Genomic DNA, 72,089 nt, shown 5'->3' with positions numbered 1-72,089 from the left:
CAGTGGAACAGGAGAGAAAGCCCAGAAATAAACGAATGCACTTACGGTCAATTAATCTAAGACAAAGTAGGCAAGAATATACAAAGAGGAAAAGACAGCCTCTTTAATAAGTGCTACTGGGAAAACTGAACCGCTACATGCAAAAGAACCACACTGAACTACTTTCTCACACTATTTACAAAAATAAACTCCAATGTACTAAAGATAACAATGTAAGAACTGAAACCGTAAAACTGCCAGAAGAAAACACACGCAGTACATTCTTTGACGCTGGTCTTGGCAGTATTTTTTGGATACGTCTTCTCAGGCAAGGAAAACAAAAGCAAAATAAAATAGCACTGTGTCAAAGTAAAAAGCTTTTGCACAGTGAAGGAAACTATCAATAAAACATAAGGCAGCCTATTGACTGGGGGAGGATTTTTGCAAACAATATACCTGATAAGGGGCTAGTATCCAAAATACACAAAGAACTCACGCAAGACAATATTGAAAAACAAACAACTGCCCAACAATTGGGCAGAAGACCTGAACAGACGTTTCTCCAAAGACGACACACAGATGATCAACAGGCATATGGAAAGGCGTTCAACATCACTAATCATCAGGGAAGTGCAAAGTAAAACCACAATGAGAACCTCAAACCTGTCAGAAGGGCTATTATGAAAGAGACAACAAAACATATCTATGCACATGATGTGTACATATGTATGCGGTGTGAAGTCGCTTCAGTCATGTCCAGCTCTTTGAGACCCCATGGACTGTACCCGCCAGGCTCCTCTGCTCATGGGATTCTCCAGGCAAGAATGTTGGAGTGGGTTGCTGTGCCCTCCTCCAGGGGATCTTCTTGACCTAGGGATCGAACCCTTGCCCCCTGCAGCTCCCACATTGTAGACAGATTCTTTACCACTGAGCCATTGGGGCAGCCCATACAATGGATACATATATACATGCATATATATGTATGTACATATTACGTGTGTACCTACACAATGGAATATTACTGAGACATTAAAAAAACGAAATCTTGCCATTTGTGACAACATGGATGGATCTAGAGAATACTGTCGTTTAGTTGCTAAGTTGTCTCTGACTCTTTTGCGACCCCATGGACTGTAGCCCACCAGGCTCCTCTCCATGGGATTTCTCAGGCAAGAATACTGGAGTGGGTTGCCATTTCCTTCTTCAGGGGGTCTTCCTGACCCAAGAATCAAACTCATGTCTCCTACACTGCAGGTGGATTCTTAACCACTGAGCTACCTGGAAAGCTGATAAAATAAACAAGCTGTGGGGATATAATATACAACATAAGGAATATGGCAAATAATGATATTATAATAATTCTGTACAGGGACAGATGTAGGCTTATCATGGTGATCATTTCATAAAGTATGCAAATATTAAATTACTACCTAGTGCTTTTGAACTGTGGTGTTAGAGAAGACTCTTGAGAGTCCCTTGGACTGCAAGGAGATCAAACGAGTCAACCTTAAAGGAAATCAACCCTGAATATTCATTGGAAGGACTGATGTTGAAGCTCCAATAGTTTGGCCACGTGATGCAAAGAGCTGAATCGTTAGAAAAGACCCCAATGGCTGGGAAAGACTGAAGGCAGGAGGAGAAGGGGACAGCAAAGGATGAGATAGTTGGATGGTATCACCGACTCAATGGACATGAGTTTGAGCAAACTCCGGGAGATGGTGAAGGACAGCGAAGCCTGGCATGCTGCAGTCCATAGGGTTGCAAAGAGGTGGACACAACTGAGTGACTGAACAACAAAAACAACATCGTACACCTGAAAATAACATATTATGGTGTTAATATACCAATCATATTTTAATTTAAATATTTGAAATACACACCATGCCTGCCCATGTGAATGATCACTGTAGAGGGCATTTTTACGTCCAGCTTTATTTATTTATTTTGACTGTGCTGGGTTTTCACTGCTGGGTGGGCTTTTCTCTAGTTACTGTGCTTGGGCTTCTCTTTACAGTGCCTTCTCTTGTTGCAGAGCCCAGACTTTCCGGTGCCCAGGCTTCAGCAGTTGCAGCTTGTGGGCTCAGCAGTTGCGGCTCCTGGGCTCTGGGGCACAGTCTCAGTTAACTGTGGGGCACGGGCTTAAAGTTTTTCTGCAGCCAGTGGGATCCTCCCAGACCAGGGATCGAAGCTGTGTCTCCTGCACTGACAGGCGGACTCTTCACCACTGAACCAACCAGGAAGCATCTTCACGCTCCGGTTTTTATTTTAGTCCACTGTGTCAGGAAACTTACAGGTTTGGTTTGGCTCTGGAACCTTGTATTCCATTCACTTATTTACAAAAGACCCAATTTACACCCTGTTTCATGGTGCCGCTGAAACCACTAAGTAGAACATGTAATAGAAAGAAAAAATGGAACAGGAGTAAAAGGCTGAGTTTCATCCCATTTGTGAGATCTCAGGCAACTCGTAGAATCTTTTATCTGGACGCTGGGTTTCTGAAACATAAAATGGGGAGAATTTTCACTGCAATCCTCTCTCAGGCTGTTGTGGAGAACAAACAGAATAATGTGTATGAAAGTACTTTTTAACTTTCAAGAAAATTTTATTGAGGAATAATTTACACACAATTAAATTTATAGAGCTTATGTTTTTCCAAATGTACATACCTGTTTTTTGTATGTACAATGTGAGTTTTTCCAAATGTACAAAGAGCATAATGCACGTGTGTGCATGCTAAGTCATTCAGTCGTGTCCGACTCTTTGCAACCCCGTGGACTGTAGCCTGACAGGCTCCTCTGTCCATGGGATTCTCCAGGCAAGAGTACTGGAGTGGGCTGCCATTTCCTTCTCCAGGGGATCTTCCTGCCCCAGGGATTGAACTCCCATCTCCTGCAGTTCCTACACTGGCAGGCAGATTCTTTATCACTCTTATAGAATGGCTTGAGGCCTAACTCAGTCCTCGTGGACCTGGTGCAGCTGGGGGTAGATGTCCCATACATACTCAGATTCACCACTGCTGGGATGGACAGGAGGGGAAGCAGGCTTCCAATGGAGAAGAGGGACCCTTGGACTGACTTAGGCAGCACTGGCATTTCCAAGAGCGATGTGTTCAATTTGCCCAGCAAGGCTGGCAGTCAGCACTTTGCAGGACAGACATGATTGTCTAAAGAGCAAGTCAGGGAGGACACTTTGCAATTAGAGAAGCTGCGATGGAGGCAGGAAAGTCAGGGTTCTGGGGAGAGAGGAGGAACTGCTGACTGCGGGGATCGGTCACCACGTCACAAGTGCAGGCAACAGATCGGGCCAGACGGGTCCCTGACTGCCTCTCCATCACATGGAAACAACCCTTCCCACTCTTCACCCTCAGACCCACTCCCTTCTGGCATGAAGAGGGGGCTTCACAGCTCATCATGGCTGTGCCCCAGATCCTACAAACCTCAGTCTTAGACTCTCCAGAAATATCAAGAGCTCGGGTGTTGGGCAGGGGGGAGAAGGGGGGGGTTGCCAAATGCTATTTGCACAGAAAAAGTTTATCATCATTTCTCAAAGTAATAAAGAGCCTCCCTGAAGAGTGATCTTTCAATGATTGACTTTTGACTCCATTTCTTCTAGAATGCATTTCTCAGCTTTATCAACTCCGTATTGGGCATTTGCTCAGTTGAAGAGCCCTCAGCATTCTGCACATTTTTTGCACAATAGGCTTTATAACATCCTGTCTTGCTTACCCAATACCTTGGCAGCAAGCAGAATGCATCTCATAGCCTTGCTCCAAGAGATGTTTTCACCTAAACCTTCGGTTTTTAGGTGCAAATGCCTCTCTGAGTCAATCTATCTCCCTTTTACATGATGGTGTTTTGGGCTTCCTTCCATCCTTGGGATGAAAAAATGTACTTTCCATCTGTACCAGTTATTAATTTCACATCTTTCAGCTCCACCCACCTCCCCCAGCCTTCTCCCGCTTTGTAATACTGGAGCTGGACTCTGCAGGCTAGCTTTCCTGTTGCCAGCTGGCTGGCCCTGAGGTTGGACAATAGGGGTGTGGGCGGGGCGATGCATGGTTGGGAGAGAAAGAAGGGCCTTTTTCTCCCCCTTCCCTTTGTCTGTTTTTCAGAGCAGCAGCAAGCAGGCACCCCAGTGGCGTTGCAGGGGGGCAGCAGGCTGCCCTCAGCCACCAGCTCTGGGCACCTTCATCCTCACCAGCATCACCATCGCCGTGCTGCAGGCAGCATGCTTCCTGACACAGGGACCTCCCCTCCGGGGTCTGAGGCCAGCGGGCATGCAGGCTCTTTACTCTGAGCTCCTAAGCTTCTTCCTTGTCCACTTTTCCCTTCATCCTCTACCCCTTAGAGTTCTCCTGGAGCCCTCTCCAAAGTGCCAGTATCTTCTACATTGAACAAGTCTTCCTATTACATTTCCCTCTTCAAACTTTCTGACTTTTTTTTACAAATGCTAAAACCACCACCAAATGGAAAATGTTAAGTACTTGACGACCATGAGCACATACCCCCAGGCCTCCTGGAGGCTGAGGACTGATAATGTTCACTCCTGTGACACCACCCTGGTATCACCATCAGCCCATCAGAGAACTGCACAAGCGGATCATGTACCCTGGATCCCCACCTCCCTCACCTGGGCTTTAAAGATGCTTTCTTGAGAACTCCTTTAGGGAGCCCAAGTGTTCTGAGCACTAGCTTTCCTGGACTCATTGCTTGGCACCTGCAATAAACGCTCCTTTCCTTCTTTACAATCTGGTGTCGGTAGATTGACTTTACTGCACTCAGGGGAAGGGACCGACTTTGGTTTCAGTAATGAGTTAAGTTCTGGAGATTGCAGTCTTGGGAAAGTAGAGGGAACACAACAAGCCAGAAGCCTCAAGCAGTAACAGAAGTAAGGCATTTTATAGTTTAAGGGAACATGAGTATAAACATTATATTTTCAAAGTACATGACATCTCAGTTCAGTTGAGTCACTCAGTCGTGTCCGACTCTTTGCGACCCCATGGACTGCAGCACACCACTGTCCATCACCAACTCCCAGAGTTTACTCAGACTCAGGTCCATTGAGTTGGTGATGCCATCCAACCATCTCATCCTCTGTTGTCCCCTTCTCCTCCTGCCTTCAATCTTTCCCAACATCAGGGTCTTTTCAAATGAGTCAGTTCTTTGCATCAGGTGGCCAAAGTATTAGAGATTCAGCTTCAGCATCAGTCCTTCCAATGAATATTCAGGACTGATTTCCTTTAGGATGGACTGGTTGGATCTCCTTGCAGTCCAAGGGAGTCTCAAGAGTCTTCTCCAACACCACAGTTCAAAAGCATCAATTCTTCGGTGCCCAGCTTTCTTTCACACCCGTACATGACTACTGAAAAAACCATAGCCTTGGCTAGATGGACCTTTGTTCGCAAAGTAATGCCTCTGCTTTTTAATATGCTGTCTTTGTTGGTCATAACTCTTTTTCCAAGGAGTAAGCATCTTTTAATTTTATAGCTGCAATCACCATCTACAGTGATTTTGGAGCCCCAGAACATAAAGTCTGTCACTGTTTCCACTGTTTCCCCATCTATCTGCCATGAAGTGATGGGACCAGATGCCATGATCTTAGTTTTCTGAATGCTGAGTGTTAAGCCAGCTTTTTCACTGTCCTCACTTTTATCAGGAGGCTCTATGATCACTTATCACATTCATGAGTCTATACACGCACATGCGTACATGCACACAGACACACATATTAAAGACAGGCTGACAATGAGTGGCTCTGCCACATCCGTAATGCTTAGAAGATCCCATACAATCCCCTCTGAGGAATCTCATCTCATTCACCATGATCTCTTAATATTGTGAATTGATACAGGACATCATTCTTAACCAGAGGCTCGAGGTCACAGGAAAGAATGAAGAGTGGGTGCTGACAGCGCCAAGGCTCCAGGAGGTAAAGATTCAATAGAGAACAAGAACAGCCCTTGAGAAGTTCCGCTGAGACCCCCTGGAAGAGTGTGAGCGAATCCTGGCTCAGGGATGCTAACCCCAGGGCGCCCTCTGGTGGAGCTTGGCAGCTACTGCCAGCGTGGACCTGCATAAGGTCAGAGTCAGGACTATCCTTTCTCTCGTTTGAGATCTCATAGGACCCTTCCCTCCCATGCCTCCACCTCCTCACAAACGCACAGGACTCCACCCCTGCCTTCTCGAGCCAGGAGAGTCAGGACTGTTAGGAGAACCCCAAAGAAAGCCTCCCTGGCCAGTCATTCCAATCAGTCTCTTTTTTTCCCCCTAGAGCTATGTCCCTACCTTTCTGATCCAGAGGTAAGGATACCTGTGGGGATTCAGCCAGGTGAGCAGTCGAAGACTGCTGCTGATCATTCACAGACTTGTGCTGAGCCAAGGAGGCACTGGGCACTGGGTTTGATCTCTGGTACTCACAGCCCAGGCTGTGTCCTAACTCTCAGCTGTCCCACCCATGCAGCCATCACAGCTGGGAGACCCGTGTTGCTTTACTGATGGGGCAGCCGAAGCACAGAGGGGCCACACGGCCTGCAAGTGCTCCTGGCAGGATGTGAACCCAGAATGCCTGGCTCCAGGGTCTATACCGCTAAATACCATACTGTGCCAGATACAAACATATAGCGTACGCCTCACTCACAGAGAACTGAACAATCTGGTGGGTGTATTCCTGAATTTCACTACTCTTTCAAAGTGGGGACCCAGCAATCCCACAGCAGGACATAAACCCTGAAAAGATCAAAATTCAAAATGACATATGTACCTCAATGTTCACTGCAGCACTGTTTATAGTAGCCAAGACGTGGAAGAAACCTAGATGTCCACTGACAGCAGATGAATGGATAAAGAAGTTGTGGTACGTATATACAATGGAATATGACTCAGCCATTAAAAGGAACAAAGTTGGATCATTTGTAGAGATGTGGATAGACTGAGAGTCGGTCACACAGAGTTCAGTAAATCAGGAGAAATAGACGATTGCTTTCAGCTGATTTATTCGATCCAAGAAAACTGTGTGTAAACTAAATTATACTTTCTTGGTGAGTATGGCAAGGAAGGAATCTATAGGTTTCTAAAAAAGGAGTCTCGAAGACCAACATCATCTTTGGTCAAAAAGTAAGAAACTCGCTGGGAGAACCCAATGCACAAGGCCCCGCAGTAGTGCACACCACATGTTTCAGCGTTGCTGTTTCTGCCGTAGCAGCCACACCCATCACAACCTTGGTCCTCTGTGGCAGGCGTCTGATCACCAGTTCTTGCAGTGGATTAGTGACCGGAGACAAGAACACATCAGCTGAAGGAGAGAAACATAAACCATCACGTCGGGCTGTCGGCAGAGATCCTGCTGCCCGTGGTTCAGAGGCCAGAATGCAAGAGATGGAAATGGGCTCTGTGGGTGGACGCAGCGCGAAGACCCACGCGGGCCAGCCGGGAACACACACACACACACGCCAGGGCTCCAAGCACCCCTTGGTCACCCGGCCAGACAGCTGGAGACCCGCCTGCTCTTCTCAGAGGAGCAGGAGCGGGCATAGGGCCAGCTGGGCTTGGGCAGCCAGATGCCAGGACTGGTCTCGGACACAGGTGGGGACTTAGCTCCTCATACGGTTCAATTCATGTCCCTCTCACCCTGGTGAACAGGATCCGCTATCCCATCGTAGGAGACAAATCAAAGAGATTAATGTCTCTGGGCTTTTCCTCCTTGACAGATACAGGGATAGACGTAGACACATGTAGAGATACAGGCACATGTATACATGCACATATACCTACACAGCATGAAGAGGCAAAATGACAGGACACCGAAAGGGGAGCTCCCCAGGCCGGGAGGTGCCCAATATGCTGCTGGAGATCAGTGGAGAAATAACTCCAGAAAGAATGAAGGGATGGAGCCAAAGCAAAAACAACACCCAGCTGTGGATGTGACTGGTGATAGAAGCAAGGTCCGATGCTGTAAAGAGCAATACTGCATAGGAACCTGGAATGTCAGGTCCATGAATCAAGGCAAATTGGAAGTGGTCAAACAGGAGATGGCAAGGGTGAACGTCGACATTCTAGGAATCAGCGAACTAAAATGGACTGGAATGGGTGAATTTAACTCAGATGACCATTATATCTACTACTGTGGGCAGGAATCCCTCAGAAGAAATGGAGTAGCCATCACGGTCAACGAAAGAGTCCGAAATGCAGTACTTGGATGCAGTCTCAAAAACGACAGAATGAGTTCTGTTTGTCTCCTAGGCAAACCATTCAATATCACAGTAATCCAAGTCTATGCCCCAACCAGTAACGCTGAAGAAGCTGAAGTTGAACGGTTCTATGAAGATCTACAAGACTTTTTAGAACTAACACCCCAAAAAGATGTCCTTTTCATTATAGGGGACTGGAATGCAAAAGTAGGAAGTCAAGAAACACCTGGAGTAACAGGCAAATTTGGCCTTGGAATGCGGAATGAAGCAGGGCAAAGGCTAATAGAGTTTAGCCAAGAGAACGCACTGGTCATAGCAAACACCCTCTTCCAATAACACAAGAGAAGACTCTACACATGGACATCGCCAGATGGTCAACACCGAAATCAGAATGATTATATTCTTTGCAGCAAAAGATGGAGAAGCTCTATACAGTCAGCAAAAACAAGACCAGGAGCTGACTGTGGCTCAGATCATGAACTCCTTACTGCCAAATTCAGACTGAAATTGAAGAAAGTAGGGAAAACCGCTAGACCATTTAGGTATGACCTAAATCAAATCCCTTATGAGTATACAGTGGAACTGAGAAATAGATTTAAGGGCCTAGATCTGATAGATAGAGTGCCTGATGAACTATGGAATAATGTTCGTGACATTGTACAGGAGACAGGGATCAAGACCATCCCCATGGAAAAGAAATGCAAAAAAGCAAAATGGCTGTCTGGGGAGGCCTTAATAATAGCTGTGAAAAGAAGAGAAGCGAAAAGCAAAGGAGAAAAGGAAAGATATAAGCATCTGAATGCAGAGTTCCAAAGAACAGCAAGAAGAGATAAGAAAGCCTTCCTCCATGATCAATGCAAAGAAATAGAGGAAAACAACAGAATGGGAAAGACTAGAGATCTCTTCAAGAAAATTAGAGATACCAAGGGAACATTTTATGCAAAGATGGGCTCAATAAAGGACAGAAATGGTATGGACCTAACAGAAGATATTAAGAAGAGGTGGCAAGAATACACAGAAGAACTGTACAAAAAAGATCTTCACAACCCAGATAATCACGATGGTGTGATCACTCACCTAGAGCCAGACGTCCTGGAATGTGAAGTCAAGTGGGCCTTAGAAAGCATCACTACCAAGAAAGCTAGTGGAGGTGATGGAATTCCAGTGGAGCTATTTCAAATCCTGAAAGATGATGCTGTCAAAGTGCTGCACTCAATGTGTCAGCAAATTTGGAAAACTCAGCAGTGGCCACAGGACTGGAAAAGGTCCGTTTTCATTCCAATCCCAAAGAAAGGCAATGTCAAAGAATGCTCAAACTACCACACAATCGCACTCATCTCACATGCTAGTAAAGTAATGCTCAAAATTCTCCAAGCCAGGCTTCAGCAATATGTGAACCATGAAATTCCTGATGTTCAAGCTGGGTTTAGAAAAGGCAGAGGAACCAGAGATCAAACTGCCAACATCTGCTGGATTATGGAAAAAGCAAGAGAGTTCCAGAAAAACATCTACTTCTACTTTATTGAACATGCCAAAGCCTTTGACTGGTGGATCACAATAAACTGTGGAAAACTCTGAAAGAGACGGGAATTCCAGACCACCTGACCTGCCTCTTGAGAAACCTATATGCAGGTCAGGAAGCAACAGAACTGGACATGGAACAACAGACTGGTTCCAAATAGGAAACGGAGTACAGCAAGGCTGTATATCGTCACCCTGCTTATTTAACTTATATGCAGAGTACATCATGAGAAACGCTGGACTGGAAGAAACAGGCTGGAATCAAGATTGCCGGGAGAAATATCAAGAACCTCAGATATGCAGATGACACCACCCTTATGGCAGAAAGTGAAGAAGAACTAAAAAGCCTCTTGATCAAAGTGAAAGAGGAGAGTGAAAAAGTTGGCTTAAAGCTCAACATTCAGAAAACGAAGATCATGGCATCCAGTCCCAACACTTCATGGGAAATAGATGGGGACACAGTGAAAACAGTGTCAGACTTTATTTTTTTGGGCTCCAAAATTACTGCAGATGGTGACTGCAGCCATGAAATTAAAAGATGCTTACTCCTTGGAAGGAAAGTTATGACCAACCTAGACAGCATATTGAAAAGCAGAGACATTACTTTGCCAACAAAGGTCCGTCTAGTCAAGGCTATGGTTTTCCCTGTGGTCATGTATGGATGTGAGTTGGACTGTGAAGAAAGCTGAGCGCCGAAGAATTGATGCTTTTGAACTGTGGAGTTGGAGAAGACTCTTGAGAGTCCCTTGGACTGCAAGGAGATCCAACCAGTCCATCTTAAAGGAGATCAGTCCTGGGTGTTTTTTGGAGGGAATGATGCTAAAGCTGAAACTCCAGTACTTTGGCTCATGTGAAGAGTTGACTCATTGGAAAACACTCTGATGCTGGGAGGGGTTGGGGGCAGGAGGAGAACGGGATGAGACGGCTGGATGGCATCACCGACTCGATGGACGCGAGTCTGAGTGAACTCCGGGAGATGGTGATGGACAGGGAGGCCTGGCGTGCTGCGGTTCATGGGGTCGCAAAGAGTCGGACACGATTGTGTGTGTGCACGCACACACACACACAGACAATTATGTAGGAGTGAACCCAAAACAAAAGTTCATCTAAAACCTCGGTTTAGGGGGCAAGGGGAGTTTGCTCTCCACCCAGATAATCATCACCCTCTGCCTCCACAGGTTCCCCATTCATGGATTCAACCAATTGTAGATTGAAAATACTTGCAAAAGATAGTCCAGAAACCTCAAAAAAGTGAAACCTGAATTTTCCACATGCTGACAATTATTTAAATAGAGTTTGCATTCTATTTACAGCTACTTACATCTCATTATTTCAGGTGTTATAAGTGATCTAAAGATGATTTAAAGTATACAGAAGGATATGTGTATGCATGGTAGAGTAGAAAGACCCTGGGCTCACTTCCTTTCACAAGCACACCAAAAATCACAACTATCTGCAGAACAACCACAGATGAGAAAGACCAGAAGGGTTCAGTAAAATCTGATCATTACCAGATGAGTGAAGTACCTTGGACTGCAAGGAGATCAAACCAGTAAGTCCTCAAGAAAATTAACCCTGAATATTATTGGAGGGACAGATGCTGAAACTGCAGCTCCAATATTTTGGCCATGTGATGCAAAGAACCAGTTCATTGGAAAAGACCCTGATGCTGGGAAAGATTGAGGGAAGGAGAAGGGGGCAACAGAGGATGAGATAGTTGGATGGCATCACCGACTCAATGGACATGAGTTTGAGCAAACTCTGAGAGATAGTGGAGGGCAGAGGAGACTGGTGTGCTGCAGTTCATGGGGTCACAAAAGAGTCAGACACAACTGAGTGACTGAACAATGATGGCTCAATGAAGTGAGAAATTTAACCCTGGAGACCTAAATTATGAGATCACAGGTTTCAAATAAGAGGAAGAGCTTTTGGGGGATGGAGAACTAGAATTACTCTGTTGCAGATTTCAAAGGATGTAACCTAGAGCGTTAAATAAAAAAGAAAAAAAGAAAGGGGACTTCCCTGGTGGTTCAGGGGTTAAGACTCTGAGCTTCCAGCGCAGGGGGCTCAGGTTTGATCTCTGGTCCCTGGTCAGGGAACTAGGATCCCACATGCTGCATGGCCAATAAAGAAAAGAAAGATAGAAAAAAGAGAAGCTAGCCACCCCCTCCTGGACTTAGACGTGGCCTTCTCCCCAAGGAGGACCGTGAGAGTGGAAGAGCTGGGTGAAATCAGAAATGGCCTGGGTGAGACAGCTGGTCCTCCTCTGTCCCCTTGGATGCTGGCATCCTTCAAAATGCATCCTCCTAGGATGGCACCCTCCTAGGCCTCAGATCACTTCCTACACTTACCTTAGGTGAGCTCATTCACTCCCAGGGCTCAACCTCTAAACCAAACATGACCTTCAAGTCTCTATCTCTGGTCCTGCTCTTCCCCTTAAGCTCCACCACCACCCAGGGAAGGGTCTTTTAAAAGGCAATGTATCAAGATCAGACTTAATTATCTCCCTGTCTTCATTAGTCAGGACTCCCGGTTGCTAGTGTCAGAAACCCAATAAGAACTACCTCCAGTATAAAGGGTAATTTATGGGTTCATGTTAACCAAACTGTAAGACAGGAGGTGATGAAATTAACTCCAGGGATGCCTGGAACCAGAGGCTGAAAGGCCACCAGAACTAACTTCCTTCTGAGCCTCACATCTGCATCTCTGCTAAGGTTAAACTTTTTTTCTACTGAAGGCCAGTTTTTTTTCCCCAAATATTAGAGACATAACCAGCAGCATCGCTAAATTTGCAACTTGACAGATTCACCATCAGAAAAAAAAAAAAAACAGCTCTTTCCCCTAGTGACAATTCAAAATTCAGAATTACCAGGGAAGGTCTCCGATTGGGGTCACATGCCTGTATGTTGGCCAAACACTCCGGACAGGGTGGAGACAACAAGATACTATGATTGAACTAGCTTGTATCTGGTATCCACCCTTAGATCAATCATTGTAGCTAAGGAGATGGCTTTTTATTAAATATTTTATTATTTTTAAATTTACATTTAAAAGGCAGTTCTTGGGAAGGCTGACATATTGAAGTTGGGGCAGGGGAGAACAGGTACATCCAGGTGTGTCTCCTGTTCCAGGAGATGGGAGCTGCGCCAGGTAAATAAAACTCTGACGTCCGCTGCATTCTCCAGGGATGCTCTGTGCACTGTACTCTTTTTCTTAGGCCGCATGTGCGACTTGTGGGGTCTTGAACCTTGGCATTCAGAGTGTAGAGCCCTGATCACTGGACCTCCAGGGAATTCCCTGAGCCCGTATTCTTGATCTCCACCAACAACATCTCGATTTATCTAGTCTCGCTGATCATGCCTCAGCTTCTTAAGAACTTTGGTCAGTTTCCCAAACAAAATCCAATCTCCTTCACTTGGAACACGAAGCCCCTCCCACCCTGGCCCGAACCCTCTCTCTAGCCATACCCCTGTGATTCAGCTGCTCCCCTCTCTGCTTTCTGAATAACCACACGTGGCTGCCACGCCTGCACACTGTTCCTCAGACACAGACTGCCTCCGTGCCTTCCAGCCCCATACATTCGCCCAAGCTCATGCCTGCCTGGATCGCACTGTCGTTTCTCACTTTGTCAGCTGGTATCTTTATTCATTGGAAAAAAACCTAATGCTGGGAAAGACTGAAAGCAGGAGAAGAAGGAGACAGAGAATGAGATGGTTGTATGGCATCACTGACTCAATGGAAATGAATCTGAACAATCTTCAGGAAATACTGAAGGACAGAGAAGCCTGGCGTGCTGCAGTCCATGGGGTTGCAAAGAGCCAGACACGACTGAGCAACTGAACAACAACAAGATGACGGTAGGAAGTGGCCTTACCCTCAAGTTAAATCTACCTGCTCTCCAGGCACGTCTGATACCTCTGTATGTCCCAGGACGTGTGAGTTCCTCTCTCTGATCAGCACTTATCACACGGAGCTATCATTCACTTGACCTGCGTGTCTCTTCACTTGACCAAGAGCCCTCAGAAGGTCAGGACCACACGTTGTTCATCTTTCAAGTTGGTCCTACCTAGCACCAGCCTGGTAGGTGAATGGCTATCCCCTGGCATACAGTGGATGGCCAATTCATGTTTAATTTTTTCTTTTTATTGAAATATAGTTGATTTACAGTGTTTTGTTAATTATTACTGTACACAAAGTGATTCAACTATACATATATAGCAGTCTTTTTTCATATATTCTTTCCCATTACGGTTTATCATGGGACACGGAATAGAATTCTCTGTGCTGGACAGTTGGACCTTGTTGTGATGTTTAATGACTGAAGCAAGAATGAACAGCTTCTAATTTTGAGCATTTATTTGATATATATATTATATATATATATAACTGAAGCCTCATATTACCAAAACTTCTTAGTTCCTTTTAGGATATCATTAGTTCTCTCTAGGATATGAGAGTGAATTAAAGGCTAATGAATGGGTGAATTTGGTTTCATTACTTCCATCCCAAATACTTTATTCAGATTTGCCAAAGTGAAAGTCACTCAGTTGTGTCTTTGTGACCCCATGGACTATACAGTCCAGAATACTGGAGTGGGTAGCCTTTCCCTTCTCCAGGGGATCTTCTCAACCCAGGGATGGAACCCAGGTCTCCCTCACTGCAGGGAGATTCTTTACCAGCTGAGCCACCAGGGAAGCCCAAAACGCTACTGCAATAACCACCTCCCCAAATTGCTGTGTATTTCTGAAGCTTCTTCACTGCCATATTAGTCCAACAGTACATAGATTTTTATCTTCTCTGAGCTCCGAAGTGCACACTGGGCCACTGGCAGGTAAATGAACCATAAATCTGTGGCACTGGCTACACACTAAATAATGCAAATGCCTGGTTTTCTGTCCTGAGTTTTTCCCCTCGGTTAGCAGATTCCAAGTAGCTGTGATGTGTAAACTGTTATCATGATAAACGGCATTTGTTTTTGAGTGATCTAACTTTTCATGTGCATCAGAGTTGATTCGAAGTGAACATGGCCCCATCTCATTTCTCTGCAATTTGCTTTTTCATGTAGAAGACCAAGGCATGAAGTCAGCCTCTTGGGACGCCACCGTATTCTCTCTGCTCTAGGTGGGGATTTACGACCCCAGGTTGTGCCAACTACCTTATCCTGCATGACCTCAGTCATTAGGGGCAATTCCTCAACATCTAGATCCCCTGTGAGGTTCTTCCCAGCCCGTGGGGGGCAGACAACCTGTGTGACAGCAGAGCACACCCCTGGTGCTATCACTCCTTTTACTACAATGGACCAGACTCTCAAAGGCCATCCAGCAAGAGGGTCCACATTCTCTCAAACAGCTCCGGCTACACTGAAAACACCCTTACTCTCTGCTACTTCGTCCTTTATTTCAATATATGCTGGTTCTTATCTGGTGTTCTGTCTACTTGCCTTTTTATGATCCACATCTGATGCTAAGCCAGAGAGCTGTGAACATAAATTGCTTTGCAGAGGTGACCTTGCTTTTATTTTCGACAGCTTTGAGAGTGGGAGCTGTGTTTCACAGAAGACAGGAGCCGGAATGGGCCTTAGACCACCTCCTCGTTCTACAGACACGGAGCTGAGCCCCAGGGGGAGGAAGTGACCTGCCAAGGTCGGGGAAGAGCCAAAATGAGACCTGGGTTAATGCAGGTGACTCTGAAACCAAAAAGGAGACATGCCAGTATTGAAGGCAACGAGCTAGGTTCTGTCAGAAGAAAAGAGAAGAAAATTGTTCAGATGGTACAGAATCTGCCTACAATGCAGGAGACCCAAGTTCAATCCCCTGGGTTGGGAAGATCCCCTGGAGAAGGGAATGGCAACTCACCCCAGTATTCTTGCCTGGAGAATCCCATGGACAGAGGACCCTGGCGGGCTACAGTCCATGGGGTCGCCCAGAGTCAGACATGACTGAGTGACTGACTCTTGCACTTACACTGAGGACCCGACCGCAGGCCACAGTCACGTGGGAAGAGCCAAAGCATCAGCTGCCATCGCTGTTATTGCTGATGATGGAAGTGTACAAAGGCTTCTAGCAGAGAGTCTTCGGGCTGGAAGGAATGTCTGAAATCCTGCTACCCTGGCGCACCAGGAGCTCTGTCCCCAGCGCACCGGGGCTGTCTGGAAGTCGGGAGGTGGCATCTAGATCACAGATGGATTCTTCCTCGTGCTGCTTGGCCTATCTGTGCCTCAGTTCTCCTCTCCTGCATCTTGCCCTCTCAAGCTCTTTGAGAGGTGAAGGTCTGTGTTGGGCTCTGACTCTGGCTCCACAGGGTCACTTCTCCCAGACGTTCTGAGCCTTCACCTTGGCCTGAAGGGATGGACGCCCACATCCGGGAAGAACTCAGCCAGCCATAAAACCGGGCCCCATCGTGGAGCTGCCAACATACATCAGACACTGTGCTGAGTGCCTTCAAATGCCCAGTCTCTGATAACTTATAACAGCGTTAAAAGACAAAGAGGACTTCCTTGGTGGTCCTGGTAGTTAGGGATCCGCCTGCCAGGGCGGGGGACATGGGTTTGACCCTTGGTCCAGGACAATTCCACATGCAGAGGGGGCAACTAAGCCCAGGCACGCTGAAGCCAGTGCGCCCAAGAGCCCGTGCTCCTCAGTAAGAGGCCATGGCAATGAGAAGCCCACGCACCACAACCAGAGAGGAGCCCCTACTCGAGGCAACTAGAGAAAGCCCATGCGGCAATGAAGACTCAGCACAGCCAAAAATAAATAAAAACAAATAAATACCCCAATACGAAAAAAGATGAAGCAGCAGCAGCTCAGAGGAGCTGGGTGGCTCCTCCCAGGCACACGGCTAGAAAGGGGCTGAGCTGGGTCTATCACACAGCGTGGTCTGACTCTGAAACCTGTATTTTCCATGACGGCACACCGCCTTACAAAGAGAAAATTCTATACCTATGACACATATATTTTTAAAATGTTGATCTTATAACACATAGTTTTTGTGTGTTTTTTTTTTAATGGAGGGTATCAGTGCCAAGATCAGGCAATCACAGCCACGTTACAACAAAGATGCAGGAAAAGCTGGATCACTGGCCGGGTGACCACAAAGCCTGTGTCTGGGGTCTCTGCCAGCTCTGACCCTGACATGTGACCTCGGGAGTCAACTTCCTGTCCTCGCAGTGACAGCTTATTACCTAACCCTCCACCCCAGCTCCATTTCACAGGAAGTGTGAAAGCTGACCTTTTAAAACTCCGCAGGGCACCAAGTGCAATTCCTCGGACTTTGAGAGAGGGATTTCAGAAATGTGTGTTGTGGGACTTCCCTGGGGGTCCAGGGGCTAAGACTCTGCAGGCGGCCTGGGTTTGATCCCAGGTCGGGGAACTAGGTCTCACATGCCACAACTAAAGCCCAGCGCTGCCAAATAAGTAAATCAATAATATTCAAATTTTAAAAAGAAATATGTGTTGATGTGTCAAAGATTCCCATTTTAAGCTAAAAAGTTTATGGCCCAACTTTTGGACACATGTTTGGTAAAGAACATGGCATATGTAGAAGGCTGTACGGTGCTGACTTTGCAATGAATTAAGGCATGAAAACAAGACCATCCCCAAGAAAAAGAAATGCAAAAAAGCAAAATGGCTGTCTGAGGACGCCTTACAAATAGCTGTGAAAAGATGGGAGGCGAAAAGCAAAGGAGAAAAGGAAAGATATATCCATCTGAACGCAGAGTTCCAAAGAATAGCAAGGAGAGATAAGAAAGCCTTCCTCAGTGATCAATGCAAAGAAATAGAGGAAAACAACAGAATGGGAAAGACTAGAGATCTCTTCAAGAAGATTAGAGATACCAAGGGAACATTTTATGCAAAGATGGGCTCAATAAAGGACAGAAATGGTATGGACCTAACAGAAGCAGAAGATATTAAGAAGAGGTGGCAAGAATACACAGAAGAACTGTACAAAAAAGATCTTCACAACCCAGATAATCACGATGGTGTGATCACTCACCTAGAGCCAGATGTCCTGGAATGTGAAGTCAAGTGGGCCTTAGAAAGCATCACTACCAAGAAAGCTAGTGGAGGTGATGGAATTCCAGTGGAGCTATTTCAAATCCTGAAAGATGATGCTGTCAAAGTGCTGCACTCAATATGTCAGCAAATTTGGAAAACTCAGCAGTGGCCACAGGACTGGAAAAGGTCCGTTTTCATTCCAATCCCAAAGAAAGGCAATGCCAAAAAATGCTCAAACTACCACACAATTGCACTCATCTCACAAGCTAGTAAAGTGATGCTTAAAATTATCCAAGCCAGGCTTCAACAATACGTGAACTGTGAACTTCCAGATGTTCAAGCTGGATTTAGAAAAGGCAGAGGAACCAGAGATCAAATTGCCAACATCTGCTGGATCATCAAAAAAGCAAGAGAGTTCCAGAAAAACATCTACTTCTACTTTACTTACTATGCCAAAGGCTTTGACTGGGTGGATCACAATAAACGGTGGAAAATTCTTTAAAAGATGGGCATACCAGACCACCTGACCTGCCTCCTGAGAAATCTGTATGCAGGTCAGGAAGCAACAGTTAAGAATTGGACCTGGAACAACAGACTGGTTCCAAATAGGAAAAGGAGTGTGTCAAGGCTGTATATTGTCACCCTGCTTATTTAACTTATATGCAGAGTACATCATGAGAAACGCTGGACTGGAAGAAACACAAGCTGGAATCAAGATTGCCAGGAGAAATATCAATACCCTCAGATATGCAGATGACACCATCCTTATGGCAGAAAGTGAAGAGGAACTAAAGAGCCTCTTGATGAAAGTGAAAGAGGAGAGTGAAAAAGTTGGCTTAAAGCTCAACATTCAGAAAACGAAGATCATGGCATCTGGTCCCATCACTTCATGGGAAACAGATGGGGAAACAGTAGAAACAGTGGCTGACTTTATTTTTTGGGGCTCCAAAATCACTGCAGATGGTGATTGCAGCTATGAAATTAAAAGATGTTTACTCCTTGGAAGAAAAGTTATGACCAACCTAGATAGCATATTGAAAAGCAGAGACATTATTTTGCCAACAAAGGTCCGTCTAGTCAAGGCTATGGTTTTTCCAGTGGTCATGTATGGATGTGAGAGTTGGACTATAAAGAAAGCTGAGTGCCAAAGAATTGAAGCTTTTGAACTGTGGTGCTGGAGAAGACTCTTGAGAGTCCTTTGGATTGCAAGGAGATCCAACCAGTCCACCCTAAAGGAAATCAGTCGTGAATACTCACTGGAAAGACTGATGTTGAAGCAGAACCTCCAATACTTTGGCCACCTGATAGGAAGAACTGATTCACTGGAAAAGACCCTGATGCTGGGAAAGATTGAAGGCCAGAGGAGAAGGGGATGACAGAGGATGAGATGGTTGGATGGCATCACCGACTCGATGGACATGAGTTTGAGCGAGCTCCAGGAGTTGGTGATGGACTGGGAGGCCTGGCGTGCTGCAGTTCATGGGGTCGCAAAGAGTTGGACACGACTGAGTGACTGAACTGAACTGAAAGCAAGAAAGAAGTTACAGTATTAGAGATGGTGATTTTATTTAATTCGATGACTGGAGAGAGCAGCTTTGAAGAGTAACTATTTTGGTCTTTATGGACTCAGAAAGTACTCCGAAATTATTTGCTAGGTGACGTAAAATTTCATATGAGAAAAGAAAATAAAGATTCAGTGATGGTATGGGAAAAGGTTATCTGGGCAAATATTTTAGAGAGGTCAGATGTGCTGTGCTGTGCTTAGCAGCTTCAATCATGTCCGACTGTTGGCGACCCCATGGACTGTAGCCCGCCAGGGTCCTCTGTCCATGGGTTTCTCCAGGCAAGAATACTGAAGTGGGTTGCCATGCCCTCCTCCAGGGGATCTTCCTTACCCAGGGATCAAACCTGGGTCTCCTGCATTACAGGCAGGCAGACTGAGCCACTGTTGGACATGATGCCAATTAAAAAAAAAAAAATAACAGGACAAAGAAATTTTTCCCCAGCCCTTCCAAGAGGAGGCTTCAGGCATAATACCCCACCACACTATTTGGTGGGATCTAAAACAGAAGAGATGTGTATGTTTTAAAGAATGTGATATAGGGAGTTCTTGCACTGTGTGCTTCAAACAAAAAGCAATTGCTTTAAAAATAAACTAAACCTGTTAAGAGGTTACTGTTCGAAAAGGGTTCACTTTTCCCAGCAATTATTACAAAAGAGATGAATGCAGGCCCGCATGGACTTGAGCAGAGGAGACCAGAAACCTTCTGGGAGGTCCTTTCCCCCTGTTCTCCACAGTTTACCGCTGGTAGCTCAGCACCTGACTTTGCTGTGTGCGGTCTGGGTGAGATGCTGCCCTCTAGTGTCCACTGCTTACAATAGCATCTCACCGCCCAGATGCTGGTCTAATTAGGAAGCGCCTGTAATAGGATGGACATGAGTCTGAGCAAGCTCCGGCAGTCGGTGAAGTCCGTGGGGTCGCAAAGAGTCGGACACGACTGAGCAGCTGAACTGAATTGTAAGGTGGTCTCTGACCTCCAGCCAAACACAATCACCCTACAGAGCAAAGCCATTCAGAAAGGAGAACCAACATTAAGGAGCTTGTTGAATTAAAATCCTCCTCTGAGAAAACTATGAGAAGAGAGCATACAGCGCTGAGATGTGAGGGTGTCGAGTTCCCTTAACCCTCCTGATTGTGGACCGCACGTGGATACAGCACGGAACACGCACAGAACGCCTGGTCCCTGGGCCTATCCTGGGCAGACACAGTCCGAGGGGTCCAAGGAATGGGGAGGGGTGGCGGGTTCATCCTTCACACTGAGTTCCTAACCCTGCCTCGTGGAAGCAGGGGTTTGGGAGTTCCAGGCAGGATGGAAAACTTCTTGGTGGCAAGCTGATGAGCAAACTAGACTGACACAGATGGTCTTTCAGTGTTGACTTGTGACTTGGAGTTCCTTGAAGGCAGGCAGGGTTTTCACCACTTTATCTTGCCCGGCACATTGTCCATATAGATACTCAGCTATTGCTTTGTTGCATGAATGAATACATTCACTTACAGTTTCTCTTGAGGAAGAAAAAATTAGTTCAAATAAATAACTAATGGGTCAAGAGAGAAAAAGACAGCAGCCTCTGACATTTAGAAAGTGGCCACAAACTTGCAGTGGGGTCACAGAGTTGGGACACGACTAAGCGACTGAACCGACTGATAAACTTGCAGAATACCAACCTCAGGAGAAGGTACAAGGAGACTCTGGCTAGATGAGACAGAGCAAGGCCACTTCATAACTGTGTCTAAGCACAGACGACAATAAGGTCAGTGAGCCACCCACGGAATACCAAACACCCACCCCACATCAGAAGGAGCGTCTGCTGCTCCGTGACCAAGTCCAGCTCATCCTCCGGCTCGTCTTCCTGTACCACAGATAAGACTCATCGAAATGCCCAGTTGCAGACTTGCCTGCTTCTTGGCAGCCTCCAATCTTGGGCAGAGTCCCATGTCCCTAGAGGCTCCCCCCAAATCTTCAATAAGCTCTTCCTAAGCTCCGCTTGCTGGGACTCCGCATGGCTCCAAGTCTCGACTCTCGCTGGCTACAACCCTGACTGTTTAGCTCCAGGGCTGCTTCTGGGGCTGTCTGGCTAAGCAAGTGCTAAGAAGAAAGAATGCCCAGAACTCCAAGTTCTGTGTGGAACCTGTCAGGCTCCCAAGAGCTCTGGGTCTTGAATGTTAACACCCAATAACCCTTACTGAGGCATTCTCCTAAACACTCCACAGTCAGCTCATCACAGGAGGCAGGCACTGTTGTTTAGTCGCTCCATCATGTCCAACTCTGCAATCCCCCTAGACTACAGCCTGCCAGGCTCCTCTGTTCATGGGAGTCTTTAGGCAAGAATACTGGAGTGGGTAGCCATTCCCTCCTCCAGGGGATCTTCCCAACCCAGGGATCAAACCCGGGTCTCCTGCACTGGCAAGGTGTTCTTTACTGCTGAGCCACCGGGGAAGCCTAGGCACGGTTATCATTCCCATTCACAGACACAGAGGCGCAGCACGGAGAGGTCAAGTAACCTCTGCCTCTGCAAGGTCAAACAGCGGGCAGGAGACAGAACCAGGGTTCAGCTTGGTTATCTGACCCCAGAGCGCAAGCTGCAGATAGACGGGGCTCTGAAGGACTCTGAAAGTAGGAGGAATGTGCGTGTGTTTTCTGGGCTGGCAGTGGGAGCGGGGGAGGAAGGCATGAGCAAAGGCCCAGGAACAGGAAAGAGCAACTCTGCATAATCAGCATTTGGATTCCAAGTCGAATAAAAATCTCTGCAACGACCGCTGATGTCCCAGTCACCACACCCCCCATCCCTTCCCCACCCCCACCCCCAGCACTGACCCAGCCCCCTGGAGGGCAGACCTCAGGGCCAGGTGCAGGCATTGGGGTGACAGATTCTGGTTCTTAAAGTGGCTCAGATCCTGCCATCTTCACTCGAATAATAAAGAATGTCCCATTGGCCTACATCCACACCTGTTCCTCATCTCCTGGAACCTGGAGGCATAGAAGGGTGTGGCCAGGCCCAGAGTCCCCCTAACTAGCACCCGCCCTTCTTTCTGATCTGTGTGTCCAGACGTCACTTCTCAGGGAAGCCTCCTCTGATCCCTTGGGATTGGTTACATCCTTGGTCACAGGCTGCCAAGCAGCCTTAACTTCCCCTTTACTAAAGCCTGTGGCAGTGCAGAATGTCCTCCTGCTGGACCATGAGTCCCACAAGGCTGGGGCTATGCTGGACTGGGTTGCTGCCTGGCTCACCCCTGGAACTCAGAGATGTGAACTTGAGGGGGACAGACTGAGTAGCAGGAGATTCGGGGAGAACTAGGTCAATCCCTTTCCTTTCCCGTCCCAAGCCCTTGGCCCTCAGCCAAGTCAGGTGTTCCTAGAGAAATCCAGCCACAGGTTGTTCTTCTACCAAGAGCCTGGTCAGTCCCCAGTAAACTCCACCTTCTGAGAAGTGACAGTTCCCCTCTGGTGAGTTATTCAAGGTCACCCGGAGCCAGCAAGGTCAGAAATAAGACTCAGATTAGTGCTCCCAAGATGGTCCTTTTCTTAAATAAATAAAGAGGAGGAACTGGGCCGGACATTGATTCTCTAAGAATTCTCTAAGAATGTTCATCAAATGCAGACTGAGAATGCCTACTGATTCTGTATGCAACCTGCGGAGATACTCGTGTCATGAGCCCTTCAGGACAAGATATTTCTTAAAAAGGAACAGGAAAACACAAGAAGCACCATCTGGGTTCATGGTTAACACTGCAGAGATGAGCTGAATTCAACTCTGGATTGCGACTCTCCTGAGCCGGCTTAAACAGTGGGGTGGGAGCCGGGATCAGCTTGCTGTGTAGCCTCTCGGCGGAGGGCAAAGCACAGCGGAAAAAGCTGCAGAAAACACAAGCGTCGTTGGCATATCCTGTATGTTCCCTTCTCATGAGGAGCCATTAAAAATAAATAAGACCAGTGCTAATTTCATAGATCCACAGCCACACAGGGAGAAGGTTCAAATAAAAGCCAAACTCTTAGCCTGCAGGGCTGAGGAACGAAAGCCAGGCAATTAGAGCTGAGAAAACGCTCTACATAATCTTGCAGCAGGAGGCCAAGCTGAGTCACATTCAGGAAGGAGCCCTCACTCAGGTGTTAGGAAGAAGCAAGATGGATGGAAAACAGGACGGCAGGGGTTGGGGAAAGGCGGGACACACCAAACCAACTCCCCAGCCAGCTCCCAGCCTAGAGTCTGGGAATGACACTCCCTGAGGAATAGTGGGGGTTGGTGATGAGCTGTAAACTTCTTTCCAAGACGTTTGGGACTCACCTCTCCCATGGACATCATTCTCGATGACCAGGCAGCCCACGAGAGCCGTGCACCTTGTATTTCTTTGAAATGTTTCTCTTTTCCATCAGCAGTGCCCAAGCATCATGATCCAGTGATCCGCAGGAAGTGAAGCAGGATGGCTTCTTTCACCAAACCTTTCCCTGCATTTAGGGCAAAGGGGTAAAATGAAGCAAAGTCACGTTGCTGAAGCTTCTGATCAAAAATAATTTTTGACAAGGCTTCTGTTTTTCCTTTTCCTTGCTATCTTTTCATTACAGTCCCTTTTTCACTTTACGAGTACAGGGATGTATACTTTCATTTAGAAATGGACTATTTTGTGCAAAATACAATGTTTATTGAAAAATAAATAAAACATTCTTCCCCCAGGGGCCAGAGGGCAGTCTGGGATGGAAGGGTGACCAGAAACACTCACTGTAAGATGGTTTTTAGCACTGTTCTTGGCAATCTGTGTGTGTGTGTGTGTGTGTCTGTGTGTCTGTGTACACGTGCACGTGTAGTCAATCAGTTGTGTCCAACTCTTTGCAACTCCATGGACTGCAGCCCACCAGGCTCCTCTGTCCATGGGATTCTCCAGGCAAGAATACTGGAGTGGGTTGCCATGCCCTCCTCCAGGGGCTCTTCCAAACCCAAGGATCAAACCCAGGTCTCTTGTGTCTCCTGCTGTTCCACTGGGGCAACCTGGGAGGTGACATCAAATACCTGGATGGCTTAGACACATTTCTGTAAAGGTATCACCTTTCTACATCATCCATCAAAGCTCAGCAGAATTTTCATCATAATGAGTCCCAATAAATGTACAATTTAGACAGACGGGGACCGAGCTTCAGCAAACGGAAAACCTGACTTGTTTCCATGGGTAGGTAGTCTTAGTCATTCTGTTTTGCCTTTCTACCACTCTACAATTAAGGGATCTTTTAACACCTCCCTTTTTGACCAACATAAGCCGAAAGATTAAGTGAAGTGTCTAACTCGTTTCAGAAAGACATACCTGGGAGAGGCTGGAGGCCGGTGGACTCAGGAAGCTCACTCTTTGGGTGAGGGCAGACAGCCTCCTGGATTCTCCTCTGGGCCAGGAGCCAGCGAGAGTGAAGGTGCCAGGCCCTGGTTTGTTTCAGAATTTTCAATTTCATGGAGTAAATGTTTCCCACCACGGGTTATGTGTTTAGCTGTTGCTTGTGATGATTCAAACTGAGAACAAGAGATTTCCCACACCTGCAAGTGGGTTACGTAAGAGTTACAGGAAACAAACACCTCAAGAGTCCATTAACTCTGAGCTGAGAACTGAGGTTTAAATAATGCAAGGTGGAAATGAGACATAGACGTCGCAGGAAGAAATATATAACATATGCAGCCCTCCATGACCCGCTACAGGGAGCGTTGATTACTCCACGTAGAAAGAGTGTGTTTGTGAGTCCAGAGCGGCTCCCAGGTCTTGACCATCCTCACAGGAACAGTCTAGAAATGAAAGCAACACTGATACAAAACCTTCTTCTTCGTTACCACAAGATCTAGGAGATTGCTTCTTATCAACACATATTTCTTTTTTACCCTGAGGCTTATATTACCAAAGTGATAAAAGAAAAGTTACTATCAGCTGCAGTTTATTCAGGGCAGAATTTTAAAAATCATTTATTCATGAATCTGGAATGGATTCCCTCTCCTCCAACCCCTACACGCATGATGACAAGAGGAAAAGATGGCAAACAATGGTGTCCAGTCTTATTACACAGTGAGGATAAGATTCTCAAGTCAGTCTGCTGATCACAACAAAGAGGACACTACCATCAATGAACTCAACACGACCACGTTTAAGAAGTTCATCAAAATCGGGTCTTTCTTATGAAAGCGGATTTGGAGTACAACCTCAGACAAGAATAACAGCACAGTTCTCTCTTACAATGTCTATTTCACTGCACTCTGCCTACAGAGAGGAGCTAGCTAGTCAAGTTCAGAGTTCACTGGGGGGGTTGCCTTGCAAGTTTCAACCTCAGGCTCTTAGTCTCCTGGAGGTCAGATCAGCTAATGTCCGGATGTGTGTGTGTGTGTGTGTGTATGTGTGTGTGTGTGACCAGCTAATGTCCAGATGTGTGTGTGTGTGTGAGATCAGCTAATGTCCAGGTGTGTGGACTCAGTCACTCAGTCCCGACTCTTTGTGACCCCATGGACTGCAGCCCACCAGGCTCCTTTGTCCATGGGATTTTCCAGGCAAGAATACTGCAGTGGGTTGCCATTTCCTTCTCCAGGGGATCTTTCCAACCCAGGGATCAAAACCATGTCTCTTGAGTTTCCTGCCAATGAAAGTGAAAGTCACTCAGTCGTGTCCAACTCTTTGCAACCCCACAAACTATACAGTCCATGGACTTCTCCAGGCCAGAATACTGGAGTGGGTAGCCTATCCCATCTCCTGCAGATCCTCCTGACCCAGAAATCCAACCAGGGTCTCCTGCATTGCAGGCAGATTCTTTACCAACTGAGATAAAATCTACCACAGTTATTCCATTCAAGCATTGGGGAGGCCATTGAATTAAACTGGAAAAAAATAGCTGTGTTGAATTGGGGACTGTCTGAACATCAGTTTGTATGTAAGTAACAAATAAGTAGAAGAAAAAGATTTTCAGCTTCTGCCTTCCTGATGTCTCTGAGGTCGTTTTTGTGAGCAGGTCCGTAGCAGCGGTGAGCCACCTCCCACAAGGCAGCAGCCTGGTGACTTTCTCTCCTGTATTTCCATGGTGACTTCCACGTTTATAAAATGTGTCCTTTCTAAAAATACTAACAGCACTTCATCAAAACCAGCTGTTCCTCTGCACATCAGTCAGGAACTCTCGGCTGTCACTTGGCATCAGTGTCCTGGACACCGCTTCCTGTGCACCAGGTGTCACTGCGTGACCTACTCTCGGCGCAGTCACACACCCTCAGGGCTGCAGTGAGTCTGGGGGAGGTGGCAGTTGAAGAACCACCTCACCTAACCTGCTCCCGTCTTATTTGTATGATGTCTTTGCAGTTCAAGGGACAGAGTTGAGCGTCCCAGGTGAGGACACTTACTGGGTTTTTCTTGAGAAGTTAAATTACCTTCACTGCCTTTCAGCCCAAATTAGGTGAAGGTAATGGAGATGGAATTTAGTAGCAAAGTGAGTTCGAAAAAGGTTTTCCAGGAACGATACCAGTATTCTGGGGATTTCTCTGGTAGTGCGGTTATTAAGACCCTGCTCTTCTAAGGCAGGGGTGTGTGGCTTCAATCCCTAGTCAGGGAACTAAGATTCCACATGCCCTCGAAGTGCAGACAGAAAATAAATAAATAAATCAAGGAGATGGCAAAACTTAAAAAAAAAAAAAGATACCAATGTTCTTTTTTTTTTTTTTCCCAGGTATAACCACAGAAAATCAAGGCTGGACAAACTCTTTAACAATCATATGACCAAATCCTCCACCGGACACCTGAACACCTATGTAACATCTCTGCCAAGTTGCTGTCCTGTCTCTGCCAGAATAGCTTTAGGGGCAGGAAGTTCTTTCAACGTCAGTTACTCCTCCTTAAAATAGAACAGCCAGGCAGATGGAGCAGGTAAACAAATTTCACTGAGCATGATTATGAATTGTACCTAATTTTTCAAGACAGTGAACAGACTGTCTGCTGCTACTCAAAAGAACAAATCCGATTTGTTGCAAGCATCTCAGGCTTTCTGCAACAACTCAAAATGGGGAATTTAGAAGTGTGGGTTTTATAAATCATAGCTGAATAGCTGTGCATTTGGTGGGGGGGGAGGATCAGACTAAAAATCTCTTAGAAGTAATCACTGTAAGGCCCCGAAACAAAGGGAACGTACATGCTTGGTGCTGGAGAAGACTCTTGAGAGTCCCTTGGACTGCAAGGAGATTAAGTCAATCAATCCTAACGGAGATCAACCCTGAATATTCATTGGAAGAACTGATGCTGAAGCTCCAATACTTTGGACACCTGATGTGAAGAGCCAATTCATTGGAAAAGACCCTCATGCTGAGAGAGATTGAGCGCAGAAGGGGGAAACAGAGAATGAGATGGTTGGATGGCATCACTGACTCAATAGACATGAGTTTGAGCAAATTCTGGGAGACAGTGAAGGACAGGGCTGCAGTTCATGGGGTCACAAAGAGTTGGACACAACTGAGTGACTGAACAACAAGAACATGTGTTGTAAAAAAAATTTCCGTTTGAAGATGCAATAAGTACCTTGTGCAGTGAGTCTGGGTATAAGAATTGGGGAGCTCTAGGGGATGAGGTGCCTGCTGATTGCAGTCAGTTGGGCTGCAGGAGGCAGAAGAGGTGAGCAAGGCCACTTACACCCCGCGGGAACTCTTTGGCTGTCCCAAAGGCATCAGGAGAGGGTACCCTGTCTTGATCCTCTCCTTCTGGCCTGCTTGGCAGCACTGCCAGTGATTCTTTTTGTGTCTGATTTCTCTCAAGTTACTCAGGCTGCTTCAAGGTTTTAAACTGCCTCCCATCCTCCCAAGGACTAACAAAGCAACACGTAGATCAGTGGATGACCATTTCAGAATTTGTTTACAAAGGCTCAGTTCCTCTGAAGGGACACTTTTTATGTCTACATTTTTATTTTTTTTATCATATATAGGAATAAGTCTACTTGAACTGAAAACATTCATCCTAAAGACACACATGGAAACTTTAAAGATGGAGTGACTCAGACCATTCCATTTTGAGCACCGCCTCTAAACAGCAGTGGTATTGCGCTTTAACAAACGTCAGTGACAAACGGAAACAGAACAAACCAACCATGAAGTCAGCGTGTCTTTTTACAGAGAGGCCTCTTTCTGCTTCAAAAGGATCAGAGCATTAACACTGAGTGGCTAGATGATCGGTGAGCAGACCTCCCTGTGAAAAAGAATATTGCTCCCTCAACCGTGGTGACCTGGATGTGAAATCAGTGAAAGTCTATCAGGTACTCGGGGTAGATCTGGTTGGCGTCGAACACCACAAAAACCCTGGGATTCCAGGTGTCATCCACGCAGCTGTCATACAAGTTTACATAGCTGCCGTCTTTGGAGGGAGGGCGCATATATTTGGAGTCTCCATTTATGTAGTCTCCAATCAGCACTCGGGCGAGAAACATGGATTTGTGTGTTCTGAACAGATGCCGCTGTTGCAGGCTGACCCCGTGGATCTGGAATGTGTTTCCGTGCTTTACATCATCTTTGCAGAAGCGGCTGGAGTAAGCAGCGTCTCGAGCAAAATAGGTTCCTTAGACAAAAAGGGCCCCGGAGAGCCAAGGTTACTCCAAGGAATGTATGAAACACAAGCGAAAATACTGTGATGGCTAGGGGGAGAGACACATGGAATCATATAGCCAAAACAGACGCGGAACTCCCTCAACTATAGGTGTTAAACAAAAGAACAGAAATCTGTCTGTTGTGGACAGCTGCATTGCAGGCGGCCACTGGGGTATGTGTGTTAGTACAGACCAGTCCCCACCACCAACACCATCCCCATCCCCATCAAAAGGCAGCTACTAGACTTGTGTAGTGGTATTCAAAAAGAATATTACAGGGACTTCCCTGGCAGTTCAGTGGTTAAGAATCCAAGCATCCAAGGCAGGGGTCCCAGGTTTGATCGCTGGTTGGGGAACTAAAATCCCACATGCCATGTAGTGTGGCCAAAAAAAAAAAAAATCTTATAAATAAATCCAATATGTAAGACAGACACAAGTGGCTTCTGTAATTACAAGTGGCAGGACCTGCCTCATAACTGCTGGGACCTCCCTCCCTCTTCTATTTCCTTCTACCCTTTCCCCACCTGCTACCCACCCATCTAAGCACCCATCACTGGGGAGCACAGTGAAACCGTGGGTCTGCACAGATGATTTCAAACCCCAAGAAATCCTGTTTCTATTTTACAAGGTGACCGTTCAATAATATTTTTGGAGACGACAGAACTCCACATCCAGGAAAAGACTTCTGCAGAGAATGCAATGCAGCTCACACCCGAACGTTCCAGAAGGACAAGCCCACAGGTCCACTGGCTAAACAGGAATCTCCATGAAGCGTCTGACTCTTCCAAACTGGGACGTCTAGGAAGCTGCCCTCAGTAAGGAATACTTACCCAAAACACTTTTGGAAATGAATTGCAAAATCCCCTATTACCCAAATCCAGTGGGATTTATGTAACACCTTTCTGATCCTCTTACACAGTTAAATAAAAGGGACGGCCTTTTCAGCTGTTATTTTTTAAATTAATGCAGCCCCTCTTGCTGGAGGGAAGGTACAAAATAAGGACCAAGCAATGTCTGCATACATGCTAAGTTGCTTCAGTCGTGTCCGACTCTTTGCGACCCAGTGGACTGTAGCCCGCCAGGCTCCTCTGTCATCGGATTCTTCAGGCAAGAATACTGGAGTGGGTAGCCACGCACTCCTCCAGGGGATCTTTCTGACCAGGGATCAAGCCTACGCCTCCTGCAATGCAGGCGGATTCTTTACCACTGAGCCACCAGGGAAGCCCAAGTCAAGGTCCACCTCTTAATGTTCATGTTTATGTTAATGTCAATGTTTCCCCTTCCCTCTCTCCTTAATGTGCTTGCCTAGTGAGCAAAGACTAAGGAACTCAGACTTCCACACCATTAGGGAAAAGGGGAGGATTTCCCTCATTATTCCTTAAAGCTCATCAACATTCCAACCTATCATTTTCTAAAAAAACAAACAAAAAATAGACCTATATACCATGTACACACTAACTGATGTACTTTTTAGTGTACTTGACATAAAACAGTTTGGTGTACAGACTTATCCATGGAAAGGACTTACATGTGGAAACTAAAGGTCCTAATGCAAAAACGAGCAACTCTAGACATGATGCCCCATCTGAATGGCTGGGACTTGGGGGCAGTAGTGGGAGGTGGTTATCTGACCTCGGAGAGATGTGGAAAGTCTCCCTTCCATCTTGCACAAGCGGGAAGGGGCTTTCTGGCGGCTGGGAAACTCTGAGGGTGTGCCAGGGGCCCAGCATTTCACTTTTGCCTCTAACATTAACTTGACGCCCCTCAAGCCCCTGAATCATCATTAAGCCTCCCTCAAAGGGAAGACTGCCTCCTAGCACTCCAACTAGGTTCGGATGGTTACCTTTCCCAAAGAGAGCGCCGTGGATGCCGTTGATTCTCCAGTCAAAGTTGTGAATGCAAATCGCCTCCACGAACTCACTGCTGGTGCCGTGGAACAGCATTTGTTCATTAATCTGAGGCACGCCTCTTTTTTTCTTGAGCTGAGCCTTTTTTCTAAAAGCACAATGCCCAGACACAAAACACACAGAAATCTACTGTAAGCGGCATCACTGACTCTTCACGAGTGAAGCGCAACAGGAAGGGTGAAACAGAACACGGTAATTTAACATCGACCATACGTGGACACAGAACAGCTCTGGAAAAAAGATAATCCCAAATGCTCTTGGGACATCTAAATTGGTCCATCAGAAATTACTAATTAACAGACAAGGGTAAAAATTATACCCAAAACTACACTATAAATCAACTATACTTCAGTTAAATATTTTAATTTTAAAAATTAAAAAAAAAAACAAAACACTACAGATCTCCCAGATGATGCCCCATCACAGTAAAATGACTGATTGCTTAAACCAGTCAAGCTTTACCGATACCTAAAAATGACCCTGAAAGTGAAAGTGAAGTCGCTCAGTCGTGTCTGACTCTTTGCAACCCCGTGGACTGCAGCCTACCAGGCTCCTCCCTCCATGGGATTCTCCAGGCAAGAATACTGGAGTGGGTTGCCACTGCCTTCTCCAGGGGATCTTCCCGACCCAGGGACTGAACCCAGGTCTCCTGCATTCCAGGCAGACGCTTTACCCTCTGAGCCACCAGGGGGATGCTCCAGACAATAAACAGCAGAGTTCACAGAGTCTTTAAATAGTGAAATTCCTGAGCAAGGACTATGCCTTGATCATTTATCCCCAGAGTGCTACACGTTGGCTGAACTGCACTGAATTTTGAATCTTAGGGCTGGAAGGGACATAAAGCTATCCAGTTCAACCCTCTTCTCAGCGGACAAACCTCTTCCAAAACATACAAAGATATTCCATGTAGGACTTACTGTAAAAGCAAAAAAACAAACATACTGAAAATGGCCTAAAATCCTCTCAAGAGAAAAAACTGAACACATAATTACATATTTAGATATGAAAATTAAAATAATGAAATAGATGTACATGTATTAACACCGATAACTCTTTTACAGACAACATTATTTTTCAAAAGAACGATGCAGAAAGAGACCTATAACCCAAAATAATAATGTGTATTGTATACAAACAAAGGTAGTCAAAATTATCCAGCTGTAGATAAGAACAGCTGTCCCCAACCTTTCAGGCACCAGGGACCGGTTTTGTGGAAGACAACCCTTCCACGGCCCAGGGGTGGGAGGACGGTTTTGGGATGACTCAAGCGAATGACATGTCTGCGCTTTATTTCCATTATTATTGCACCAGCTCCACCTCAGGGGGCCAGGCATTAGATCGCAGAGGCTGGGGACCCCTGCTGTACAGGAAGTTGGCAGCTTACAGAGCAGCTCTCCCCAGGGATGAGGAAGAGGCTGGGAAACCAGGTCAAAACACGTGGAGGACAGCACGGGGTACTGCTGGCGGTGAACACCATTAAGCGTTTGTGCTTTGCCGTCTCTGAGGCTGGGAGAAAGTCTCAGAGGCCAAGGAGCGGGGTTCCGAGTGGAAATGGTCTCACCTGCAGAAGAACTCCCACAAGTCTAGGTTTTGAATTCTCTGAATCCTTTTAATTCTGTTGCGGTCCATTGTTTTCCCAAAGAGACTAGCGACTTCATTGTATTCGTGTGTCTGACTGTGCAAAGGAATAAGCTGGAAAGAGAAGTTGGCAGCGTGTTACCGCGGTCCTTCCCCACCTCTCCTGCGGGCAGGCGGGCGTTTGACGCTGCTGCCCTCACCTGGTAGGGCAGCTCAGTGTTCACGTTCTCCCAGTGTGGCGGCATGGGGATGGCCTCGTTCTCACAGATGTAACTTGGGGCAGAAAAGACAAAACAACATGTTAGAAGCCAATTATAATCACTGTCAATGACTCAGACATTTTCTCCCAAGCTGAATTATCATCTGACAAAAGCAATAAAGTGTCGTCCTTGGCTTCTTTATTTTAAAACACTTACTGAGTACTGGCTTGTGTGCAACTTTCTTAGGGGCTGTGTTGAGAAATCTGATGGGAAACTTCAAAAACGATATTATTTCGATCTTGTTTTCCTGAATTTGCCAGAGTTTCTTTTAAATGTAGGAGGACTTTAGGTGAAGAAAAGCAATTTCCGAGAAGAAAATCAACTTCTTGATTAAAATAAAACTGCTTTAACAGATTTAGTGTCTATTAAATACCACCTAGAACCCTCAGCTACATGTTCAATGTCCTTTAAGATCTATTATTAACTCAAATCTAAACCTTTCTCTCTTTATTGTCCACTAGGCCCCTGCACGGTCCTAATTAATTCACCCAAAGCAGAAGCTCGTAAAGTCATCTACCATGTTTGAGCCACTGGATGTGAACACAGAGAAAGCTAATGACCTTGGGGAGCTTGATGGCAGAAGGCTGTAACTGATACATGGATCCTGTCTGGTGACTGGAGGTTGTGGAAGAAATGTATCAACTCCTACCCTGTCTTTAACTTATTTTTTATTTTTTTAACTCATTTTACCTTTGGGGACATCACACAATCATGATTTAAAGATGGGGACAAGAGTTTGCGCAAACTCAGGGAGACAGTGAAGGACAGGAAAGCCTGGCGTGCTGCAGTCCATGGTGTCGCCAAGGGTCGGACATGACTCAGCGACTGAACAACAAAGCTGTGAGAAAGTGAACGGCGGATGGATTCCCTCCCTCTCTAGTCCCTGGTCTAGTTCTCACCTCTTGCCTCCACACCGAGCAATCACTGCTTTTAGTCTTTTGGGTATTCTAGAACTTCAGGTTAACACAAACCTATGGGGTCTTTTTGTTTTGCACACAGGAATGATAGCATATTCCTGTGTCTTCTGTAGCTGTTCTATTTTTTTCACTGTGTTCTCAGAGACCCTTCTGTATCACGGAGGGAACTCCCTAGCACACAGCCTGGCACAGGGCAGACACTCTGGACCCTGGAGGATGAAGGCGTGCATTCTACTGGGCTGATGCAGGGTACCCCAGTGTATGGACACACCCCCTCCTATTGATCACAAGTTCCCTATGGATGACATTCAGCTGTTTTTCAACTCTTTGCTGCCATTAAGGATGCTACAGAGAACAAGTCTGTCCACTTGTCATTGTACGTGGCCACTTATCAAATTTTAAGATAACATTTTTGGAATGGCATTTCTGGGTCAAAGAATATATTTATTTCTGACTTTAACAGAAACTTCCCAGAGGCCCTCCTCAAAGGCTACAGTCATTGACATTCCCAGCAGAAATGTAGAGAATGCCTACTTGTCCACAACCTCTCCAAAGAGGCGCGTTATCAGACTCGGGAATTTCTGTCAATCTGATAATAAGACATAACCTGGTATAATTTGTGTTTCTCTTTTTTATAAGTGAGGCTGCATGAACTGCACAAATTCTTTTTTTATTCTTCTAAAGGGCTATTGGTTTTCTAGTTAGAGATTCTTCAAAGTACTTTACATACTACAGAGATTGTGATACCACATAACAATACCTTTCCCAGGTTTTCTTTGTTTTTTGTTTTTTTTTGCTTGTGCCTGAAGTATCTTTTTGGCTTTCCAGGTGGCTCAGTGGCAAAGTATCTGCCTGCAATGCAGGAGGCCTGGGTTCGATTCCTGGGTTGGGAAGATCCCCTGGAGAAGGAAATGGCAACCCACTGCAATATTCTTGCCTAGAGAATCCCATGGACAGAGGAGCCTGGCAGGTTACAGTCCATGGGACTGCAAACAGTCAGGGATGACTTGGCAACTACGCAACAACAGAAGTATCTTTCAGCTATGTAAAACGTTTTTGCTTGCTTATTTGTTCAATATTTGCAGCCTTGGTTAATTGCAAATTTCTGGCCAACAGGAAATGTGCTATTCACTTGGCTTGTCATAAGCGCTCGATGTATTCCTGCAATAAATAAGCATTTCTGTATCAACACCTCCTTGTCATCATTGCTCGTCTGTATCCTGCCTAACCATTCTTCCTTTTATTATCCTGCGTCTTAGACTCCATTCTGGTTATTTCTCTCCCTCTGCTGTCTTTCTGCTATGGATTCTATGGTCCATGAGAGAACAAAGTGCCTTGCATTACATGCCTCTCCCCACAAAAGGACACCAGATAGTGACATACAATTACTATAACATTTTCCAGTATTATGTCTCATTTTTCTCTCAGATTACATACCCTTTGAAGATAAGCAATTCCTTTCTTAAATTCCTTGTACTTAAGAATGAGGATATGATGTAGCTGGTAAGGAAGTAAAGTTCTCTTCCTTCCTAGAGCATTCATCATACAAGTACTTGCATAACTTATAAATCATGATCCTAAAATATATACCAAAAGTCCCAAGAACCAAACTGATAGAAACTTCAAAAACTTTTTTTCTTTAATCCTTTCAAAACATCTCCTTGGAAGAAGCAAATGGGCATCTCCTACAATTCACATGCTATTAAACAGCATTTTTTGTTTGTTTCATTTTAAATTCTTTGAACAACAGGAATCTCAATATTCGATTGAGGGATCATTCCCAATAATAGTAGACACGCCCTAAAGTTTTTCCCTTCAACTTTATTCATGTGAATAACACCTGTTTATTCTTCTGTTTCTCCTGTGGCATTTATAGCAGGGCTTCCCTGGTGGCTCAGTGGTAAAGAATCCGCCTGCCAATGCAGGAGATGCCAGTGGGTTTCCCTGGGTCGGAAAGATCCCCTGGAGGAGGAAATGGCAACCCACTGCAGTATTCTTGCCTGGAGAATCCCCATGGACAGAAAAGCCTGGTGGGGCTACAACCCATGGGGTCGCAGAGTGGGACATGACTTGCTGACTAAACAACAACAAGGCATTTATAGCTTTTCAGGATATGGACAGCAGGCAGCTGGGCCATCGTCCCACGCACTCCTGTCTTCCCAGGCTCCCTTCAGTCACTGCACATCTGAAATTACCTCCAGGAGTGGCCCAATGGGGTTCAGTGGAGGTGAAGACAAAGTGAGTAATTACTTAGGATTGACAACCCAAATAATTGGATGGTTCCAGGAGAATCTTTCCAAGCTAATTTGAACTTACCTTGGTAGGTTATTTTAAGGATTTATAGTAGAGACCATCAGGCATTTTTTAAACTACCATTCAAACTGCTCTAAAGAATTGAAAAATACATCTATCTAAGGGAAATGAAAAGGACAACAGGAAAGGAAACGCCAGTCGAAAATAACAGTAGAGCTCGTGCATCAACAAACGTGAAATTCAGTAAAGATTAATATTAAGATCATTAAATAACCCACCAAAACAGTTTCCGTCTACTTATTCCTCTGCCAAACGTTAAAGAGGAGAGAGAGAGAGAGCCCACTCTCTCTGCACCCCGTTTCCCCCACAATACCTGAAAGCACTGATGGAAAAGGGGGCTCTTTTTATTAAGCGCTGCTTCCCCGTGGTGAGGTTCATCTGCTTCATTTCTGTGCACAGAGACAAAGAGGTGAGTCACGGGAACACACCGGGTGACGCAACGTCACGAAGCTCTGCAGCCGCACAACGGGACGGTCAAGGACCACGGGGCTTCAGGAGCAGCTGCCAGCACCAGCGTTATCAGGGATACCTGACCACACGTCTGGTTATCAGCTTCCCTGCTTGATCTAAGCTCACACAGGAGGAAGCCAGCCTCACACACGGCTCGGTATGTAGGGTCTATTCCTTTTCGTACCATGCTTGAGTTAAACACGTGAACACAGAGGGGTTCTCAACTTTGGAAAATTAAAAAGTACTAGGACGAGAAAGAAAGTATTGCATCTTCTGACTGGCTTCTTAAATGTTTACTTTGATTGTTTCAAAAATGTTGGAAATAACAACAACAAAAAAGATACATTACCAGGATAAAACTTGCACAACTCACAGTTTCAAAAATTTGTACATCTCTTGCCTTCTCTTTAAATTGTACACCTAAACCAAAAAAATAGAAAACCTAGCTAGACTCAATACAGACTTACACGAGAGAGGCTAGTGCTAAGAGGCTAATGAGCTGACTGGCGTATCACTTTCTTCTTTCCTCTCTTTCTCAGCCATGGCAGTATCTGCCAGATCCACCTCATCATCCCCACCGAGGTAGGTGCTAAGTGTTACCAAGGGAATTCTGGTCAATTTACCACCTTGTCTAAGTGGATGTCATTCCACTCCAAGATGAGGTGGTTCACCCAGCCGGGCTGATGCTGTGAGAAGTGTGCTCAGCCCTCCTGTACTCCTAAGCTCTGCACACGTTGGTGCAACCACCATGTGGCGAGAAAGCAAGGTCGTCCCAGCACATGGAGGTAAGCCTGTGATGCCTTCATCTTATACCAGCTTGTCTTAGGTTTACTTCTCACCAGTTTTTTTATAAAGAGAAGCTGAGCTGGCTTGTGACAAAATGATGGGGGCTAATTTTGCCAGTGTACGTGGGAAATGCTAATACCTACACTTTTGAAACAGTGTCATTATATAGAGGGGTGGGAGCTGGTGTTTATGTGACTCCTGTTTTTTGATAGGCTCTTTTAAAATAAACTGCACTGTCCAAGAGAAATGTTCCCCCAAATACAGTTCACTAGAAAGTATTCTTTCAAAGACACGTGGCTTGTTGGACCACCAACCAAACGCTTTGACGAGTCCTGCCCTCCACGAGAAGCTTGAGGTCTGCACGTCGTGACGTCTCCGTGTGGCTTCAACACTGACAGGTGTGCATCAGCCTCACGTGTCCATCAGCACCTTCTGTCCAAGACAAGCGTCGGCCCTTAAAGGCAGCCAATTTGCCTAATGTCGTAAAAAATGCTATGCTTAGTCAGCACTGCTGCCGCTGCTGCTGCTAAGTCACTTCAGTCGTGTCCGACTCTGTGCGACCCCGTAGATGGCAGCCCACCAGGCTCCCCTGTCCCTGGTATTCTCTAGGCAAGAACACTGGAGTGGGTTGCCATTTCCTTCTCCAATGCATGAAAGTGAAAAGTGAAAGTGAAGTCACTCAGTCGTGTCCAACTCCTAGCGACCCCATGGACTGCAGCCCACCAGGCTCCTCCGTCCATGGGATTTGCCAGGCAAGAGTACTGGAGTGGGGTGTCATTGCCTTCTCCGTTGTCAGCACTAACTCTTGATTAAAAAGGAGTCATTGGAAACTTGGCTGCATCAATGTCTTAGTGGACAATTTAACCCCCTTCAGGCATGAAGGCATGTCTGGGCCTTGGCTCCTCCAAGGGAATCTCCTGGGTTTCACCAGCCCCCCACCCCCCACCACAGCCAGCACTCGCTGTTACAAGGTTTCTGATTCTACTCTCAGAAACCAGGAAAGAACACCTGACCTGGTTCACAGAGCTGTGTGGCAGCGCAAAGGCACTTTTGTTATGAAAGCCGCCCTCCCTCCAGGTCCTGTTTGCCTCTGAGCAGTAAACAGCTGAGGCTGGCAACTGGAGACGGCAGTGTGAGTGCAAGAGGTTTGTGATGGGGTCCCTAAAAGCATGCCCTTGGATTTCATCACAGATGAATGTTCATCCCGGACTAATTTCATCACAGATGAAATCCAAGTGGGGCTGATTTTCAAATTAGCTGGCTAACCCATGAGAGAGCCAGAAATCAGAAAGTGGCTGAAGGCAATGTCCACTGAAGAGTGGTTTTCTAGGAAAGATACCAAGAGATGGGTCATTTGGCTGAACTTTGGTCTTAAAGCTAGAACCGGCTACCTAGGACTTTGTCACGTAACTGCTCCGGTTGATCCTGAAATCACCTGATGGCTCCTACCTATTTCAAGAGACTGAAAGGATGAGGAGCAAAACAATGGCTTACAGGTGTTTTGTGTTCCTTAGGTGAGAAGCGTTATATGAACTCAAGATATACGAAACTCTCCATATACATTAGTATCTATAAGCATATGAACACACCTTTGTAACAGGCAAATCCAAAAGATTTTAAATGTTGAATTTTTGTAGAGGCATCTTTATGTGTTACAAAAAGAATTTACTTCGCTGTTTGCAAATATTAATATATCAACTAATCCTGATCTGCAGAACTGTAGATTTCAGCATATAACACACTAAGAACACACAACTATTAGGGAAAGAAAACATACCTGCAAAGTCTATCCTGTAGCTGAATTTGGAAGTGGTAAAAGAAATGGAGCCACAAGGGTTTGCTTTGAAGCTGTTTTCGATATCTTCACTGCTAACTGAACACTGAATGTTGGTATCCGGCTTTAAGACAAACCAGAAAGTTCATTTACCAGCTGTTCACAGAAATGGCTTGGCCACAGAGGCAGGTGCTGGGGGACAAGACAGAGAATGGAGGGACAGAGGAAACTTGCTGACCTGTCCTAGTCACCAACACATGGGGAGATTGGCTAAGACAACATGTGGGCAATGGCTTAAGGATTTTCAGCACACACCAAAAAAAAACTCTAACAACTGGTTATAAGGCCTTTTTCCAAAGTATTGCAATGTTTTCAGATTACTGCCAAAATGACACACCTTAAGTGGCTCAAATCTTTTAAGTAGCCTCATAAGTGAGAAAAGAAAAAAGACCACAAACTTTTGAGTGTGGGCTCGCGTCTCAGCTTAACTGTTAATTAACTGAACTTTCCTGAGTTTCCCAGTCTTCGGCTGTTAAGAGAGTGTTGGCATCTGCTTTCAGGCTGCCATGGAGGAGAACACACATCCACGCCCTCTGACCTGACACTGGGAGCACAGAGGCGCTTCGTGCAGGCTTGGTCTCTTCCCCGACCGTCTGTCCACCAATCCAGGCCTGGCCTTGTGCACCCATGCCCAGACGACACACCCTGCAGACACACTCATCCCGCAGACATGCTCACCCTCTGGACACACAGAAAACACACACCATACCTTCTAAGAAAACACTGTGAAAACCTGGGGAAGGGGAGAGGAGCCAGAAGAGCCTGATTTTTCCTTTAGCTCTGCTCTCTGACTTCTCTAAGGTTTGGTTTCTGGCGGGTGCAGCTTCTACTGATTTTTCACGTGAGCAGGACGATGCTCCATGCGTTTCACCCCCGCCGCCCCACCCAGAGGGGCGCTACCTGAAACACGTGCCACTTGCCGCACTCCGCCAAGTAGAACCAGCCCCATTGCGTGTCTGACGTGTCCATCTCATCCACCTCGCTGTCTGCCGTCTTGGGTAAGATTTCTTCTGCTTTGTGAAACATCTCCTGAAGAGCCGGAAAGAGAGAGATCCTTCTCTGAGTAACCAGTGTGCTGTTTACATATCACCTTTTTTTTTTTACTTATTTACTTAATATATTTACTTGGCTGCAAGTCCAGGGGGCGCTAGTGGTAAAGAATCCACCTGCCAATGCAGGAGACTTAAGAAACACAAGTTTGATCCCCGGGTCAGGAAGATTCCCTGGAGGAGGAAATGGCAATTCACTCCAGTATTCTTGCCTGGAGAACCCCATGGACAGAGGAGCCTAGTGGGCCATGGTCCATAGCATCACCAAGGGTCGGACACGACTGAAGTGACTTAGCAGCCACACCACATCTTGGTTGTGGCACGTGGGATCCCATTCCCTAGCCAAGGATTGAACATCAGCCCCCCTGCATTGGTAACACTCAGTCTGAGCCAGTGGACACCAGGAAGCTTCTACACATCCTCTTTCTTCTCGCAAAGAGCTGTGTGTCAACTGTGATACTGACAGACAGCACTCTGGCTCACATGCTGGCTCTGAAGATAGACATCTAAAATGATGAATACCACATCTGCACAGCGGACACGGAACATAAAGCTCCAGTTTTTAGCAGCAACTGCTGGAGAAACAGTTTGGAGGTTTTGGATTAACTGCTTATACGAGAAGTTCCCAGAGTGGGCTGTTTAGAAAAAAAAAGGAAAGCTTCCATTTGCATGTGCTCAGTCTCTAAGTTGGGTGTGACTTTTTTGCGACCCTAGGACTGGAGCCCGCCAGGCTCCTCTGTTATTTCCCAGGCAACAATACTGGAGCGGGTTGCTGTTTCCTTCTCCAGGGAATCTTCCCAACCAAGGGGTCAACCCCAAATCTCTCACGTCTTCCACACTGGCAGGCAGGTTCTTTACCACTGCACCACCTGGGAAGCCTCGATTCAGTCTGGGATTATGAAGTAAACCACAAATTTTAATTTTACATTAAAACTGTCCATGGTCTGTTAAAAAATCGTGGCATTTAAAAAAACTACTACCATTGCTTAACAAATAAGACAATCAGACACTTGGGTGGATGTTTCGATGTCCATGCAACCACTTAAGTAAGCTGTATCAGCACCTAGAAGCACTCCAGCTTCTCAGTTTAGCGCTGAGAAATGTGTCTTATCCTACGTTCATGTATTTGGCTAAAGGATCCACACTACCACAACTAGTTAAGACCAAATACTGACACATTTGATTTTTGTTTTAAACATTTGTATTTTGGGAACTCCCTGGCGGTCCAGTGGCTGAGACTGGAGTTTTCACTGCCAGTGCTCGATTTAATCCCTGGCTAGGGAACTAAGATCCTGTAAGCTGTATGGCATATCTTTTTAAAAAGCAATTAATTAAGTATTCATATTTCGTTTAGTGGCATGGAAAGATGTTTATAATATATAGTATTGAGAGTACAAAGAAGGCTATAATAAATGCAAACAGTATGATCCAATTCTAATAAAAATATACATCTATCTTTACCCACATGAATGTGTATACGTCTATATATGCACGTGTATATGCATATACATGGAAAAGTCCAAATGGATATACATTTAACACGGCTTTCTCCCTGAATGTTAGGATAGTAATAGTAATATAATAGTAACCCTTATATGACTCTTCAGTTCAGTTCAGTTCAGTTCAGTTGCTCAGTCGTGTCCGACTCTTTGCAACCCCATGGACTGCAGCATGCCAGGCCTCCCTCTCCAACACCAACTCCCAGAGTTTACCCAAACTCATGTCCATCGAGTCAGTGATGCCATCCAACCATCTCATCCTCTGTCATCCCCTTCTCTTCCTGCCCTCAATCTTTCCAAGCATCAGTCTTTTCAAATGAGTCAGCTCTTTGCACCAGGTGGCCAAAGTGTTGTGAGTTTCAGCTTCAACATCAGTCCTCCCAATGAACACCCAGGGCTGATCTCCTTTAGGATGGACTCTTACTAGGTGCCAAATGATGCCCCAGCACTGCACAAGCAATACTCACAACAGCCCTGTAACACAGGCACTATTATTACCCCACATTTATAAATGAGAAGGTCACAACAGGGAAGCCAGGGTTCAAACCCAGGCAGTGCAGACCTAGGGTCTGTGCACTTCCACACCATGGAACACTGCTTTCTATTTCCTTATCAATGACTTTATAATCTTGTCTATATCATGTACGTTATTATTTTTGAAAGTTTTAAACATTTTTGGGTGGAGAATGTGATGAAGAGGAGGTCACCAGAAAAGAGGGAAAGAGGTGAGTCATGAAGATTCAACTTTACCTAGAATGTAGCTTTCTGTCCTCATTCTCTAAGGGTTTTTAAATTACTAAATTTGCACAGTTAATATATGAAAATATTCTCCTTGCAAAAAAAGCAAAACATTCAAGATAAAGACTTCTTTGACTGTCACTTCCCTTCCTGGTAGCTCTCAGCTTCTTTCTCCACGGTTAATCAATACTATTTTACTTAACTGTGTATCATTCAGACTTTGCTGTGTGTGTGCATATATGTGTGTGTGTTTCATCATACACACACACACAAAGTTAAATGGTTACTGGTGATTTGTCAAAACTTTAATTTCCTGTATCTCTGATTTTTTTTTTTTTTTTTTTTTTTGGCAAAGAATATGTACTACTTGGGTAATTTGGAAAATACTTGTTTTAAATTTCGTTCTTTAAAGTATCCAGAAGTGGTGTCACCTGGGATAAGCTTCTATGCCCTTGTTGAGACCACGGTTTCCTTCTCACAAACCTGAGATAGGAAGATCCTTCTTCCTGGGCTGCCGGGAGACATGATGCCCAGTCCTACAGAGTACCAAGCACAGTACCTGAGCACAGGGGATGGGGCTTGTTATTTTTTCATTCATGTTTGGAAACGCTCTCCAAGGAACACTTTGTAAAATTATGTTCAGGAATTTCCCTTCATGTTTTAAAGTGGATTGGCTGCTAAGAAATGAAAACCAGATCACCCTCGGAGCAAGAGCTGTAGATTTAGGCTCTGCTGTGTGGCTCAGTAGGTAAAGACTCCATCTGCCAACGCAGGAGACACAGCCTTGAACCCTGGGTCAGGAAGATCCCCTGGAGGAGGAAATGGCAACCCACTCCAGTGTTCTTGCCCGGAAAATCCCATGGACAGAGGCGCCTGGCGGGCTGCAGTCCGTAAGGTCACAGAGTCAGACGTGATTTAGCAGCTGAGCACACACGTACGCACATTCCACCTTATGTATTTTAACCCGGGAATAAAGGCAGTGATTTAAATTTTAAGATCAGTTGTATAAGTTATTCACAGCGCCTACTCTTCCTTCCTTATTACTTACTGTTCACCAAATTTGCCCATTTTACTGTGAGATACAGAAAGCAAGAGTGACCTAAATTTAGTTTTTCTTCCGAAAATAACTTGAAAAATTGCAAAGGATGAATTTCAAGGAAAGAGTTCAGATAAATATTTGGCTTATGAGTTCCATCTAGGAGGAAAGGGATGGGAAATAGAAAAGCCCCCTGGACACAGCAAACATGCAACCGGTGTGCTGTAGAGTGTCACACTAACCCAGGACCACACTGTGAGCCAGGTCACGAAGGGGCGTGTTCACCAGTCCTTTCCAGGCGGCCCATCATAGGCAGCTGTGTGTGTGTCAGCAGGCCAGAGACGGGGCGCCCAGGACAGACTTGTCTCATCATCCCTGTACAGAGAGGGCAATACCACAGGCTGGTACCACTGCCCTAAAGAGCTTCAGATTTTATAAAATTCTTCGTCAATTTACACTAATTTTTTCCTCCACATCCCAAGGCACAAAAGAAGTCATTACTCTCCAATTAATGTTGGGGGTGGACAAAATAGAGGAAAGATAATTACATTGTCTAGAATCACACAGCTGGCAGTTCAAAGATTCTAGAAATACCCGAGGCCTCTGGAGCGTTGGTTCTTCCCTAAGATGCCAGCCCCCTGTCTCTTCTCACCGCTGGGGCTAAAGGTGAATGTGACCACTTTGCTTCACAGATGCTGTGACTTTCTTTCTACAGACTCAGTTCATAAGACTAACTTGTATGGTTTTCAACAAGTTCACCCTCCAAAGGAATGGCTAGTGTATATAATTAGGCTCAAAGAGTTAAGTCAAGCTTCAGTGAATACCTTTAAAATACTGTAACCACAGAAGTAATGTATCGAGGTTAGAATACATTCATAGGCAACGAAAGGAGAGTGCGCAAGCTGTCCACCAGGGAGGAGGCAGTCAATAAACGTCAGTGAGATGGGTTCGATCAGCCAGGATGCCATCCTCAGCTTGATCTTCCGGTTAACCGGCAGACAATGATACTTCCTGCAAATCAGGCTGAGGAGAAAAAAAAAAAGTTAATGTAAAGTGGAAAAAAACGTTTTGTAAATTTTCAAGTGCAATGCGTATGCTGGTGGAGCCTGTCTACAATGCTAGCTATTCCAAAGGGAATATTTATGGGGCCTGGGAGCAATCAGTTTGGATCATCAAATTGAAAGGCTAGGTGGAAGATAAGATTAAAGTCAAAATCCTGGCCTGTGGGAGAAAACTGACATTCCAGATGGCTAAAACCCTCTGATGAGTTTATTAAAATAAGTATCAATTATTTGGCTAGTATAAACATAACACCTTGAGGAAATAATATTTGGTAATGAAAACCTCCTTGTTTCTTATATGTGTCAAAGTGTGAACTGTTAGTCGCTCAGTTGCGTCCGACTCTTTGCGATCCCATGGACCGCAGCCTCCTCTGTCCATGGGATAATCCAGGTAAGAATGCTAGAGTGGGTGCCATTTCCTGCTCCACGGAATCTTCCCAACCCAGGGATCAAACCTGGGTCTCTTGCACTGCAGGCAGATTCTTCACCAACTGAGCCACCAGGGAAGCCCCCGATTCTAAGAAGACGGTCCAAAACTGGCTATCGAAAGCTTAGAAACAGGGTGGAACTTTTGGAATGACAAAACTGCATTTTAACTGGTGGACGTTATTTAAAAGAACAACAACATTTAGTCTCTGGAAACTGTCCTAAGAGCATAAGGCAAAAGAAGCATTTGCTCAAGAAAATCTATGCAGTCTCAGAGCAGGCAAGGGAGGCTCTGGCCTCTGAGCTGAGGTCTGCTCCATCAGCCCCGCTCCGCCTGCTTTGTGTTGCAGACAAGAAGACGGGTTTCCTTTCTCCCCGGCTGGTAGTCTGGGGCTACGACACCCTGGAAGGGGCCGACTGCCCCACGTGCAGAAGGTCTGTTTCGGGCAGACAACACCAAGGACTCATCTCCTTTCCTCTACCCAGTCCCCACTCACTTGGTGGAAGCTCCTGTCCAGACCCAATGTGCTGTGAATACAGGGCCCTGACTGCTGCCACCTAGTTTGCTCCCAGGGTGAAGGATTCACGGCAGGAGGTTTAGTAAGTCAAGACCAAGGGCTGTCCCCTCTCACCCAGTGCCCACTCAGAGAAAGGTGGCACTCTGGGAAGAATGGGCTCCCATCTCCAGCTCCAGGTGCAGTGACACTGGGCTTCTATTCATGGGAGCAAAGGTACACCCCTGCTTAGGATGTAGAGATCCATGTATCTGCCTGAGGGGGTTGGCTCTACGTGAACAGAGAGTAGAGAACCTCATGCCTAAGAACGTTATTGAAAAAAAAATAGCAATCTTTTCATGAAATTAAGAAGAAGCTCTGATATAAGCAGAATGGCAGACTAGTCAAAAAGTAACATAAAGGACCAGGGAAAGCCAACAAGAGCCCACATGGAATCAGCAGTGGCAGTGGGAAGGCTGTGCACAAGCTCTCGGCTGCACCAACCCAGGAGTGGCCAGAGAAGGTCCTGGGGCGGATGCGGCATCTCCAAGGCTGCACACCAATCCATCAGCATGGGGGGAACCTCACTGGCACAAAGGGCTTAAACAGTTCTTCTAACAAAACACCGAGTGAACCGCCCTTTTCCGCCGAGTCGTTTATAAAAAAATCAGTTGTCTGTATGTTTGTGGGCCTACTTCTAGACCTTCTATTCTAATAAACATTTTTTCTCTCTTGAATACACGGTTTTGAGTGGAGTTTCATGTTATGTTGCTTGCTCAGTCATGTGCAACTCTCTGAACTGTAGCCCGCCAGGCTCCTTTATCCATGGAATTCTCCAGGCAAGAATACTGGACTGGCTTGCAATTTCCTCCTCCAGGGGATCTTCCAGATCCAGGGATTGAACCCACGTCTCTGGCATCTCCTGCATTAGCAGGTGGATTCTTTACCACTAGTGCCACTTAGGAAGGCCACAGTTTCATACTGAATCTTTTAATCAGGTAGCGTTCAGTTCAGTGGCTCAGATGGTAGAGCGTCTGCCTGCAATACGGGAGACCCAGGTTCGATCCCTGGGTTGGGAAGATCTCCTGGAGAAGGAAATGGCAACCCACTCCAGTATTCTTGCCTGGAGAATCCCAGGGACGGAGGAGCCTGGTAGGCTACAGTCCACGGAGTCGTAAAGAGTCGGACATGACTGAGCGACTTCACGTCACTTCACTTCACTTCAGCGTTCAGTTCAGTTGCTCAGTCGTGTCTTTGCGACCCCATGAACCACAACACGCCAGGCCTCCCTGTCCATCACCAACTCCCGGAGTCCACCCAAACCCATGTCCATTGAGTTGGTGATGCCATCCAACCATCTCATCCTCTGTCTTCCCCTTCTCCTCCTGCCCTCAATCTTTCCCAGCATCAGGGTCTTTTCAAATGAGTCAGCTCTTCACATCAGGTGGCTAAAGTATTGGAGTTTCAGCTTCAACATCAGTCCTTCCAATGAACACCCAGGACTGATCTCCTTTAGGATGGACTGGTTGGATCTCCTTGCAGTCCAAGGGACTCTCAAGAGTCATCTTCAACACCACAGTTCAAAAGCACCAATTCTTCAGTGCTCAGCTTTCTTCATATTCCAACTCTCACACCCATACATGACCACTGGAAAAACCATAGCCTTGACTAGACGGACCTTTGTTGGCAAAGCAATGTCTCTGCTTTCGAATATGCTATCTAGGTTGGTCATAACTTTTCTTCCAAGGAGTAAGCGTCTTTTAATTTCATGGCTACAGTCACCATCTGCAGTGATTTTGGAGCCCCCCCAAAACAAAGTCTGACACTGTTTCCACTGTTTCCCCATCCATTTCCCATGAAGTGATGGGACCAGATGCCATGATCTTAGTTTTCTGAATGCTGAGCTTTAAGCCAACTTTTTCACTCTCCTCTTTCACTTTCATCAAGAGGCTTTTTAGTTCCTCTTCACTTTCTCCCATAAGGGTGGTGTCAACTGCATATCTGAGGTTATTGATATTTCTCCTGGCAATCTTGCCTCCAGCTTGTGCTTCTTTCAGCCCAGCATTTCTCATGATGTACTCTGCATATAAGTTAAATAAGCAGGGTGACAATATACAGCCTTGACATACTCCTTTTCCTATTTGGAGCCAGTCTGTTGTCCCATGTCCAGCTCTAACTGTTGCTTCCTGACCTGTATACAGGTTTCTCAAGAGGCAGGTCAGGTGGTCTGGTTAGCACTCCAAATTTGTTCTTCCTTCTCAGAACTGGTTTGGCAAGTCTAGGTCCGTTCATGTTTGATTGGGATTGAATAGTGAGTGAGCTACCCGGGAGAACTGGCATCTCAACAATATTTAGTATTCCAACCTGTGAATGAGGTATGTCTCTTGACATACCTCATATTTACATCTTCTTTAACTGTTTTCAATAATGTTTTATAGTTTTTGGTGTACAGATCCCACACATCATTTCTGCAAGATTCATGCCTAGGTATGTCATATTTTTGATACTACTGTAAATGGAACTGCATTTGAAATTTCAATTTTTGATTGAATGTTGCTAGTATGTAGAGATATGTTGATTTGGGGATATGGTTTCTGTAATTTGGCAACCTTAGTAAACTCACTTATTATTTCTAGAAAACTTCTGGACATTTCATCACATTTTCTATACAGGCGTCATACAGACTGAAGCTTTCCTTCTTTCTCCTAGCATACAGATGTCTGTTCTTTTCTGTGCTTTCTTTTTCTTGTCTTACTGCACTGGTTATAATTTCTAGGATAAAGGTGCATAAACAATAAGCATCACTTCCTCTTTCCTGATCTTAGTGGGGAAGCATTCAGTCTTTGACTACCAAGTTTGATATTAGATACAGGTTATTTCATAGATGTCCCTTGGGTCAGGGGTCCCCAAGGTCAACCTCAGGCTCATGAGAGAATTCACAGGACTCAGAGTTGGTTGATTCATGGCTACAGTTTATTACAGTAAAAGTATACAGAGTAAAATAAACACCACGGGGAAAGCGGACGGGGTGAAGGCCAGAGGAACCATGTTCAAGCTTTCAAGTGTCCCTTCCCACTGGAGTCACACAGGACACCTAATTCTCCCAGAAACTATGTGGGCAACAAAGTGCTGCCCACCAGGGACATTCACCTGAGCCTAGGTGTCCAGGGTTCTACTGGGTATTGGTCATGCAAGCATATAGCACCTGTGTGGGTGACCCACCTCAGCTGCCAAAGTTCCAGACCTCCAGAAGGTTAGAACTCACCATGAATCACACTGCTGGTATAAACTATCTGGACACTGATAGAGAATGGCTGAAGATTGCGAGCATGCAATTACACTCATTAGATAACCAATTCCAAGAGTTCAGTTCTTTGGAGTTCAGGAAAGAACAGTCATGAAAATAGGCTCTTTCTTGAGAATGTGCAGTTTGAGCAGCCCAGGCCTGTTTAGTTAACCTTTTCTGTACAGGAGGGCCTAGAGGAGCTATCCCACGTTGAAGGTCAGGAAGGGCGGCAGTGAGGAGATACCCTTCGTCCAAGGTAAGGAGCAGCGGCTGCGCTTTGCTGGAGCAGCCGTGAAGAGATACCCCACGCCCAAGGTAAGAGAAACCCAAGTAAGATGGTAGCTGTTGCAAGAGGGCATCAGAGGGCAGACACACTGAAACCACACTCACAGAAAACTAGCCAATCTAATCACACTAGGACCACGCGTCTGAGCCACCACGGAAGTCCCACTAGGACCACAGCCTTGTCTAACTCAATGAAACCAAGCCATGCCCGCAGGGCAACCCAAGACAGGCGGGTCATGGTGGAGAGGTCTAACAGAATGTGGTCCACTGGAGAAGGGAATGGCAAACCACTTCAGTATTCTTGCCCTGACAACGCCACGAACAGCATGAAAAGGCAAAATAATAGGATACTGAACGAGGAACTCCCCAGGTCAGTAGGTGCCCAATATGCTACTGGAGATCAGTGGAGAAATAACTCCAGAAAGAATGAAGGGATGGAGCCAAAGCAAAAACAGTACCCAGCTGTGGACGTGACTGTGATAGAAGCAAGGTCCGATGCCTTAAAGAGCAATATTGCATAGGAACCTGGAAAGTCAGGTCCATGAATCAAGGCAAATTGGAAGTGGTCAAACAAGAGATGGCAAGAGTGAACGTTAACATTCTAGGAATCAGCAAACTAAAATGGACTGAATTTAACTCAGATGACCATTATATCTACTACTGCGGGCAGGAATCCCTCAGAAGAAATGGAGTAGCCATCATGGTCAACAAAGAGTCTGAAATGCAGTACTTGGATGCAAGCTCAAAAATGACAGAATGATCTCTGTTCGTTTCCAAGGCAAACCATGCAATTATCACCGTAATCCAAGTCTATGCCCCAACCAGTAACACTGAAGAAGCTGAAGTTGAACGGTTCTATGAAGACCTACAAGACCTTGTAGAACTAACACCCAAAAAAGATGTCCTTTTCATTATAGGGGACTGGAATGCAAAAGTAGGAAGTCAAGAAACACCTGGAGTAACAGGCAAATTGGGCCTTGGAATGGGGAATGAAACAGGGCAAAGACTAATAAGAGTTTTGCCAAGAACATGCACTGGTCATAGCAAACACCCTCTTCCAACAACACAAGAGAACACTCTACACATGGACATCGCCAGATGGTCAACACCGAAATCAGAATGATTATATTCTTTGCAGCCAAAGATGGAGAAGCTCTATACAGTCAACAAAAACAAGACCGGGAGCTGACTGTGGCTCAGATCATGAACTCCTTACTGCCAAATTCAGACTTAAATTGAAGGAAGTAGGGAAAACCACTAGACCATTCAGGTATGACCTAAATCAAATCCCTTATGATTATACAGTGGAAGTGAGAAATAGATTTAAGGGCCTAGATCTGATAGATAGAGTGCCTGATGAACTATGGAATGAGGATCATGACATTGTACAGGAGACAGGGATCAAGACCATCCCCATGGAAAAGAAATGCAAAAAAGCAAAATGGCTGTCTGGGGAGGCCTTAATAATAGCTGTGGAAAGAAGAGAAGCGAAAAGCAAAGGAGAAAAGGAAAGATATAAGCATCTGAATGCAGAGTTCCAAAGAACAGCAAGAAGAGATAAGAAAGCCTTCCTCAGTGATCAATGCAAAGAAATAGAGGAAAACAACAGAATGGGAAAGACTAGAGATCTCTTCAAGAAAATTAGAGATACCAAGGGAACATTTCATGCAAAGATGGGCTCAATAAAGGACAGAAATGGTCTGGACCTAATAGAAGCAGAAGATATTAAGAAGAGGTGGCAAGAATACACAGAAGAACTGTACAAAAAAGATCTTCACAACCCAGATATCACGATGGTGTGATCACTCATCTAGAGCCAGACATCCTGGAATGTGAAGTGAAGTGGGCCTTAGAAAGCATCACTACCAACAAAGCTAGTGGAGGTGATGGAATTCCAGTGGAGTTATTTCAAATCCTGAAAGATGATGCTGTCAAAGTGCTGCACTCAATATGCCAGCAAATTTGGAAAACTCAGCAGTGGCCACAGGACTGGAAAAGGTCAGTTTTCATTAATCCCAAAGAAAGGCAATGCCAAAGAACGCTCAAACTACCGCACAATTACACTCATCTCACATGCTAGTAAAGTGATACTTAAAATTCTCCAAGCCAGGCTTCAACAATACGTGAACCGTGAACTTCCAGATGTTCAAGCTGGGTTTAGAAAAGGCAGAGGAACCAGAGATCAAATTGCCAACATTTGCTGGATCATCGAAAAAGCAAGAGAGTTCCAGAAAAACATCTATTTCTGTTTTATTGACTATGCCTAGGCCTTTGACTGTGTGGATCACAATAAACAGTGGAAAATTCTGAGAGAGATGAGAATACCAGACCACCTGACCTGCCTCTTGAAAAATCTGTATGCAGGTCAGGAAGCAACAGTTAGAACTGGACATGGAACAACAGACTGGTTCCAAATAGGAAAAGGAGTGTGTCAAGGCTGTATATTGTCACCCTGCTTATTTAACTTATATGCAGAGTACATCATGAGAAACGCTGGACTGGAAGAAACACAAGCTGGAATCAAGATTGCTGGGAGAAATATCAATAACATCAGATATGCAGATGACATCATCCTTATGGCAGAAAGTGAAGAGGAACTAAAAAGCCTCTTGATCAAAGTGAAAGAGGAGAGTGAAAAAGTTGGCTTAAAGCTCAACATTCAGAAAACTAAGATCATGGCATCTGGTCCCATCACTTCATGGGAAATAGATGGGGAAACAGTGGACACAGAGTCAGACTTTGTTTTTTTGGGCTCCAAAATCACTGCAGATGGTGACTGCAGCCATGAAATTAAAAGACGCTTACTCCTTGGAAGAAAAGTTATGACCAACCTAGATAGCACATTCAAAAGCAGAGACGTTATTTTGCCGACTAAGGTCCGTCTAGTCAAGGCTATGGTTTTTCCTGTGGTCATGTATGGATGTGAAGAAGGCTGAGTGCCGAAGAATTGATGCTTTTGAAATGTGGTGTTGGAGAAGACTCTTGAGAGTCCCTTGGACTACAAGGAGATCCAACCAGTCCATTCTGAAGGAGATCAGCCCTGGGATTTCTTTGGAAGGAATGATGCTAAAGCTGAAACTCCAGTACTTTGGCCACCTCATGCGAAGAGTTGACTCATTGGAAAAGACTCTGATGCTGGGAGGGATTGGGGGCAGGAGGAGAAGGGGACGACCGAGGATGAGATGGCTGGATGGCATCACTGACTCGATGGACGTGAGTCTGAGTGAACTCCGGGAGTTGGTGATGGACAGGGAGGCCTGGCGTGCTGCGATTCATGGGGTCGCAAAGAGTCGGACACGACTGAGAGACTGAACTGAACTGTACACCCCTTCTCAGGCTGAGCATGTTTTCTTCCGGTCCTAGGCAGCTGACCTTGTATCAGGAAGAGATACTGGATTTTGTCAAATGCATTTTCTGCATGCATTGAAATAAATCATATGGTTTTTCATTTTAGGGTATTTGCAGATGAGTTATACTGATTGCTGGGCTTCCCTGATGGCTCAGATGATAAAGAATCTGCCTACAATGCAGGAGACCTGGGTTTGATCCCTGGGTCAGGAAGATCCCTTGAAGAGAATGGCTACCCACTCCAATATTCCCCCTGAAGAATCCCATGCACAGAAGTGCACATGGTGGGCCACAGTCCATGGGGTCACAAAGAGTCAGACATGACTGAGTGACTAACACATACTGATTGCTATTCAGATATTAAACAAACCTTGAATTTGGGGGATAAACACCATTTGGTAATGATGCATTAACCTTATATATATATTAATAGGTCTAATGTGCTAAAATTGTCTTTAGAATGTTTGCATCCACATTCATTAGGGATGTTGATCTGTAGTTGTCTTATAGCGTCTTTGACTGGTTTTGGTATTGGCATGGTGACAGTTTCATAGAATGAGTGGTGAAGTATTACCTTAACTTCAATTTTCTGAAAGTCTAAGCAAAATTGGTATTCTTTCTTTCTTAAATGTTTATAAAAATCACTGGCAAGCAACTACACCTGCAGTTTTCTTTGTGGGTAAGTTTCTTCTACAAATTTAAATTCTTTAGTAAATATTGGGCTATTTGTGTGATTTATTTCTTGAGCGTGCTTTGGTAATTTGTGTCTTAGAACATGTCAATTTTATCTCAGTCATCACACTAATTGACATTCAGTTGTTCATAACATCCCGTTACTATCCTTTCACATTTGTAGAATATGTAGTGATATTGTCTGTCTCATTCTCAATATTGGTAATCTGTATTCCTTTTTTCTATTTTTTCTTCTGGTTTCATTTTCTCTGTTGTTTCATTTTCGTGATTTTCACTCTAAACTTTATCTTTCTTCCTGCTTTAGTTTAATTTGCTCTTCTTTTTCTCATTTCTTAAGGAGGAAGCTGGGGTCACTGATTTGTGACTTTATATATATATAAAAGCATCTATAACTTGCCCTGAGTAATGCTTAGCAGCATACCACAAATTTGATAGGTTTTCATGTTCTATTTTTCCTTATTTCTTTAATCAATGGGTTTTGTAAGGTTACTATTTACTTACCAATACTCGCGGATTTCACAGATCTTTTGTTTACTGAATTCTAATTTAATTCCATTTCACTCAGAGAGTACACCTATGACCCAAATTCTTTTAAATGTATTTAGACTCCTTTCATGGCCTAGAAATATGACCTATCTTGCTAAATATTCTGTGTAATTAAAAAAGAAATGTGTATTCAGCAGTTGTTGGATGTAATTAATGGTCTATAAATATTGATTATGTGAAGCTGATGTTGATACTGTTGTTCAAGTCTTCTATACCCTTGCCCATTCATAACTACTTATTCCATCAATTACTGAGACAGGAGTATGAAAATCTCCAACTGGGATTTGTCTATTTCCCCTTACAGTTTTATTAGTTTTGTTCCATGTATCTTGATACTGTTATTGGGTGTATAAATGTTTAAGGCTGTTTCTGATGAACTGACTTCTTTATCATTAGGATACGGCATTCTTTATAACTAATAATACCATTATCACTGAAACCTACTATAATATTAATATACCAGTCTTTGTCTCAACTAGAGTTAGCACTGTGTATCTCTTTCCATTTAGTTTTATCCTACTTGTGTCTTCATTTTCCATGTGTGTTACCTGTGGACAATTTACAGTTGGGTTTTGCTTTTTAATCTAATCTGACAATCTGCCTTCTAACTGGGATGTCTGGCATATTATTTATTATTATTGATTGGTTAGGTTTATCATCTTGCTATTTGCTTTTTACTTGTCCCCTTTTCATCTTTTTTTTCAATCTTCTTTTCAGCTGAGTGCTCTGGGGATTCCGCCTCATCTCCTGTGGAGGCTTACTAACTATAACTGTGTGTCTACACACACTGTGCTTATTGGTTCCCTTTCCAGGCACGCTAAACCCTACTCTAACTTAGGTTTTCCAGCTTCTGGCCCAGCACCTCCTACCACTGTCACAGACAGACACGCGCATGCACACAGGCGCTTGCCAGGACCTCCAGTGAGCTGTGCTCAGTCCTGTGCACCTTTATCAGACCTTATCTTATTTAATCTCTCAGGACATTTTACCCGTTAATCTAAATTACTGTTTTCTCAGTTTTCATTGAATCACACTCTCCAAATCATCTCAGATTTCTGGTCATGATCCTCAACCCTTTGCAACTTTACATCTATTCAAGCTATAACTTCACAGGTTCCTGGTGCTTGGTCCTAGTCCCTTTTTGTCTTCCTTAGCATCTTTAAAACATGGTCCTTAAGAATTAGGAAGTAGTTCAAGGGCATTTTCAGAGAAAAAAAGGTAAAGGAAGAAATCTGTTCACATGCAGTTTGCAAAGTTGAAATATAAGATTAATAATGACTTTCACAAAAATCCTTTATTTTCTTACCATAATGCCTATGTTCAGTCTGTGTTAATCAGTTCATATAAGCTGGTGTTCAGCAAATATAATGGTGTAAAAACAAATAAACTTCTACACAATTTTCAAACAGAGCCCAAATCAATCTGCTTTGTTGATAAGGATACAGAGGAACTCAGGCTAAACAGGCATTACCTAGGTAAAATGAGTAAAAGTCTTGATATTGCTGAGAACCTGTCAATCCAAATTTAACGCCCAATTTAACTGCTGTGCCCCCCCAAAAAAACAAGCTACTGACAAAATTTCTTTATTAAATTACTGTTGGAAGTCACATCTTATCAATGGCAAATGATACAGCAGAGTGATTGTTATCACTTGAGTGTTTCAACATGTATTTAGTTTTAAAATTGAACCGACTACTAGAGAGAAAATACAAATCCATTCTTGTAGTACATGTAGTACGTAACGGTAGGAAAACTCGACAGCCTTCTGTTCTGTTTACTGATGGGAACTCATGGTACAGGTGAAGTTGGCTTTCATTCAGGCAATGATACTTTTGTGGGCTGTGACGTGGGCTGGAAAAGGTGCAATTTATTCACAACTAAAAGAGCTCAAGCTATACAAACAGCAAGGAGATGTGCTGCTGGGTTCCTAAATGATGCTTAAACATCTGGGACACTCAGAAGGCAGCGATGCGCCTCCCGATTGTAACTGGCTGTGGAAGGAAAAAGTGAAAACCAAATACCAGCAAATCCTGCCACCTCAGAGCACGTGCTTTCATATGCTGAAGGAAGAAATGGCAGTGTCTGTAAGAGTCCTCTCCCCACCTGACTTACCGGCTGCCAAGGATAAAAGTGCTGACAAGAGTTGCTGAAGGTAGGGATGAGATTAAAAACACTTCTTCGTGATACGGATTAAGCCTATGGTCATGCTTGATTTCCAGAGGCCTAAGGAAGTGATGCTGACTAGTCAGCATCGTAAATAATGGCAACCTACTAGTACAAGGCAAAAATATCCCTAAAGCTTTTTTTACCCCAAATTTTAATGCTGAGAATACAATACCAGATTTCACAAAGTCACCAAACTATGCTGGAAATGGGTCAATTGCTAGGCTCTGATTTCTTCCAAGAATCTGATGGTTTTCCTGACTCATCAGAGAGTAAGACTGACCTTAGTATTGTGAATATATAAAGAACACAACCAGTGTTACAAGAGAACAGGAAAAGATACTTTCCAGAGACTGAAGCAGTCCAAGAATCCGCTTGCTCCCATCTTCCAAACATCCTGGCTGGTTGAATCCTACAGTTATCTGATATTATAAGTGTGTCAATTTGGCAACTGGGTTGACCTGGGTTGATCCACCCTGCTCTCCTCAACCCTGGACCACACACTACAGCTCCCTAAGTGCCTCCCCATGGTCCTTCAGATGTCCGTCCGTGTAAGTTCCAGTCGCTGCCAGAACAAACCACCACCAACTCAGTGGCTTAAAAGAACACACTTTCTCATCTCACAGATCTGTTGCGGTCTGATGTGGGCCTCACAGGCTAAAATTAAGGTGGGCTTGGTTCCTATCTGGAGGCTGTCGGGGGCTCAATTTCCTCCGCTTTTCCAGCTTCTAAAAGCCAATCAATCGCACTGCTTGCTTATGGCTCCCTTAGTCCACCTCCAGTCAGCAACGACGCACATCTGTGGCTCTGCCTCCAGCCTCACGCTCCCTGACTCACTCCTATCGCCATCTTCTGCTTTTAAGGACCCAGTGATGATGACACTGGGTACACCTGTACAATTCAAGACACAATCCCCACTGTTAGTCAGCTGACTGGCAATCTTAACTCCCCTTTGCTCTGTGACCTGACAAGAGTCACACTTTCTGGTGACCAGGATGTGGAGATCTTTGGCAGCCCATCACTCTGCCTCGCACACTCTCTTAACACAGAACTCATCTTCCCCACAGCAGCCAGAATGATCTTTGTAAAACCCCTCCTCCAAGGGTAAAGGTCAAATCCTAAACAGGTGCCACAAATCCACACGTGGCCTATTCCTAACGAACTACCAGCCGGACTCCTGGTTCCCGGCGTTCCAGCCACAGACAGCTTCTCTCTCAAGCTCCTTCCTGCCTCGGGGCCTTCACTCGGGGCATTTCTGCTGTCTGAGCAGCCCTCTTCCCCTCCCATGATGACTGTCCCTGGCTAACCCTTGCTCAGTCCCTCAGATCTCTGCAGAAGGAGCTCTCACTGGGTGGCCTGACCGGATCTCCTCGTCCAGCACTAGCTCCTCCTCTTACACATCCCACTGTGCTTTTTCTTCCAGAGCCCCTACTATAGTTGGAGTTGAATGCTACAGTGCAGTTATCGGTGTAATGTCTGCCTCACTGCACAGACCGCAAACCCACAAGGGCCAGGCCTGTTGGGTTGCTCACCACCGTGAACTCTGGGCCTGAGAACTCACTGGCTTATAGTAAATGCTAAATAAATGAGTGAGCGATCTCAGACCTTATTTCCAAAGCAAGTCTAACTCTGGGAGGGGAAGCTGCACGTGCCAAAGGCCTCAACACCCTGTGTGAGCACCAGGCCAGGTGGGGCTCCCTCGGTGAACCACCCCACGCCATCCCTTCAGGCCTCAACCACGAACACACATCCCCAGCTTTGTCCCCGACTCTGTGATCTGCAGTGACATCAGACTCACCCCAAGCCCTGTGCGGTGCCCGCAGTGCCAATCCCAGGAGGGCCACGTTGTCCTTCTCCTCCTGCTCATGGGTGGCATCACTAGAAAAGTCCTGAATCCCCAGAGATGTCATCACAAGGGTTTTCTGCAGTTCAGGAGCCATTCCTTTAGCTCTGGTTCCCTGCAGCCCTCCCCACAGGGTCTTTTACACTCACTCTAAATCCTACATCCCAAGTTGGAATGGGAAGAGCACCTGTTCTGGGGCCAGAAAGCTCTGTGTTGAAAACTGGGCTGCCTATATTCAGAAAGTGCACCTAAGGTTGAGCCTTTGTCTCATCAATAAACAAAAGGACAGTAATTTACAAGGCCCCACCTCACAGAAGTATCGGAGGACCCCTTAAAACTAGTCAGTGTTGCCCCCAGCCACCAAACACAGCACACGTCACCTGCCTCTCTAAGCTCAGCTAAACCCACTGCCAGAACAATTATAGAGAATGCCAAGACAATGCCAAAGTTCTCAGTGACCTCCCAGCAAGTCAGGTGCTAGGGCAGAGGAAGGGCTGGGGGAGCTGAAGTTTGAGTAAGAACGACAAGAAGTGTAAGACTATTCTCTCAAGACGCTGGACAGAGAAAGGAGAGAAGTCTGGAAGCAGCTCTCAGTTACCAAACCCCGAGTGGATGCTGATCTTGAGAACATGTCTGCATAGACACTACACTGTCTAAATTTTCCCCGCGAGGAACCCACCCTACCTCCATCCCCTCTCCAGCCCAAGGGTACGTCTATGAAAGGCACTGCCTACTCCACACACGCACAGCCACAGATGTCAGCTGCCGCCCCCTACAGCCCTCCACACTCATTCTCTTGCGATGTCCTCACCTAGACTTGACCCACCAGCCATGCTCTTCTTCCATGTCACTCCTCCACTGAAGCTGTACGGGTCATTCTCTCTTGCTTTCGCGGGCTTCAGCTATTTTGCTTCCTCTGTCCCTTCCATGAGACCACATCTTGGGACTTGGACACCTAGCTCAAACTCTGTTACTTCACTAAACCTACCCAGTCCCCCAGACACCCTCTGGCAACACTGGCCCCATTCAAACTATACCTCCAGCCCTTGAGGACAGGCTCTGATGTGGTCCAGGTTTGCACTGGTCCCTTCCTAGTGTCTGGAGTAAGCAGGTATTTATCTCGTGTTTGTTGATGGGGTCAAATCATGACTCGATGGCTCAGGGAGCTGGGTTTAGACATACTACCTGTGAACTCTTGGACAGACAACTGGTAGCTCTGTCCATCCCCCAGTTCAGAGAGGGGATCAGGACTAATGGTGTACATTGGGCAGGCACGGCCATCAGAGTGATATGAACCCTAGGAGTTCAGAAAGACGCGCTGAGACAAGAACAAGGGGAAGGTGGAACATTTCAGGGCAGAAGAAGGCAGTGCAGCTAAGCCAAGATCAGGATTCAAGGATAAATCACAGGAAGGAAAAGAAATCCAAAGAAGTACAGTCCCAGAAAATTCCAAAAAAAGAGAGGAAGTTGTGAGAAATACTTCCAGTGGCATTAATGTTGCAGAAAGACAGAAGAGGGTCAGGTGTGCAGGTGGGCGTTGTGTGATTCTTAAGCTCTCAGTGACCTCCCAGCAAGCCAGGTGCTGGGGCAGAGGCGGGGCTGGCGGAGCTGAGGTTTGAGTAAGAATGACCAAAAGTGTAAGACTATTTTCTCAAGACGCTGGACAGGGAAAGGAGAGAAGTCTGGAAGCAGCTCAGCTGTGATGATAAAACAAGAGAGGAAAAGGAGGCTTTGCAGGTGAAGCCCTGCACTGACTTACAAACATCATCACGGCTCCTGCAAGTGGCAGGATGGAGGTAGCGAGGACACGGGTGCTAACGGTTCCGTGGCTTCCCCACCTGCCTGATCTTGGGGAGTCATCTCCTCCTCCCTCCACTATGTCACTAGACTGTTCTCACTGTCCGAGCTAACAAGGGACAAGGAATTTCTCAAGAGTTTATCACTCTTTATGAACTAAGGCCCTGCTGCTGCAAGAGATGATTTGTTATCTTAAGAGACGTTTGTCACTTTTCACTTTCTGTCATCAGAGAGAAGCTGGAACTCCCTCCCATGTAAAAGTGAAAGTGAAGTCGCTCAGTCGTGTCCGATTCTTTGCAACCCCATGGACTGTAGCCTACCAGGCTCCTCCGTCCATGGGATTTTCCAGGCAAGAGTACTGGAGTGGGTTGCCATAATGTTGACAATCTATTTTCAGCAAAGAGGGGTAGACAATGGCAGAGAGAGCAAAAGGCAACATCAGGGTATGCAGAATCAAGGCAGTGATGGCGCCCCTTCCAAGTCCTTTCTGCAGATCTGGCCGTTTTCCTAAACTGGGGGACACTGGCCAAGGGCTGCCTCCCCCAGTGGGTGGAGAACTGCCAGGAACCCCCACTGGAACTGAGAGCCTGCCGCCTGTCAACCGGGTCTGCCTCGGTCGGTGCCTGGCTGGTAAAAGACTTGAACAGAATCACCACCAACCTCATGACTGTCTTGAAAAAGGAAAATAAAACTGTGTGCTGAGATAAAGTTTATTTATAGCTCCTTGGTTTTCTTGTGTGGGGTTTCCCCCCACCCAAGGAAATGCTGCAAGTTCATGGTGATCTTCCACACTCCAAACATGTCTGGGGGACTTTCCAGGTGGAAGGGGGCGGCTGCTTCTAGTATTACCACAGCCAGAGTCAGTGCAGTATCTCCCCAAAACACTTGCAAGTAGAATACAGTATCACACAGGAGGTGTATTTGCCAGAGGAGATATATTTGCAGATTACAGGTAGCATATCAGAGTCATGGATACTACCAAAACAATACAGGGAGAAACTAGCAGACGTCTTCAATTAAAGCAGTTCACTATGCCTTCATCCACAAAGTAGAATTTATTATACCGTTCAATGGAAAGAAATGGTAAACAGTAATTCACACTGGTGGGTAACAGAGTCACCTGTATTTATCTTTCAGTTCAGTTCAGTCGCTCAGTCGTGTCCGACTCTTTGCGACCCCATGGATCGCAGCACGCCACAACTCCCTGTCCATCACCAACTCCCAGAGTTCACTCAGACTCACGTCCATCGAGTCAGTGATGCCATCCAGCCATCTCGTCCTTGGTCGTCCCCTTCTCCTCCTGCCCCCAATCCCTCCCAGCATCAGAGTCTTTTCCAATGAGTCCACTCTTCGCATAAGGTGGCCAAAGTACTGGAGTTTCAGCTTTAGCATCATTCCTTCCAAAGAAATCCCAGGGCTGATCTTCAGAATGGACTGGTTGGATCTCCTTGCAGTCCAAGGGACTCTCAAGAGTCTTCTCCAACACCACAGTTCAAAAGCATCAATTCTTCGGCACTCAGCTTTCTTCACAGCCCAACTCTCACATCCATACATAACCACTTGAAAAACCATAGCCTTGACTAGACGGACCTTTGTTGGCGAAGTAATGTCTCTGCTTTTCAATATGCTGTCTAGGTTGGTCATAACTTTTCTTCCAAGGAGTAAGCGTCTTTTAATTTCATGGCTGCAACCACCATCTGCAGTGATTTTGGAGCCCCCCCCAAAATATTCATCTTTAGGATGCATTTTTTTTCATCTTCCCAATTGTGTTTGGTTTAGAAAAACATTAAAATTAATTTTTACTCCAGGAGCACAGCTGGACAGACAATCCAGATGCTTCTTCTATTAAAAGAAACTAACAAATTGCCAGAGGAAAACCAAATGCAGGATGCTAACTGTATTTATACAAAATAGACCTAGGTTCAGTCCCTGGGTTGGGCAGATCTCCTGGAGAAGGGAAAAGCTACCGCCTCCAGTATTCTGGCCTGGAGAATTCCATGGACTATGTAGTCCATGGGGTCGCAAAGAGCTGGCCATGACTGAGCGACTTCCACTTCACAAACTGTCCTTATTGACAGTATTCACATGCTCAGAGGAAGAAAACCAGTATCAGCAAGAAAACACAGGAGCATTAAGACACGTTAGAGTGGCATGACAAGGGTCAGAAGAAGAATGTGGGTTTGTAGGTGGAAAGTTCATCACAATTAACAAGTCAGTCTGCGCTACTGAAATCAAGCAAAATCGCTAGGGTGATTTCAGAGAAAACCAAGCATTCCTTCCAAAGAAGTGAGATAATGACATAACAAACTAAATACAGGAGATATTCACTAGCGCCTCTACAACCCTCACAAACACACCAGTGACCCAACAGTGAATTCTGATATGTACGTGATGGAGGAGAAAAAAAATGGAGCAAAGGAGTCTTCTCAGTGTTGATACAATGGCCTTTGTGAATTCAACAGGCATTTACTGAGCACCCGCTATATGCCAGGCTCTCTTCCCTAGTCTGTGGATGCCACAGGAAACAAAACAGACAAAAATCTCTGCCCCTGTGGAGCTTACAACATAATGAAGGATTTAAGATATGTGACTCTGAGCAAGACATGTACTTAGATGAGTAAAGATGTGTTACGGAGAAACCAGAAAGAGGACAGCCAATAAAAACTGAATATACTCACAAACACACATGTAATAATAATATATGAAACTGACTGATGACAGCGAAAGTGAATATATAAGCAGAATACATTCTCACAATCTGCAATTATTTTTGCTAAAATCAAAACCCAGCAATTACTTTCCTCTGATGTGGCCTTATATTAGAGGATTCTATGTCCGAGCGAAAAAAAAAAAAAAAAGGTCTTAAATGATGACCATCATTACACGAAGGTCTGGGATGGAACCACAACATGTAGCGAAAAAATCTAGAGCAACAGACTAGTTTCTGCTGGGGAAAAACAGATGGGAATTTACTGATAACTCTCTTATTTACCTGGAAATATATTCCAGGGATGGGGAAGATGTAGTACTGATGACAGAAAAGGTGTTACTGCAAATGTGGAAACGAGGTTATTAAAGTAGACTTAGGAATTTCTCTCAGTAGACGGGGTAGCTGCACATATTTTGGCCAACAATTCGCTGATACATGATTCTGCCATTTTCCAGTTAACTCAAAGGTGTAAATAGAGTGTATTTGTGTTACCAGGCGACTTCGCCTCTAACAGGAGATGGCAAACGGACTCCTCTCTTTGAAAGCTGCATATTAAGTTAAGGTCCAAAAGCAAAATAAACAAAAATATATGTAGACACAATGAGAATACCGGAGGGAAAAAGACTTGCAACGGAAACGCTCCAGGTCACCACTTCTGTCCATCCGGGGGAGGAAAAAAAAAAATCTAAGAACATACGTTCGCCCCTCCACCCCTCCCACCCCAGTTTTCGCAGGCTGTCCATCAGAAAGGGGAAAGGCGCCCCGGCGGTTCCCCTTAGGCCCATTCAGGGGAGAGTCCGGGGGGAAAGCCCCTTCGCTTTGGAGAGGGGTGAGGTGGGGGGCTGGCAAGTACATCTGAGCCTAACGAAGACTCACAGATTCGAGGCCCAGGAAACGCCAGCCAGACAGCAAAACACAGTCTAAAACGACGGTGTGGCGGGACGGGGGGCAGAGAAACCACAGCGAGTCCAAATCAATCACTGGGACGGGACAGACAGCCTGCCCAGCGCTGGGGACCCACCGAGCCTTCTCCACTGATCGCAAGGCGCTGCCGGAGCCGCCGAACCCGGGGCCTCCGCGTTCTCGGAACTCAACAGCCGGCCGGCTGGGCCAGGAGAGGTGCGGGGTGTGGGGGGCGCAGTTCCCGGGAACTCCGCCCCGCCCTCTCCCGTCAACCCCGCCCATCGGTCCGCCCCATCCCTCCCGGCTACTCACCGGATTCGCTTCCCACATAGCGGTGGCGAAATCGAGCGGAGAGAGCCTAGGGGAAGGGGCCGGCCGCAGGGTCGGGGCACTCGGTTTTTCCCGAGGGTCCCCGGGAGCCAAGGGCTGGAGAGGCAACCTTCTCGTAGGCCTCCTTTTCCCCTGTTACAGGCCAGCGTCTTCGGACCCCAAACCTCCCGACTTCCGGCTGCAGCCGGCCAACCAACGCCGGCCCCGCCCCGTCCCCGGAAGCCCGCCCCGCCCCTGACGCTCCCTTCCGGCCTCGCCGCGGGGTGGGCGGGGCCTGCGAGAGTCTAAGTGGTCCTGGGGTTGTTTAAGGGCTTTCAGTCCAAGCGCCCCTCCAGGGCTGCAGCTGTAGTGTAACGTCCACTGTGAGAGAACGTCAAGCCTCGCTGGCTGTTCTCCCTCTTATATTTATTGATCACCGCGTAGTGACCAAGAGGTAGACAGGCCTGGGAATTAATAGCCCCCAGGACAAGCTTTCACGCTCAGACTCGGATTCCTCACGCTCAGAACTGAGGTGATAATAGTATCTAAGGGTGTAGCGCGGAGAAGGCAATGGCAAGCCACTCCAGTACTCTTGCCTAGAAAATCCCATGGATGGAGGAGCCTGGTAGGTTGCAGTCCATGGGGTCACTACGAGTCGGACGCGACTGAGCGACTTCACTTTCACTTTTCACTCTCATGCATTGGAGAAGGAAATGGCAACCCACTCCAGTGTTCTTGCCTGGAGAATCCCAGGGACGGGGGAGAGTGGCGGGCTGCCGTCTATGGGGTCGCCCAGAGTCGGACACGACTGAAGTGACTTAGCAAGGGTGTAGTGAGGTTGTTAAAAGCACCTAGCGCGGTATTTGGCAAACAGTAAGTGCTCAGTTAGTGAAGGTTCTTTGCCAGGCACTGTGCTAGGCTCCAGAGTGAGTAAGACTAACCCGTATGCAGCCCTCATAGAGCTTGGGGTCCAGAGAAACAATAAGGTATAATTTAGATAAGTAGGAACGTGCAGGATGGTTTGTAGGTAGTATGGCAAGTACAGGATTCTTTGAAAGAATGCTTACCTAGGACAAGGTGTCTGCCTATCCACTATGTTGAGCCCCCCTACCCCACACCCACCAAGAAATTTAAGCTAAGACTTAAATAGGATGCCCTCCTATTGAAGTTACCTAGGTAAAATGAGCTACAAGAGGGGAAGGATTTTCTAGGCGAAGAAGTACTATAAGGAAACAATTTAAGGTCCTTCTGAGGGATTTCCTTGGCAGTCAGGTGGTTAAGGATTCACCTTCCAATGCTTAGCCTTTGTCAGGGAGCTAAGATCCTACAAGCCCCTCCTCCAAAAAACTAAAATGTAAACAGCGGAAGCACTATTGTAACAATTCAGCAAAGACTTTTAAAATGGTCCACGTCAAAAAAAAAGGAAAAAAACTTTAAAAAAAGATACTTCTGAGCTTTTGTATAACTCCACAGATTACAATTTTTTATTTGTCCAAGAATACCTACAGATTTAGAATCTGACTTTTTTCACTTACTATGAAATATAGGATACACAGATATCCTTCAATCCAATATGTATAGTAAATCTATTACAAAGTGGTGAGTGAAGAATGGATTATTTAGTAAGTAATACTGGGGCACTGGTTAGCCACTTGACAAAAAATAAAGTGGAAAAAAAAAAAGGTTAAATAAAGATCCCTGCCCCATAGTTTGGCAATATGAAATTTCCATAATCTTTTATTGAACAATGCCATTTCTAGGAGCTAATTTCAAGGAGGTAAATGAATAAATGTACAGAAATGGTCTGTACAAGAATGTTTATTGCTACATTTTTTGGAATAGTAAAAACTTGAAGACGACTTAAATATCAATCAATGGATATTTCAAATGTAAATGTGTATAACGTACATACAAGCTATGGAATGCTGTATGTATTTATCTTGTGTACTACCCCACTGAAAATGTCTTATAGTTTTAATAGCTTATAGTTTTTATAGCCCCATGGGCTATAGCCCCCAGGCTTCTCTGTCCTGGGACTTTTCCTGGCAAGAATACTGGAGCGGGTTGCCATTTCCTTCTCCAGGGGCTCTCCCCACCCCAGGGATCAAATCTGGATCTCCTGCACTGTAGGCACAGATTCTTTGCTGTCTCAGCTACCAGGGAAGTCATAACACAAGAATCAACAGATTTTCTAATGTTCAACCCATCCTCACCTTCTTGAAATAAGCTTTCCTTAGTCATGTATTCATTATTCTTTGAATAAATTGCTGGGTTCAATTTTTTCATCTTCTGTTTAGGAATAAAATGTATCTATAATTATGAAATTGTTACTGGTTTATGGCAATTGTCTTTAACAAGTTTTGCAAAGTGAACAGTAGTAAGTAATTTAGGAACTAGCGCTTCCTTGAAGACAATGGATTTTCACAATGAAAGTTTAACTGGAAAGGTTAGGGCCTTTTGTGGGGTTTCATTTCTGTGAAACCTTGGGGTTGCCTGGCCTGGCAGCTGGAGAGTGAGATGCATAGAGCTCAGGTTCAGTTCAGTTTGGTCCCTCAGTCATGTCCGGCTCTTTGCGACCCCATGGACTGTAGCCGGGCCTCCCTGTCCATCACCAACTCCTGGAGCTCGCTCGAACTCATGCCCAGCGAGTCAGTGATGCCGTCCAACCTCAGATGGATATGTTTTTAAAATATACTGCTGTGTCCCAAATGTGAAGAGAACACATTTTATAAACTGGAAAGAACAGTGCAAAGTTTCTCAATCATCTTTTTTCTTATTATTCTGGACTTATAACCGCCATTAGAGAGAGAGCGTGAGAAATGAGTCACAGGGTCACATTAAGTCACAGGGTCTCAAACTGAGAGCTAAGAAGCTTTAGCACACAAAGTATTTTAAAAGTTTTGATAAATGGTCACCGTTTTAAAACCTGGAAAATTTCACATTAAATAATAGGTCTCTCGAGCTCCCCTTACACATCATCTTCCTGTGCAACAACTGGCAATACTCACCACTTTGGACTAGGAACGGACTCTTGGTTTACCTGAGTCACCAGACAAGTATCTCTTATCCTCATCCAAATTACCTGCCCAAGCCCCTTGGGTATTTGGGCTCCTAATTAATAATAACACTCCTCTTATGTTTCTGAGGAAATGGAATGGATCTGGGACTTTCTAGAATGTTCTCATAGGAAACATCATCATGCACTTTTCTGTAACTGTCTCCAGGGATGGTCCAGACATGTGTTCAGCCTCTCATAGTCTTCCAAGAGCTTACTCTCTGTGACGCAGCCTGAGGCTGGAACGGCTTCCCATTGCATCATTGTCTGGGGCTAAATGCCGCAGCCGTAGAAACTATGCATCCTGACCATGGACAGTCACTAGCTTTCTCAGGAAAGCCAGACAAAGAGAAGACATTTTCGTTTATCTTTCTTGTGTTCTGGGTGGAGATGTCTTGCTGCTGCTGCTGCTGCTGCTAAGTCGCTTCAGTCGTGTCCGACTCTGCCACCCCATAGACAGGAGGCCCCCAGGCTCCCCCGTCCCTGGGATTCTCCAGGTAAGAACACTGGAGTGGATTGCCATTTCCTTCTCCAACACATCAAAGTGAAAAGTGAAGGTGAAGTCACTCAGTCGTGTCTGACCCTTAGTGACCCCATGGACTGCAGCCCAAGAGATGTCTTAAACCACCCTAAACCCAGCCCAGGGATCCTGAGGGACAGAATCCTCCCTCCCACCTGGTTGAGTGGATTCAGCTAAGTTCAGTCGTTCAGTCATGTCCGACTCTTTGTGACTCCGTGGACTGCAGCACACCAGGCTCCCCTGTCCATCACCAACTCCCTGAGCTTGCTCAAATTCATATCCATCCAGTCGGTGATGCCATCCAACCATCTCACCCTCTGTCATCCCCTTCTCCTCCTGCCTTCAGTCTTTCCCAGCATCAGACTCTTGTTCCAGTGAGTCAGCTCTTCGAATCAGGTTGGAGTTTGACCTACAGCATCAGTCCTTCTAATGAATAGTCAGGACTGATTTCCTTAGGATTGACTGGTTTGGTCTCCTTATCATCCAAGGGTCTCTCAGGAATCTTCTCTGACACCACAGTTCAAAAGCATCCATTCTTCAGCACTCAGGCTTTCTTTATGGTCCAACTCTCACATCCATACATGACTACTGGAAAAACCACAGCTTTGACTAGACAGACCTTTGTCGGCAAAGTAATGTCTCTGCTTTTTAATATGCTGTCTAGGTTTGTCACAGCTTTTCTGGTTGAATGGATTAGATCTCAGAATGCCTAGAGAGCAGAGGAAAGGCCCAAGGGGCAAGGAGAGGCGAGGGTGGGGAGGAGCAGAGGAGATCCATCTTATCTCTGGAAGGAAAGAAAATAATCAGATGGAGAAAACATGCGGAGGAAGGAAAAGAGTGGCAAGGCCAATTCATGGTGGAAAAAAAATCAATGTCCCCTAAGACAACAGAAAGAGAATAGAGAACCAAGTGACTGGTGAGGTGAAGGATTTAGTCTTAGCTATTTTAATGGTATTTTTAGAACTGATTCTTTATACGTTTTTTAAAAATTTATTTATGTGGACCATTTTTAAAAAGTCTTTCTTGACTTTGTTACACTATCACTTCTGTTTTACATTTTGGGTTTTTTTGGCTGCAAGGCATGTGGGATCTTAGTTCCCCAACCAGGGATTGAACTTGCAACCCCTCCACTGGAAGCGAAGTCTTAAGCACTGGACCACCAGGGAAGTCCTTGATTTTATATTTAAGGGCCACGTGGACAGCCAAAAATGGGGGCCAGCATACTAGGAGTGTATAATATACGGGAGATGGCAGGATCTGACAGAAAGAGTAAGCAGGAGACGGAGGGAGGATGAGGGGCCACAAGAGGGTCCAGGAATGAGGGAGAAAGAGCTGTATTTGTGCCCATCGGCCCTGAGTATAAAGACCCAGCCTCCGTCTGAAAAAGAGCCAACAATGAGGCAGTCGCAGAATCAGCCCCGTTGTCGGAGTCTGACAGTTAACAACTCCAGCAGGAATTAAGAGGTGAAATAAGCAGATGGAACATTTGTCAAAACTGGGATAAGTATCCCTGGGAAGGATTTTTTTATTTGTTCTTTTCCAAAAAATCAGAACGAATCCCATAAATCTTTCTAATTAGAAAACAGAACAAGGAATTAAATTCAACCGAAAAAAAAAAAAATGCAGCATGAAGTAATTCACTCACAGTAAATGGAAAGGCTGTCTCGAAAATCCCACTGATGATTACCCTTGGCTGCTGGGGGAAATGATGCAGGCACAGCAATGGACATCAGCATGCAACTCACAGCTGCGGGCCCAAAGCAGCAGCTGAGATGAGCGACCATCCTAATTAGAGGATGGAGAACTCTGAAAAAAGCCTCTGAGGCTGTGACATTCCTGGCCTGGGTTCTTCTTCCAGGAACGCCACTCCGGGGTTTGGGTCATCACTCTGTCAAAAAGGACTTAATGGGGGTGATCCAGAAAGAGACCACAGACATGACTCAGTGTGAGAAGCTTTGAGTTTAAAAGCAGAAAGCACGTCTATAAGAAATCCTTTGTAAAATTAGGAGGGAAGCAAGGACAAGCCTTGAGTGGCGGAAAGGACAGCTGGAGCGTGTCCTGCCTGCACTCAGCTCACCGCAGACATGGGGGACCTCGACACAGGAACTTTCGCCAGTTCTTAAGAATCACGTTCAGGGAGGTCAGGAAACCATGGCGGATTATCTAATATGAGTTGCTCTTCAGTTCTTCATTCAAGAAATATTTAGCAAGCTCCCTCCATATTTCAGGCACAGGCTCTAGCCTCTTAGGATGTACCAGGGAACAAAACAGAGGGAAATTCCTACCTTTGTGGAATTTACATGCTGGGGAAGGTTGGGGGCCTGGCTTGAGGCTGGGGAGGGACGGTGAGAGGTGGCCACAGATACTGTAATGTAATAAGTAAACACATTGTATGGTATGCTGTAACGTGGCAACAGCTAAAGAAACATAGTTAAGAGTAAAGGATATTGAGAGCATTCAGGATGGTCCTCATTAAGAAAGTAACATTTGAGGAGGTCAGGGAGCATGTTGAATGGTACGCCGGCAAAGAGGGTTCCATGTAGAGAGAACAGCCAGTCAGAATTCTTAAGGAGTGTGTGTGCACGTGTGCGTGTCTGTGTGTGTTGTGTAGAAGGGGTGCAGATGAAACAGGCCCTGGTATAACAGCAAGAACGGGCCTGACACTGTGTAAAGCTGTTTACAATATGTAATTGACAAGTAGAATTCACACAGCAACCCTATTCAGTAGGCACTGCCTTTACTCCCTTTTATGTGCAAGGAAATTAAGGCACAGATATCATTTGACCTGCCCAAGAGCAAGGATCCAAGCCTCGGTGCCTGACTTCAGGATCGCGCTCCTGACCACTGCTCTGGGTTTCAGTCATCCACTACTGCCACCTGCTTTGGTCATCCAGTCACAATTGGCATTCAAGTACTGCCCTAGGATAAATTTTGAAATTTCTTTTCAAAAGCAGTGTTTCTCCCTGCTTTATCACCTACCACCCTCTCCCTGTCCCTTTGCTCCCTTTCCCATCAACTCAAGAACTCTTCTTTCCTGCAGGTTCATCACCGAGACCATTGTCTCTGCCCAGCAAATCGAGTGAATATGGATAGAGTTTCTGTTCAGTTTGGGAGGAGCGGTTGGGGAGCAGTGAAGGGGTGCTTCTATGGATTAATAATGCCCTACAGATCACGCCTGCTCCTTGGAAGGAGAGCTGTGACAAACCTGTGCTGTGCTCTACTTAGTGCCTCAGTCATGTCTGACTCTTTGTGACCCCATAGACCTCAGCCCACCAGGCACCTTGGTCCGCAGAAATTCTCTAGGCAAGAATATTGGAGTGGGTTGCCATGCCCTCTTCTAGGGGATCTTCCCAACCCAGAGATCGAACCCAGGTCTCCCTCATTGCAGGCAGATTCTTTACCAACTGAGCCATGAGGGAAGCCCAAGAATATTGGAGTGGGTAGCCTATCCCTTCTCCAGGATGACAAACCTAGACAGCCTATTAAAAAACAAAGACATCACTTTGCCGACAAAGGTCCCTCTAGTTAAAGCTATAGTTTTTCTAGAGTAATGTAGGGAAGTGAGAGTTGGACCTTAAAGAAGGCTGAGCACTCAAGAATTGATGTTTTTGAACTGTGGAGCTGGACAAGACTCTTGAGAGTTCCTTGGACAACAAGGAGATCAAACCAGTCAATCCTAAAGGAAATCAACCCTGAATATTCATTGGAAGGACTGATGCTGAAGCTGAAGCTTCACTATTTTGGCCACCTAATGGGAAGAGCTGACTCAATGGAAAAGACCCTGACGCTGGGAAAGACTGAGGGCAGGAGGAGAAGGGGGCGACAGAGGATGAGATGATTGGATGGCACCACCGACTCAATGGACATAAATTTGAGCAAACTCTAGGAGATAGTGAAGGACAGGGGAGCCTGGGGTGCTGCAGTCCATGGGGTCACAAAAAGTTGGACATGACTTAGCGACTAAACAACAATTACAGATCATGAGGGGCAGGATGGAGCATAAATAGAATTTAAAAATAAAAACTACAGGTTGCTTTTCCTTCTATTCTAACAGGTGCTGTGTAGGGATGTGTCTTTGCAGCTATTCACTCAAGACAAAGCACCTTTATCCCCAAAGCCATTCAATTATGCAATTTAAATGGAGGGGTTGTATGGTATGTGAATTACATCTCAATAAGGCTGTTAAAACAATCAATTTTTTCAAAAGATAGAATCTTGGCTTTCCCCTCCCTGGTTTACCCTCCTTCTGACCTTTATCCTCAGGAACCCAGAACGACACTCAGGAAGATGTTCAGTTCAGTTCAGTTCAGTCACTCAGTCGTGTCCGACTCTTTGCGACCCCATGAATCGCAGCACGCCAGGCCTCCCTGTCCACCACCAACTGGTTCCTCAATCCCAAGCACGATGTCACAACTTTGTTTTGACTCTGAGGCTTGCAACATGATGCCAAGGAAGACAACTCTTTCTTATTGTACTTTCAGCACCAAGTTTCCTGATGAGACAAAAAAAAGATATTCTAACATTTTCATGCTAAAACAAACCCGTACATATTATAGAGCAGAAGGCAATATTTGTATCCATGAGGGTTTGGGAAGTTTCTTGCTGGTGGCTGGCTGCTCTCGGTTGGCTGTGGGAAGGCTCCTCCCTCCCTTCCACTATTGAACCTGCCATGTTAATGTCCAGAACAGTCAGAAGATGCAGAGGCTGATCCCAGTTCTGGTTCAAATGAGCTGAGTGACGGACTTGAAGCAAGTCACATCCCTCTTGAGCTGAGAAGAGATGAGTGGACCCGGTAATCTTCAAGGTGGCTGCCAGCCCTCACAGTCCATGATTTGATGCCCTAGGGAGATAAATCAGATACTGAGGTCAGGTATGTCAGCCAAGAGATACAAGAAGCAAAAGATACATCCCGTGCCTTTGAGGAACTTTTCATTTACCAGAGGAGAGTAAAAAGAGAGCCCCATGTAAGATGTGATAAGAGACACAAAGTAAAGAGACAAACCATCCAAAGAATGCGAGGGACAGGAAGTAGCTGAGAGTCAGGAGTGATCAGCTTTCTGCTCCAGATCACCTTGCTTTGACTCACCCGTGCATCTAAAGGCAACAAGGAAGCTCTTACCCTTCCAGTTCTCAGGTCCCATGGGCCGGGTCCCTGGTTGCTGTTTAGTTGCTAAGTCGCGTCCAACTCTTTGTGACCCCATGGACTGCAGCACACCAGGCTCCCCTGTCCTTTACGGTCTCCGGGAGTCTGTTCAAATTCATGTCCATTGTGTCGACGATGCCATTCAAAACCACCTCATCCTCTGTCACCCTCTTCTCCTCCTGCCTTCCACCTTTCCCAGCATCAAGATACTTTCCAATTAGTCAGCTCTTTGCATCAAGTGGCCAAAGCATTGGAGCTTCAGCTTTAGCATCAGTCTTGCCAATGAATATTCAGGGCTGATTTCCTTTTCGGTTGACTGGTTTGGTCTTGCAATC

At 45.6% G+C, this 72,089-nt stretch overlaps 1 protein-coding gene and 1 long non-coding RNA gene across 2 annotated transcripts; both read right to left on the bottom strand.

Moving 5' to 3' along the window:
- Positions 1-15,953: 15,953 nt before the first annotated feature.
- On the bottom strand, positions 15,954-24,855 carry LOC128048916 (uncharacterized). The gene is made up of 3 exons (XR_008199415.1): positions 24,533-24,855; positions 23,524-23,684; positions 15,954-16,090 (listed from the first exon to the last, which is right to left on the bottom strand). It is a non-coding gene; the product is annotated as an uncharacterized LOC128048916 (long non-coding RNA).
- Positions 24,856-27,292: 2,437 nt separating this feature from the next.
- PARP11 (poly(ADP-ribose) polymerase family member 11) lies at positions 27,293-63,141 on the bottom strand. The gene is made up of 9 exons (XM_052640735.1): positions 63,040-63,141; positions 43,997-44,195; positions 39,751-39,879; positions 38,794-38,914; positions 36,094-36,169; positions 32,491-32,563; positions 32,274-32,404; positions 30,649-30,800; positions 27,293-28,777 (listed from the first exon to the last, which is right to left on the bottom strand). The coding sequence occupies exons 2-9, from the start codon at positions 44,138-44,140 to the stop codon at positions 28,461-28,463; spliced, it is 1,143 nt and encodes a 380-aa protein (XP_052496695.1). The 5' UTR covers positions 44,141-44,195; positions 63,040-63,141; the 3' UTR covers positions 27,293-28,460.
- Between the last annotated feature and the right edge of the window lie 8,948 nt (positions 63,142-72,089).

Source organism: Budorcas taxicolor, chromosome 5 (genome assembly GCF_023091745.1).
Source record: "Budorcas taxicolor isolate Tak-1 chromosome 5, Takin1.1, whole genome shotgun sequence".
Taxonomy (NCBI): Eukaryota; Metazoa; Chordata; class Mammalia; order Artiodactyla; family Bovidae; genus Budorcas; species Budorcas taxicolor.
The sequence above is the reverse complement of the archived record's forward strand: the minus strand, read 5'-3'. Positions and strand labels throughout refer to the sequence as shown.

Bases quoted from the DNA above. Each gene is read 5' to 3' on its own strand.
- PARP11 (XM_052640735.1), bottom strand. From the start codon at position 44,140: ATGGCATCCTGGCTGATCGAACCCATCTCACTGACGTTTATTGACTGC. The intron at 32,564-36,093 runs GTATTGTGGGGG...TTCTGCCCCAAG, and splicing joins TTTTCCATCAGTGCTTTCAG to TTACATCTGTGAGAACGAGG. The intron at 28,778-30,648 runs GTAACCATCCGA...TTTTTGTCTAAG, and splicing joins CGGCGCTCTCTTTGGGAAAG to GAACCTATTTTGCTCGAGAC.